Raw genomic sequence first — 52,381 nt, forward strand, 5'->3', positions numbered from 1 at the left:
CACACAATACAGGTGACAGGAAAGGGAACTCTGGTACCTAACTCCTGGTTTTTGTTTTTTTGTTTTATTTTGTTTTGTTTGAGACAGGGTTTCTCTGTGTAGCCTTGACTCCCAAGTTTTGGATTAAAAGTGTTTGCCACCACTGCTCTGTTAAACTTTTTTTAGTGCATAGTATTTTGCTTACATGTAAATCTGTGTGCTATGGGCATATGTGGTGCCTGTGGAAGCCAGAAAAGGGATTTACCTCTTTAGAAACGAAGCTACAGTTGTGAGCTCCATGAGGGTGCTGGGAATTGGACCCAAGTCCTCGGGAAGAGCAGCCAGAGCTCTGGATCACTGAGCCATCTCTCCAGTCCTCTGGATCACTGAGCCATCTCTCCAGCCCTCTGGCCTTTACATTTCTTTATTGTGTGTGTGTACATACATGCATGTGCACACTCCTGTGTGTCACAGTGCATGTGTAGAGGTCAGAGAACAACTTTCAGGAACTGATTCTCTTAGCATGTGAGTTCCAGGGATCAAATTCACGTTAGCAGGTGGCAGGTATCTATGCACACGGAACTATTTTGCTGGCCTGAATCTACATTTTCTCCAGTCTTATTTTTTAAAAAGATTTATTTTTTATTATGTATACAGTGTTCTGCCTGTATGTATGAGGGCACCAGATCTCATTATAGATGATGTGAGCCACCATGTGGTTGCTGGGAATTGAACTCAGGACCTCTGGAAGAGTAGTCTGTGCTCTTAACCTCTGAGCCATATCTCCAGCCCTTTTCCTAGTCTCTTTGTTTGTTTGTTGTTTTTGAGATAGGGCTTCTCTGTGTAGACCAGAGGCTGTCCTGGAACTCACTCTGTAGAGCAGGCTGGTCTCGAACTCAGAGATCTGTCTGCCTCTGCCTCCCGAGCGCTGGGATTAATGGAATGCACCACTTCTGCCCAGGTTACATTTTTATTAAATGGAAATATTCAAACTGAGTGTGGTGGCACATGCCTGTAATCGCAGCACTTGAAAGCTGACGGCAGAAGGACCAGGAGTTCAGGGTCATCCCTGCAGCATGGTGAGCCTGAGGCCTGGAGCCATCCTGAGCTACATGAAACCCTGCTACAGTAAAATACAAACTAAAATTTTAAAAGGTTCACACTCAAACAAGCACAAAGAAACACAAACACATAAGAGACACGTACTAGACAGTGAAACGTTCAAGTCCTGCATCTACCACGTATCAGCATGTATCTCAGTTTCTTATTGCGACATGGAATAGTAATTAGGTTGTCCTAATGCTCAGTTGGACTGGCCTATCCAGCACTGGCAAACAACCACTCTGTCATACATGTTAGCAAGTGTTACAGACCATGTTTGTCCATGCTCGCATGTGCTCTCTCTTCTCAGCCCTTCCTCTGGTCCAACTCATTTGGTGATGCTGGTTTAGCTGACAGTCCCGGCCAGAACCATCAGAAAAGAACGGTTGACTCCCTGCACTCCCTGGGCTAACCTGTGCTAGACTGTATGGTAAGAATGGGCTTTGAATACCATCCAAAGCTTCCTGGAGGAGACCGCCACCTAAGCCAGGTAAGAGAGCCAGGTACTAGCAAGAGGCTGCTGCCCTGTGCCCTGTGCGTTGGCTCCCTCCAGGGCTCTTTACAACACTTTTCCCCCAACCTTTACTGCAGTACCCCCTCCCTTCCCCACAGTAGAAACTTTCCTCCACTCCTGCCAGAGTGTAAATTGCCCCCAGGAATGTGCTGCACCCCACTGCTCCCCTAGCAGTGGCCAGCGGCTGTCCTGGGGTCAGGCCTGGCCCTACATCAAAGGCTTAGGAGCGGTAACAGCAGTAAGAGCGTGTCTCCGCCCGCCGCCACCCTCCCCTCCCACCAGCACTGGCTTCCAAGGAACAGCACATGGTAGCACTTAAGCTCCAGGAGGACGGAGGATGCTTTCCCTACACCCCCACCTCCCACCAGCCACAATGAACTACTTGTTAGGAGACTATTTTAATTTTACTTAATGCGATTTCAGCTCCTGAGGCCTCTGCTGCCGTCACTTCTTGGACTTGGATGCCCAGCACAAATGGAAGGGAAGCCAAGCTCCCAGGAGGTGTAGCCTAAATTTGGAGACTTCACTGAGGTGGGGTCTGGGGCAGGAAGAGGACTGTTACATCAGGGTCCCGGGTTGGGGCCCTGGACTCCACTCAGGAAGTAAGGGGGACTGGTTAAGGGAGGGCTCAGAGACAGCTTGTACAATTCAGGAGGCCAGCCTGACTTTGGAGTGTGAGCTGCCAGACAGCCTTGGCCAATAGAGTCTTCCAATGCCTTGAGTTTAGCAGGTCAACGATTAGCCTAGTGGCCATGTGAGCTTTGTTGTTGGGTCCTGGGGTTAACTAGAGAAGGAGGCTACTCCAAGCTCTGGCAAGCCTCTAAGATTTATTCCATCAGGTGCATCTTCTAGCAAATTAAAACAAAAACAAAAACAAGAGTCCAAACAATCACTTCCCGGGACAGTGAGGTGGTGATCTGGAGACCTCTGGTGGCTAAAGACTGCAAAGTGTGACTCCTGCAAAGCTCTGCCCAACCAGCCTGACCTACAGGCTGTCCTTTAGCCCCACAACTGCCCCGACTGGCCAGCATTTCCTGCAAGAGCCCTCCATTGTGTCTCTTCTTGCTGGAAGAGACTGTACGGTGCACTGTGGGTGGGAGGGAGGGAGGAATAGCTGAGGGTGCCCGAAAAACAGTCCATTAACTACAGGGGTGAACACCAGGTGAGGGGAGTTAGGCAGCTATTCTGTGGGAGCAGCCCCTCTTTCCTCTAGTACCCCTGGTGTGCACACCACTCAACCGCGGGCCTGTCGGTGGGAAGGACCACTGAGGACGCCTTGCTCCCCCCACAGCTTGTAAGCCCCATGATGTTTAAGTTATTCCTGGGAAAGGAAATATCCAAAACCTCAGACTGAAACGGTTGCTGGGAAGCAGAACGCAGCGCATGGAAAGGATCAGAGAGCCCTGGTCAAGGAAAAGGGCAGGGCAGTTGACGTGTACCACAGAGCTCTTCCTGCCGACCCGCTGTCATCCCCTCGCCCCGCCCCTTTCGTTCATTCATTCGAATCTGGAGTGACAGACCCCGGCGTTATGTATGCTGAGTGGGAGCATTCCAGTTGCCAAAACAAAGCGCCCAGCTGTATCTAGGGGAAGTGGGGAAGAGGCCTCAAGGATGGGATGGTAGAAGCTAAGCCTCCTCCCTCAACTTAGGGAAATAACCATGGTATCACTCCCTGAGCCCGGCCCAGCTGGGAGCCAAGTCTTGTGTAAACCACCTCCTTGCCGAGGGCCTAGAACCCTGATCCTGTCCTCATGAATCCTGCCATGTTTCCAGCCCTATGCACCTGTAACTGGTTCTCTTCAGGCCTATTGAGGAAAACCTTGAGTCCAGTTTCCCAATAACTCCAAGTTCAAGGCCTAAACTGTCCCAAAGAACCGGTCTAAGACAACCTTTGCCTCCTTCCTTTAAAAGCTACCTGTGGTCTGGAGAGGCTTAGAGGTCAAGACCATTGGGTGGTCTTCCAGAGGCTTGCAGTTTGATTCCAAGAACCCACTGTGTGGCTCACATGCAGATAAAACACCTATACACAAAAATCAGTTTTAAAGCACTTAAAAAAACCCACAAACATATCTGGGGCCAACAAAATGACTCGGGATAAAAAGCACCTGATGCCACACACACCTGACAGTCATTTGATCTCCAGAACCCAGGGGAGGGGGCGACAGAAACCAACTCTACAAAGCTGTGCTCTGATCTTCACAGCAGATCACAGCATGTCAGTGAACACGTGCACGCACACATGCACGCGCGCACACACAAGATAATTTTAAACACCCATTTAGCTCTGGTGAAATACATCTATATTCAGCTACTCAGCAGATTGAAGCAGGAGGATCACAGTTCAAGACCAGCCTGGGCAACTTAGATCTTCTTGCAAACAAGGTTTTTTGTTTGTTTGAGGTCTTTTGTTGTTTTTGGTTTTTATTTCTTTATTTCTTGAGATAGCATCCAAAGTAAAGCTATCCCAAGCTACAAGTGCTAACCCCAAGTGCTACCCTGGAGCTAACCCAAGTGCTACCCTGGAGCTAACCCAAGTGCTCACCCCGAGAGCTAACCCGACAGCTAACCCCGAGTGCTAAACCCAATCTGCTAACCCCGAGTGCTAACCCAACTGCTAACCCCAATCTGCTAACCCCGAGTGCTAACCCGAGAGCTAACCCCAAGTGCTACCCTGGAGCTAACCCAAATGCTAACCTGAGAGCTAACCCCTACTGCTAACTCAGAGCTAACCCCGAGTGCTACCCTAGAGCTAACCTGAGAGCTAACCCCAATCTGCTAACCCCGAGTGCTACCCTGGAGCTAACCCCGGCTTCAGAACAAGTCAAGAACAGGGCCTTTGTCTGTCCTCGCTTCAAAGCCTGGTGTCCCTCTACTTGACAACTTTGTGACCTCAAGCAGCCTAACCTTGACTCCCCCCATGAAAACAGAATTATCAACCAGAATGTACTTAGAACAGACCCAGCATCTGCCTGAGTGCTGTGAGCAGGACCCAGCACCAGGGCTCACATGTTCTTTTCTCCTCAAACTCCACATGCTGAGCAGAAGGAAAACATGACAGGACGGGGATTTCACTCAAGAATGTCTCTTTATTGATGAATTTGTAAGAAAAAAGGATGGACCCTCTGTAAAAAGAGGAGATGTTGCCTCCAAACAGCAGGGAGGAATGAGACCTGGGTGGCTTCCCAGAAGCCGGTGCTTCCGGCATGACTGGCTTCCGTGGCCTGGCAAGACTACAGCGTGTCACTACAGCCAACAATTCCTACCTACCCCTTCCCAGCGTTCTCCCTCCCCTACAACCCAAGGCTCCCTGCAGCCATTTGCCAATGGGGTCGTGACAGTTCAGCGTTAGATGTGTCAGGCTCGGCTCTTCATGGGGTCAAAGTGGGTTTTGCTTTGGAAAATTCACAGGAATGTAAAATGGTTCGAACTCTCGTAGTCCAGTCAAGGGCAGGTACCTCCTGCCCCTCTGAAGGGAAGTGAGCAGAGAACCCCCCTTCTGAGGTGCATACTTGTACGGCAAGCAAACTACCAGTCCGCTCTTTATTAGCATGGAGAATGGAAATAAGGTTAGAAGAATATATAACATCGGCTTCAAAGTCACTGAGTTCCGAGGCTGAGGGAGCGCCCACCTTGCTCATCCCTGCAGGCACTGCTCCCGGCTGCCCCAAAGTCCTAGAGCTGCTCATTCTTCTCCAGCCGGGAGATTGTCTTCAATCCGCCGGATGAACCTCATCCTGATTTCTGTCACACCATCTCCCTTCAGAGTGTCCTGGACAAACTTGGCCTCCACAGCCATCTGGACCTGAGGAATAGAGGTAGATGTCTAACCACAGCCTGAGGAAACCTCAGGGTGAGGCCAGATCAGAAATGCCCGTGGATGTGTGTGCGTGTGAGAGAGAGAGAGAGAGAGAGAGACAGACAGAGAGACAGAGAATGACAAAAACTCACTATATAAACTATGTAAATGTATGAAACTTCCAAACTTTTTGTTTGTTTGTTTTGTTTTCTGTTTTTTGAGACAAGGTTTCTCTGCGTAGTCCTGGTTGTCCTGGAACTCCCTCTGCAGACCAGGCTGGCCTTGAACTCACAGAGATCAGCCTGCCTACACCTCCCAAGTGCTGGGATTAAAGGTGTGGCCACCACTGCCCAGTTCCAAACAATTTATTTGAAATGACAAATTCCCACAGTGACAGGGTTTCCAGCCCCAATATTCTAACACGGAAGACAGTGGCCTCAAACTGGATGTGATGTCACTGACCTGTAATCCCAGCACTTGAGAGGAAGGGGCTGGAGGCAAATCGAAGACAGCCTGGTCCACATATATTGAGCACATTGAGTCTTAAGCTAATTAGGACTGGTGTGAGGCTGTCTCAGGGAGGAAGGGAGGGAGGAAGGGAGGGAGGGAGGGAGGGAGGGAGGGAGGGAGGGAAGGAGGGAGGGAGGGAGGGAGGGGAAAGAGGGAAAAGAAAAGAAAAAGGTCTCGGTCCACTTAGGACTGTGGCCCAGGAAACCCCTGGAATGGCTGTTCTCCACTGAGCGTGACAGGAAGGAAGGTGTCTGCCTTGGATCCCGTCTCAGCTGCACTACGGCCTTGGACAGCAAGGGGCTGGGGAAGCCAAAGCCTTTCAGACAAGCACTGACCAAACAGCACCAAGCTCGGAGAGAGCTGCACTCACCATCTCCAAGGCTCCCCGCAGCACCCCACACAGGAGGTTCGAGTAAATAAGGGATGAGTGGCTATCGGGAAGTTCCACGAAGTCCACCAACGGGTTATTTTCCAGGATGAGGGAGAATTCATCGCCAGCTGGGCTCCAATTTGTGATACTTGGCGTGATGCCCAAGTACATCTTGAATGCCACCTGTCAGGGAACACACGGCTCTGTGGGAAGGGGACAGAACTACACAACTGGGAAGGAGTCGGCAAAAGTCACTCAGGACAAACTGTGGCCTCCGGACCTCTATAGGGATCTGGGGAAGAGAAGTGCCCCTCCGTCTCTCCCCTCGGGCATCACACAATGACGGGCTAACTCACTGTCCGCCTGCGTCTCACAGGAAGGGCAGCTGCCTCTAACGAGTTATTTTTGCTTTATTTCTGTTTCCTAGAGACAGGGTTCCACAATGTAGCTCAGGCTGGCCTGGAGCTGACTATGCAGCCTACACTGGCCTTAAATTTGCAGTGATCATCCTACCCGTATCTTTTCAGTGCTAGGATTAAAGGCCTAAATCATATCTGGCCCAAATTCCACACTCTCAAACCTCCTGGATACTCTGCTACACTTTCAAAATGGAGGAATTCGGGCTGTAGTTTAAGTGAGACAGACAGACCTGCTGGCTCTGTCTGTCTGTAGGTAGGTCTTGCTACATAGCGATGGCTGATGGAAAATTCAGTATGTAGATGACCAGATGGGGTCACAGGTACATGCCACTACTCCACTACAGTGGGGCTGTAACGCACAAGAGAAACCCCAACCACTCTCGCCTCTTTCATAATGTTATTTCCAAACCACCAGAAAGGCTTCTTTGGTTCAGAGAGCTGCCTAATCAGCCTTTCGGGAGATTAGGGAGCAGGGAGAGTGTTAGGTAGTGTCTCCCAAAGGCAAGCTTCAGCAGGGACAGGTGGCCCAGGTAAATGACCTTAGCAATGACATCCGCAGTTTCCCGAAAGTCATGACATCTTCCAACATTTGAGCGTGCCAAAAAATCTTCAATTAGTCGGACTCCAATGTTATAACCCCTTGGAAGGAAATCAGAGAATAGACCATTAAGGGGGTCAAAATGTCTTACATAATGTCTTACGTATAAACAAATTATCTTATATCTAAACCTAAGACTGTTGTAGGCTAAAGAAGAAAATGGGGATAATGCCCAAACACCTTCATAAACGAGTTCAGAAGAACCTGTACCCAAATGTTGGCTTCACAGGCCAGCACACACTCGGTGTGCTGGGGGCCTGGGCTGCCTCTTGCGGTGAGGCTCACTCACATTCTGTCCAGCTGCTTATTCACGTCCTCATCATTTTCATAGTCCTTGCACAGCTGGGTGACAAGAGCGCCATAGGTCAGGGTGAACAGCTCAGAACTCTGAAAGAGATCCAGAAGGCCATCAGGACCCGGCAGCACGAGGAGGTCAGTGAGGGTCTGGATCAGCCTGGCCACAACTCCTGGATGCCAAGCAAAGGCCAGCCGGTGCCTATGTCTGAAGGATCTCACGCCTGTGGAGTGGCCAGCGTGACAGGACTGCAACCACACCCACTACAAACTGGTTAGGGATGGCACATCTTCTAACCCCAAAGGCGGCCTCTGCCAACGCAATCTGCCACAGGTGGGTCACCTGAACCCGGAAAGGGAAGAACAGCCACTCCCTGGATTCTGTAAAAGCCTCTGTGTGTTGGCAGGTGTGACCAATGGCTTCCCCATGCCTTTGAGCAATTGTTCTCAACCTGTGAATCATGGCCCCTTTGGGGTCAAATGACCCTTTCACAGGGGTGGCCTAAGACCATTGGAAAAAACAGAGATTGACATTACGATTCATAATAGTAGCAAAATTAGTTATGAAGTAGCAATGAAAATAATTTTATGGTTGGGGGTCACCACAACAAGGGTCACAGCGTTAGGAAGGTTGAGAACCAGCCCTTAGAGGGTTCTGGCATGAAGCTAAGCTGTAACCAAGGCTTGGGTTCTCTGATGCTCATGGAAAGAGCTGGCAACTGAGGGACAGTCTGGGTTTCAGGGAAGGAAGTCCTAGAGAGTCCGTTACCCTGGAGACAGTCTCTCCTCAAAGTCACCAACATGGGGAGAAATTAATGATCCTTTTGACAACTGCTAAAATATTTCTTAAAAGTGCATAAATTTAAAAGAATACAATATGGACTGGAGAGATGGCTCAAAGGTTAGGAGCACTGGCTGCTCTTCCAGAGGACCTGAGCTAAATTTCCAGTAACCACATGGTGGCTCACAACCATCTTTAATGAGATCTGGTGCCCTCTCCTGCCATGCAGGCAGAACACTGTAAACATAATAAATAAATAAATCTTTTTTTTTTTTTTTTTTTGGTTTTTTCGAGACAGGGTTTCTCTGTAGCTTTTTGGTGCCTGTCCTGGAACTAGCTCTTGTAGACCAGGCTGGCCTCGAACTCCCAGAGATCCGCCTGCCTCTGCCTCCCGAGTGCTGGGATTAAAGGCGTGCGCCACCACCGCCCGGCTAAATAAATAAATCTTAACAAATAAATAAATAAATAAATAAGAAGAATACAATATTGGAGGGGGGACTATCTCAGTTAAAGACTCCTACTGCTTCTCCAGAGCACCCAGATTTTGTTCCTTAGGTAGGGCCCACATCTGGTAGCTCACAACCACCTATAACTCCATTTCCAGGGGTCCAACACCCTCTTGTGTCAGCATGCACATGGTGCACATAGACTCATGCAGGCACACACACATACACAAGCGGGTGGTGGCGGCGCATGCCTTAATCCCAGCACTTGGGAGTCAGAGAAAGGCAGAACTGTTAGTTCAAGACCAGCCTGGTCTACAGAACAAGTTTCAGGACAGCCAGAGCTACACAGAAAAACCTATCTTGAAAATAATAACAATAATAATAATAAAAATTTTTAATTACATTATATGTGTGTGCGTGCACATACTCATGTGTGCAGAGGACATGTGTGCCAGGTCAGAAGACAAGCTTGGGGGTAAGTTCTTTCTTTCTACGACATGGTCTCATCTCCAGAGATCAAACTCAAGCTGTCAGACTTGGCAGCAAGCACCTATACCCCGAGCGAGCCATCTCAGCAGCCCACGCATTCTGTATTCCTGGGACACAAGACAGATCCAAACTGGGTTCTATCTATTACTGTGCTGGTTAGTCTCTCGTCATCTTCGTTATCTGGGAAGAGGGACCCTCAGTTGAAAGAAAGGCCTGCATCAGATTGTCTGTAGGGACATTTTCTTGATAAGTGATTTTGAACATTTTAAGAATATTTATGCCTGTAAGGATGTGATACCAGAATAAGAACACCAGGACTGCTGCTGGCAGCAGACAAGGCACTGTTGGAGCTAAAGTGAGAAGTGTGTTTGTTTGTGGTGCTGAGGATCAGACCCAGGGCGCTGGACAGGTCAGGCAAGCACTCTGCTGCTGAGGGACATGCCCATCCCCGAGAAACATATTAACAGCACATTTAGTCCAATGGATTCCCATGGAAATAAGGCTCAGCAACAACAAGAATCAATCGATCCATCAAGATTATCATCCCGCCACTCCCTTCTGAAGAGAGGCTTGTCAGGGGTGGAGGAAGTCACTCTGTGACTTCAAGACTTCTGAGGGAAGAATCCAAAGTATCAGCTATCACGCCTATCCAGAACAGGCTGCCTTTCATTATCTCATAAAAACTCAGTAAGGCAGAATAAGGTAAGAATCAATTCAGAAGAGACACTGAGACCAGAATGAGGAACGATCAGCTCAAGGTTAAACAGCTAAGTACTGAAAAAGGAATCTGGGGGGGCAACACCCAAAAGTATCCCAGGCACACTACCCACTCCATCCCACGACTGCAATATTAATAAGCCCCCTCAATTAAAACAAGTCTTAGACGCACTAGAGGCAAAGAAAATCAATTTGGGGAACAGGAGGCTCTCTGAATTCAGCTAAAACAGTCAGACCAGGGCATCTCCAGGAGATCATTTGCCAAACATGACAACTGAAAGGAAGCTATTAAGGAGGAATGATTTCTTAGTAAGTCAAGGGTTTGGCACTAGACCGGCCTGAGCATGAATGGATGGAGGCACTCCAGCAGTTACCAGTCCGGAGAGTCGGCGAGTGCATTAAATCAGGAGAGCTTTCCTTCCACTATTAATGGGTCCTTGGATGAACTCCAAGAGCCTCCACCCACCATGATTGCCAAATCATATGCAAATCACACTAACGTGCAGCTCCCCCCCTTCACCAGTAAGAAAAGGCAGGGAGGGTCCACAACACAGGTGTGCCTGGAATCTGGGAACGGAGTCCTGACTCAGGGTCTCCACATCTTCTGTTAATACGCAAGTCTGTCTTCAGCCTCAGTTATGAACCTAGCCTAGAACAACGAGTAACATGAATGTGTAACTTAAAGGTCTTTATACTTCTTTTTTTTTTTTTTGGTTTTTTGAGACAGGGTTTCTCTGTGGCTTTGGAGCCTGTCCTGGAACTAGCTCTGTAGACCAGGCTGGTCTCGAACTCACAGAGATCCGCCTGCCTCTGCCTCCCAAGTGCTGGGATTAAAGGCGTGCGCCACCATCGCCCGGCAGGTCTTTATACTTCTAAAACAGAAGTGGTGCAGAGCTGGAGAGATGGCTCAGTGGTTAAGAACAATAGCTGCTCTTCCAGAGGTCCTGCGTTCAACTCCCACATGGAGGCTTGGAGGCTCACAACTGTCTATAGCTCCAGTCCCAGGGGATCCAATGCCTCCTCAGGCACCAGACACACGACACAGGGTATGCAGACATACATGCTGGCAACACACACACATAAAATAGTAAATAAAATAAATTAGAAGTGGGACTGTGGTATGTCAGGGAAGGCTCACTAAGGTGGCATTTGTGTGAAGACCCGACTGTACGCAAAGACAGCCAGCCGACAACATCACTTGTGTACTGTCAGTGTTCTTTTTTCTTTTTCTTTTCCCTGGAGACAGGGTTTCTCTGTGTAACAGCTCTAGCTGTCGTGGAACTAGCTCTGTGACCAGGCTGGCCTCATACTCCCAGAGATTCACCTGCCTCTGCCTCCTGAGTGCTGGATTAAAGGCTGGAGCCACCACCGCCCGGCTACATACATTTTCAATTAATCCTCAGGATAGCCCTATGATGTCAGCGTGTCTACTACCTTATTAAAGTAAAAAACTTTCAAAAGATGTGAAGCTGGTGCTCAGAAAAAAGAAGAAACGGAAGATGGTGCTCAGTGGTGGGCCCTGGCCCAGCATGTGCTTAGGCTCTGAGCTCAGTCCTCAGCACTGGGTGTGTGTACATGCATGCATGTATGTGTGTGCATGTGCACGCATGTGTGCATGAGAGAGCAAAGAAGCAATAAAACAGGCCCCAGTCCCAGCCAGCACAATATCCCTGTTGTGGAGAACATTTCAGTGCACATTACACATGCGTACTAATGGTGGGGTCCAGGGCTTCTTCTCCGTATCTAACACAGCACCTAACAAGGAGCTTTGTACATAGCTGGGGCTCAGGGAAAGCTTGCTGGACAGATAGACTGTTTCGTTTGTTTGTTTGTAGACAGGGTTTTACTACGTAAGAGTCTTGGCTGTCCTGAACTAACTCTGTAGACCAGGCTGGCCTCCAACTCACAGAGATTCACCTGCCTTTCCTCCCGAGTGCTGGGATTAAAGGTGTGCGCCACCACCGCCCGGCCCAGATGGACTGTTTCTGTTAGCTTGGACTGAAAACAGCAGGCATCAGACATCTGAAGGTTTATGTGAAATACAGTAATTACGTGCTGGGCTCCCTGGAAGAGGGCAACTAGAGGGGTACTGCTCCCAACAGAGAAAAGAGGAGCATGTCAATTCTAGGTACGTTGGCTCAATAGGCAGAAGCACCTGCTGCCATTCCTGATTACATAAGTTAGAGTCCCCCAAACCCACACGGTGAAAAGAGAGAGACTGACTACTTCAGGCTGTCCTCTGACCTCCACACAAATACTGTGGCACAGCCCCTGTGCTGGCGAATTTTATATCAACCTGACATAATCTAGAGTCATCTGAAAGGAGGGAACCTCAACTGGGAAAATGTCTCTCTAAGATCTCACTATAGGGCATTTTCTTGATTAACGGTTGACGAGGGAGGGTCCAGCCCATGGTAGATGATGCCATCCCTGGGCTGGTGGTCCTGGGTTCTAAAAATGAACAGGCTGAGCAAGCCATGATGAGCAATCCAATAAACAGCACCCCTCCATGACCTCTGCATCAGCTCCTTCCTGCCTCTAAGTTCTTGCCCTCACTACTTCTGATGATGAACTGTACATGAAATAAACCCTTTTTTCCTCCCCAAGTTGCTTTTGGTCATGGTGTTTCATCATAGCAATAGTAACCCTAACTAAGACATCCCCCAGTAAATAAGTAAACCCAGGCAAGAAAAGAAAGGTAATATCTAGGTATGGGGGCACATGCCTGCAACCTTAGCACTTGGGAAATTGAGGCAGGAGAAACAGGAGTTGGAAGCAAGCCTGGGATAGGAAAACCTTGTTTCGAGTACACACACAGGAGGTGACGCACACCTTTAATCCCAGCACTTGGGAGGCAGAGGCAGCTGAATCTCTGTGGGTTCCAGGCCAGTTTGGTCTACAGAGGGAGTTTATGGTCTGCCAGGGCTATACAGAGAGAGCCCGGCTCAAAAAAATTAAACAGAAACAACAATATCAGTACTGATTCCAGGAGAAAACAAGATATGAAGACTAATGAATACATATCTCTGCTCCTATCTACCAAAGAAACACCGTCCCTTAAATTTAACACTATCTACCAAAGAAACACCGTCCCTTAAATTTAACACTATCTACCAAAGAAACACCGTCCCTTAAATTTAACACTATCGTGTCTGATCTTAGTGCCACTGTCCCCACGTCCAGCGAAGGAAACTAATGACCAACAAAGAATGCCAAGGAACACATACGTACTTCTTCCAACTTGACATTGTTTTCTAGCTCAACACTGTCTTCAACTATTGTTACTTCTTTCAGGAATCAATCTCTCTCTCTCTCTGTATTGCTTAGCTACATCCTCAGTTCCCTGAAAGCAATTTTCAACTTGTAATCCACAGAGTATATTAAGAGACCCACAAATCCCTGGAAGATGCAAACAAGTGTATTCATATGATGTAATATTTTTGCATTTATGTTTACAGTGCTAGGATGCTAGGATCAAACCCAGCTTCCATCACTAAGTTTGTGTATTTGTGTAGAAATGATTCATTGCTACCATTGGTTTCTCAAAAGTGGTCTGAGAGAGAAAAGGTTAAGAATTATCCTGGAGCCAGGTGATGGTGGCACACATCTTTAATCCCAGCACTCGGGAGGTAGAGACAGGTGGATCTTTGTGAGTTCGCGGCCAGCCTGGTCTACAGAGCAATTTCCAGGACAGGTTCCAAAGACATAGAAACCCTGTCTCAAAAACAAAACAAAACAAAAAAAAACAGGTCTGGAGGGCTGGAGAGATGGCTCAGTGGTTAAGAGCACTGACTGCTCTTCCACAAGACCCAGATTCAATTCCCAGGATCCACATGGCAGCTCACAACTGCCTGTAACTCCAGTTCCAGGGAACCTGACACTCTCACACAGACATACCAACACCAATGAATGCACATAAAAAAATAAATAATTTGATTTCAAAGAAAACAAACAAACAAAAAACTAGCCTGCAATAAGAGAGTTTCCATCCATGGTGGCTGTTCTTGGTATCAGATGCGAAGGTGTGCAGGGAATCTAATCATTCTGGCTAGAGTGGAGAACCAAGGTCCCCTCATCAGAGGCAGCACGCAGCCTGAGACTGTCCAGCTGGCTTTGGTGAAGACAGAACTCAAAGTGTCTAGCATATGCATGCTGCCGCTGAGTTACATGCCAACCTGACACTCTCTACCGCTATGACTCCCCCTCCACCTCACTGTTTGTCTGTGTGTGTTAAAAAAGATTTCAGGAGGCCCAGGCTGGCCTCCACCCTGGCTGAGGATGAGACCCTGAATTCTGACCCTTTTGCCTTTACCATCCCAGGGCTGGGATTACAGGCATTCGTGACCAAGCCTGTTTTTTGTTGTTGTTTTGTTTGTTTGTTTGTTTGCTTCGAGACTGGGTTTCTCTGTAGCTTTGGAGCCTAGCCCGCAACTCGCTCTATAGACCAGGCTGGCCTCGAACTCACAGAGCTCCACCTGCCTCTGCCTCCCGAGTGCCGGGATTAAAGGCGGGCACCACCACTGCCAGGCTCCAAGCCTGGTTTATGTGGTGCTGGGAATTAAACCTGGGGCCCTGGATATGTTAGGCAGACAGACACTCTATACCAACTTGTGCTACTGGAACTACATCCCGGCCCCCAGAAGCTCAGTTTTCAATTCCAAAACAAAGCCATGGCATGGAATGTTCTGTAAAATAAAGAAGCCACTGATGGTGGTGCAACTTTAATCCCAGCACTCAAGAGGCAGAGGCAGGCGGATCTCTGAGTTTAAGGCCAGCCTGATCTACAGAGCAAGTTCTAGGACAGCCAGGGCTACCCAGAGAAACCCGGAGGAGGAGGGGACGGGTACAATAAAGAAAAGGAACACATGCTAAGAAAGTCTCTTAGCTTGGCAAAAACTGCTATCTACCTTACTCTCTAGACCCAGCCCAGCCTTTGGGGATTATATTCTGTCCCACTACTCCCAGCATGGGAAAGGAAGCACAGCAATCCTCCCTTCTCCTCTCAACCATTAGAGGGGTCACCGCTTAATGTGTCAGACGGAAAGTTCCCTTCTGACAAGGCCACTACCTAAGCTAGTCCAGGGCACAGTGAGAGACTGTGTACTCGGTAGTCTGAAATATTCACTCTGGAGGTGGAGAGGCATGGGTTCAAATCCTAACCCTTCCTCGGTGTAAAATTGGGCATCACACAACCTTCCCGAGCCGTGAAAGGCCATAACATTATCCACCTGGTAGGGTTAAATCACACAGGAAGAGATCAGTCTGTTACTGATTGCTACCGTTGTTGTTGGTCTAGCACCGACTTGCATTCGATCTCGAGCAGGGGAGGAAACTCAGGGGTCCTCCAACCTGCCCCGGCTTGGGATCTCCCCACCCCACAGTTCACACCAGGACCCTCTGACAATCTCTCGGAGCGCCAGCACCAGGCCCTTTCCCAGGAAGCTTCGATTCCGCCCGGCCCACCGGGTCATGCGCTCAGAGTTACCATTTTCTTGCTCTCGGTGCCACGGTTCGCCTGCCTCGACATGGTGTCCACTGCGCAACGCCGCCTCGCCTCACGTCGTCACAGCCCAGATCCCAGACCCCAGCAGACACTGATTCAACCCAGCCGCGGCCCCTAAGCCTCTGGGACTGACCGGCCCCGCCTCACCGCGCCTGCGCAGTCTGGCGCGGAGCACTATGGGACTTGTGGTTCGGCCGACCAAAGTTCGACAACAGCACCCGACTGTCCTTCCGGAAGTCCCGCCCATTGTTCAGAGAGCGCTGCAGCTCCCCGAGAGCCTCGGGCTCCGGCCTGCCTGTGTCATTCTGGCCGCTAGGTGGCATCCGCACCTTATGATAGTCCTAATTGTCCACAGCGTGTCCTTATTTCCCTCCCCCACGACTGGCTCTGAGAAGCTGCGAATTCCTCTCTCCCGGATTGGTCTTGGAAAGTCCCTGTTTTGAACTGGCTTCGTCTGTCCCTGCAGTTCAGCTCCAGAAGCTCCCAGGACGTCCTGGAAAACTAGCAATGGCTCACACAGAGATCTAAGTTCATTATAATAAGTTTGAATGACCACATCCTCTGTGTCAGGCTAGGTTAATGACTTTCTCTTTAAACTGCCATCTGTTCCCAAGCCCCAAACGCAGCGCACCCCTGCATCCTACCACCTGTGGCCTAATGCGCCCGTCTTTGAAATAAAGCCCGCTTGTCACTTTCTCACGCTCCCTTCCCTAAAACAGCTACACTGCCTAGTTCCCAGAAACCAAAGACGCCAGTCAGTGCCGAGTTCTAATCCCAGGCCTGCCATCTGAGGCCAGGTGCCTGCAAAGATCGATGAGATACGAGCACAGATCCCGGGCACAGAAAAGGCAGAGTAAATGGGATTCCCTTCTAGCCACGCTATCAAAACACAGCCTAACATATCAAAACACAGCCCAACAAACATTGAGGAATGTGCTAGCTGACCAAATCCTCCTCCCCCATCACCCAGGCCAAGTCCTATAATCGCTGCCCACAGCCCTTTGGGTTGGGCTCCAGTCATCTCTCCTTAGTGGTCAACCCTGAAGGTACTGTGTTGGGGATTACGGCCTTCTCATTTCAGCCTGCTTGCCTGACCCCACAGCGGCTGTATACTACAGTGTGCCCCACCACCCGGCCTTCACCATGACAACTGGTCTATCCAGATACTGAGCGAGCCAAGCTCGGAGAAGACTGGAGGGGCTCCCTGAGGGTAGAGGGCCAATCATTATTATACCCTCCTCCCTGTGGCACAGGCATTCTGGGGCCCTCCCTAGAGGCAGAGATCTCTGACTCTCCATCCTGTGCCATGACCTCAGAAGGGAGTTAAAAAGTGATGGTCTGGGGACGTGAGGGTCTGGGAAGAGGGCAGAGGCAGGGGTCTGTAGCCTTGGGAGGCCAGCACAGCTAGAGAGAGCCTTTTCCATTCCCAGGAGAGAGGACAGCTGAGGTGAAGACTGCAGTTGGCCAGCCCGTCTGTGGGTCTGGGCTCCTCCCAGCAGGCTGCCTTGGCTGCCCACAGAAACCTGAGTCACTGTCAAGGCCAGGCGCCTGACCCCACCCAGTCAGGCAGGGCGGTTCTGGACTGACTGGAGGTGGCGCCTCTCCCTGTCTATCTCACAGCCTTCTGGTGATTCCAGCACTCGGCCCTGCTTTCGCTTTGGGGACTCTTGGGACTCATCTCCTCAGTCATCAGTTTTGAATTAAGGGTGGGGGTGGGGCTTGTGTATTGATCTATTAGGTCTCATCCCTGCTCAGGCTGAAATCTAAAAACTCCTTGGGGAGGGAATATGGCTCAGGAGTGGATGCATGCTTTGTATGGGCAAGGTCCTGGGTTTCATCTCCTGCACAAACCAAACCAAACAAAACTCCCTACACAGCAGGCCCCAAGTTCTCAGTACTGTTTCTATTATTCTTGAACTTCATCCCTCCCCATCACCTCTAGGGAGTAAGACATTTAGGAAACCAGACAGCCCTTCCCTATCCTCATCTCCTGGTCCCTAGAAAAGGAGGCACCAGGAATATAAGGAACTCAAAGCCATCCTCAGCTACACAGTGTTTTCAAGGCCAACCTGGGTTACAAGAGGCCAGGTCTCGAGAAAAAAAAAAAAAAGAAGAAGGCCGGGCGGTGGTGGCGCACGCCTTTAATCCCAGCACTTGGGAGGCAGAGGTAGGCGGATCTCTGTGAGTTCGAGACCAGCCTGGTCTACAAGAGCTAGTTCCAGGACAGGCTCCAAAACCACAGAGAAACCCTGTCTCAAAAAAACAAAAAAAAAGCCGGGCGGTGGTGGCGCACGTCTTTAATCCCAGCACTTGGGAGGCAGAGGCAGGAGGATCTCTGTGAGTTCGAGGCCAGCCTGGTCTACAAGAGCTAGTTCCAGGACTGGAACCAAAAAACTACGGAGAAACCCTGTCTCGAAAATCCAAAAAAAAAAAAAAGAAGAAGCTAGGGGTGGTGGCGCATGCCTTTAATCCCAGCACTTGGGAGGCAGAGGCAGGCGGATCTCTGTGAGTTCGAGACCAGCCTGGTCTACAAGAGCTAGTTCCAGAACAGGCTCCAAAACCACAGAGAAACCCTGTCTCGAAAAACAAAACAAAACAAAACAAAAAAAAAGAGCCAGGGCCAGGTAGTGGTGGCATACTCAGGAGACAGAGCGAGTTCCAGAACAGGCTCTAAAGCTTCAGAGAAACCCTGCCTCAAAAAACAAAAAACAAAAAAAAAGAAAGAAAAGAAAAGAGGGGAAGGACAGGACAAGGCTCCAGGCCAGGGCCAGATTTCTTATCCCTACTAGGAGCTTTGAAGAAAGACTTCCTCCAAGGCACACAAAAGCTTGACCTCTGTAGTACTGAAGTTTAGTTCCTCCTGTCTACAAACCTCTGCTCTTTCTCCTCCTCCAGAACTGAAGGGAGAGAGGCAGCTGGTCACCACTACCCTGAAGGACATTTCCCAGTCCCAGGCTCAAGCAGTGGGCCCTGGAGGCTCCCTTGGAGAGGCAGTCTAAACTAACTTCTACAGCCCCTCCTCTTCTTTGTGGTGTGAAGTGGGGGGTGGAGTGGGAGTGAGAATCTGGTGGCTGTACTTTCCGCTGGCCCCCAAAAGGCTCCTCCCACTTCCTATTTTGTGGGGGTGGAGGTAACGTCCCAGGCCTCTGTCCTGAGATTTGTGTCTCTGAGTTAAATCTCCCAGCCATTTTCTTCAGTGCTCACTAGATTCATCCTGGGCTCTGCAGTGGCAAACTTAGGAGATCGGAATGCTTTTGCTCCAGCTTCCCTCAACGATGGACACTCTGCAAGGGGACATCGTCCTGATCTCCAATCAGACTCACCCCAGCCCGGCCTTGTGGAGATAATAAAGACTCATTCACTCTTGCCTGTTTCCGTGGAGAGGGAGGAGACTGTCCTGGGCAGCAGGGAGGACTAAGTCCCCTGCCCCTCGTTGAATGGGCAGGATATCCTCTTGGGGCTTCAGCCCTAGATGTTACACATACCCACCCTTGCTCCTTCTCCCAAACATAAAGATATCAGTCTTTGTTTGTGAGACAAGGTTCCTCTATTTAACAATTCTGATTGTCCTGGAATTAGCTTTGGAGACCAGGCTGGCCTTAAACTCAGAGATTCGCCTGCCTCTGCCTCCCAAATGCTGAGATTAAAGGCATATGCCACCATGTCCAGCAAGTCTTTACTTAACAAACAAATAAATAAATCATTGCTAATCCTCAGTTGCTGGACTTGGGATCCTGATCAGTCACACGGGAAAAGAGAAATGTCTACACCACCTGCCTACCCCAACTGCAATGCAATAAGCAGCTCTGCTCTGGTTCCTGCAAGGCATCCTCCCAGGCTCCCGATGGCCCATCAGCAATATCAGAAACCCTAGCCAGGAAACCTGCCCCTCCCATTGCCTAACTCCCAGATACCCTGCTAGTCCGAAGTACCAAAGATTGTGTAGGGGTACAGGAATGGGGATCTGAAAGTCAAGGGCTCTTCAACTTTGGTACCCTGAACATTCTGTCTGCTAATTTTTTGTTGCAAGTGGCAGACTGTTTGTTATAAGATGGTTAAATCATATTCTTGTATTCCATTCACTGGATGCAGGTAGCACCCTCAGTTGTAACAACCAAAATGTCGTTAAACATTGACAAATGGCTCTAGAGCGTCTGTGTGCATGCAAAGCTGCCTTTGGTGGAGGACCATTGATGTAGTCTAACACCAGGCCATCCGGGCACCAGAGCGGCCCGATTCACAGAACTCCTCAAAGTCAATCCTAGATGGTTAGATACAGCTGCAGATTTCCAGTTCTCATATCTTCCCCCAGCTTAGAATCTCTTGACCTCCAACAGCTCCCCAGCATCTGTATCTGCAAGTCACTGGCATTTACGACGTCCCCCACCCCGTTTAAGTTCATTGTCTCCTCCTTTATTGTGGAACTCTTACCACTGTGAGAATTTTACCACTCCTATCTTTTTTGTTCTTGGTAGTGGTGGTTTTTTGAGACAGGATTTCTCTGTGTAAACTTGGCTGTCCTGGAACTCACTCTGTAGATCAGGCTGGCCTCGAACTCACAGAGATCCCCCGCCTCTGCTTCCCCTCTTGAGTGCTGGGATTGCAGGCATATGCCACTACTGCCTGGCACCACTCCCACCTTTATTCAAGTAATAACCTCAGGCCCTGGGTTGAGAGGTAGAAGAACCACCCCAGGGGGTTGGCCCTTTGCTGGGTTCTGCTCCTGAATTATTCAGTATAAACTCTGTAGGGCTCAGTGTGGGCCTAGGTCCAGCACTGGATGATGGCGACCTTTAGACCTCTGACCTCAGAAAGGATAGTCATGGATTCCATCATCCCTATGGTCATCTTCTCCCCCAGTTGGGATGACTAACGGCAAATGTGGAGGTTTTTCTAATTCTCTTTTACATTTGAATTCCCCTCATCATCAAAACCATCATCATTACCATCATATTTACTCAGCACTTCCTAGATACCAGGCTCTTCATTAAATATTTCATTTGTATAGTCTTATTTATTTTTTTTTAAATATTTATTTATTTATTAAGTATACAATATTCTGTCTACATGCCTGAAGGCCAGAAGAGGGCACCAGACCCCCCTACAGATGGTTGTGAGCCACCATGTGGTTGCTGGGAATTGAACTCAGGACCTTTGGAAGAGCAGGCAATGCTCTTAACCACTGAGCCATCTCTCCAGCCCGTCTTATTTAATTTTTAAAATGACCTCCAAAACACCTCATGTCACTGTTTTTTAAATTATTTATTTTTGGTGAAGCAAATCTCATGCATCCCAAACTGTCCTCAAAGTTGCCCCTAGCCAGGGATTTTTATTTATTATAATACTTTTTTTTTTTTTTTTTTTTTTTTTTTGAGACAGGATTTCTCTGTGTAGCCCCAGCTGTCCTGGAACTTGCTCTGTAGACCAGGCTGACCTCAAACTCACAGAGATCCTCCTGCCTCTGCCTCCGGAGTCCTGGAATTAAAGGTGTGTGCCACCACTGCCTGCTATTATAATACTGTTTGAAGGAATTTTCCTTTATTATACTCCATACTTTTAAAAAATTGGTGTCATATGCCTCTAATCCCAGCACTAAGAGGAAGGTGGAGATCTCTGTGCATTTCAAGGCCAGCCAAGTCTACATAGTGAGTTCCAAGCCAGTCAGGGCTACGTAGTAAGACGCTGTCTCCAAAATATTCCCACATATGAGTGTAGAGATCAGAAAACAACTCTCAGAAATTGGTTCTCTTCTTCTACCACGTGGGTTCTAGGGATCCAATTCAGATTTTTAGGATTGGCTGAAAGAGCGTTTACCTAAGGAGCATCTACCAGAAGCAGATCCAGGACTTCTGATCCTCCTGCTTCCACCTTTCAAGTGCTGACATTTCAGGCCCGTGCCATCCTACGTGGTTTATATGATGCTGTAGGTCAAACCCAGGGCTTTGTGCATGCTAGGCAGACACTGTCAACTCAGCTATACCCCAAGCTCCACGACTATTATTTTCTTGACTTTTGGCTTTCAGGAAAGTTGTCACTTATCTAAGATTAGCTCTAGCTGCCAGCCTTAAGCATCATCCTTTTCGAAGGTCACTCTCAGTCTGGGTACACACACACACACACACACACACACACACACATGGTTCAAGACTCCAGGGACGACACAGTTCTAGAGGCGACTGCTTCTAGGTTGTCTAAAATCTCTACCATCTCATCTTGTTCACACCCTCTCTCTTTGAATGACTGTTCCGTGGAGGAGCTGCTCTAAGGAAGGAGGGTCACGTGGGAAGGAGAAGGAGGGGAAGGGAAGACAGTGCCTCACGGGCCCTAAATCTATGGACAACTAGAGAACTAGAGAACTGACCTCCAGGTCAGGACAAAGAGCAGGGTCAGAGTAGGCAGCGCCCAGCTGACCCTCCTTCCTCCCTCCAGACTGGTCCTCCCTGCAGCTGCTGCACCTCCAGTATCGATCCACTTTCCCAGCAAGCTCTCTGCACCCTGTCCCAGGCCAGGCCTGGCTTGGCTTGAGGCCCTCACCTCAGCTGGCATGAGCCATGGGATAGGACAGTCCACTCCGGAGCGTTGAGCAGGGACATTTGTGGGGAGGAGGTGAAGAGAGCCTTACTACCCTTTAACGCGACATGCCCTGGGGGAGGGAGGTCCTTTTGGAGAGATGCAAAGGGGTAGGGGTCTTCTGATGAGGGGAGGGGAGGGGAGGTTCAAGGCTAGGACCACCCAGTTTGGACCTGGGAGGGCCCCAGTAGATTAGAGACCTGAGTAAAGCAGCCCTGCAGGGCTGTAATTACCCCAGAGAAGCAGAGAAGACATCAACCCTAGGGTGCAAATGGAAAGGCGCCTTCGCAGCCATCACCAGAATAGAGAAAGGATAGCCCTTTGAGGGGTCTCCTTGAAACCGTTCTTCAGACCCTGCAACGTTCCCTAGGAAGATTTTGTCTGAAGCAGGCTTGGGAGAGAATTTAGACTTAATGCCGGAGCCTCCAGCATCCAGGGTGGGAATGGGGGATCCCAACCCCGCTCCCCACTCCCCCAGTTCCAGCGGCGGGTGAGTCACCCGAGAGCTCCCTACATAGTCTTCAGGCGCGCGGCGCGTACCATCGCGCGGCCGCAGGGGGAGACAGCGTAACCGGCATCGGTCCCCCAGCTCGGCGTCCTCTCTGCCGCGGGTACAGGAGAAGCATAGTGTGGTTAGCCGTGTTGCATTGCAGGGCGGGGTCGGGGCCCTCGGGTTGTGCCCGAGGTGGCTCCGTACTCCATCACGGCGGGGGTAGCCGTCCCCCGCGCACTTGGTACGTGCGGAGAGGCCAGGCCCAGCCCGGGCTGTACAATAGGGTTGGGCCGAGACCAGGACTGGGCCGGCGCGGGGCAAAGGAGTAGGATCGCGATTGCGGAGGACCAACACCGGGTAGCCGGCAACTCATAGCTTCGCTGGCCACCAGCTTCGACCTCTCTCACACCGAGCGCGGCCGCCTCTAAGTCGTTGCCCGCCGGGCGGGCCGGGCGGGATGCGCCGTGGGACCCCCGTCCTGGCCTCGGGCCGTCGCCGCCGCCGCCGCTGAGACCCCCCAAAACCTCCATTGACGCCACAACCATGGAGAACGGCCCGCGTGCGGAGCCCGGGCCGGGAGCACCCGCAGGTAAGCCGGGAGCCACGCAGGAGAGAGCCCGGAGGGAGGCCGAGCAGCCGCGGGGCGGCCAAGGATGAGGTTGGCGGCTGGGCGGGGACCCCTCCCCCGCCGCGCCCTCTGACCACTTAGAAGTTTAAAAATAAAGGCTGCGGCGGCCGCGGCTCGGGGCCACGGACGCATCTTCTGACAGCTGCCTCCTCCCCCAACCTCGGCGCCGGGACGCGCAGGGCATCGGGATCCGCGGGGACCCGGCTAGGGAATCGATGGGGTGACCCTTCTGCCGCAGCCCGGTGCCATCCTCTCTTCCCCACCCCCACTCTCCTTGGAGATCCACCCCAGACTCTGAAGATCCTCTTTTACTGAGCTGGAGCTGCTGTCCCTCTCTCCATCCTCCCGTGAGCACGTGTGACCTTAGCCTGAATGTGTGTGTTGGGGGGCTCAGATTCTCAGGCCTGGAACCCTACACGCCGAAGCTAGGCCCTTGTACCCCCACGCCCAGGCCCTGGCCCAGACCTCGCCCCCACCCCATCCGTCCAGCTGCCGCGCAAAGGGCCTGTTGCTGTTGCCGGCCGACCAGGAGGGGAGGGAGACGAGGGGGAGGTCTTTAGCGGTGGCTGCCAAGTAACCCGCCGGATAAAGGCGAGGGGGAGGGGGAGGCGGTATTGTTTGGGGCGCGGGCGGGAGCTGGGGAGTGGGCCGCCTTCCCGAAGCCAGGCCTACTTCGGAGCCCACCCAGTCCGATTTGGGACAGGAGTGACAGAGGTAGATCTGCTGGCCCTGCCGGCACCACTTCACTTCTTTGGGGCGGGAGTCGCATTGTAGAATGAGGCGAAGGCTCAGGGATGGCACTCCCGACATGCCACATCATTCCCCAGACTGAGGTTTTTGGATGCTAACACACACACACACACACACACACACACACACACACACAACTTCCAGGCCCTGGACCACCAAAGCTCTCCTTTTCACCCCTCACCCCACCAACCACCAGTGCCCTGAACTTCTGCAAATCCCATTCGATCTGGGAGCAGCTGATGAGGGGGTGGGGACAGAATTCTGGTTGGGCCTGGTGTTGAAGGGAGGACTCTTTCTTCCTGGAAGGGGAGGGAAAAACATGAACACTGAGGACCCAATTCCTGACCCACTGACGCAGTTGGGGGGAGGTGGCCCCATCTCCCACCCACACCCCCAGCAAGTCCCCAGACTAATCCTGCCACCTCCCTGCCCCTCTGGGGTGTGGACCCAGGATGAAAGAGTGGCTATGGGTGTGGAGAGCACCCGGGATGAGGTGGGGTTGCTTGGCCGTGGGTGGGCTCCTCCCCGTGTCAGTGTGGGTACTTGGAGGGGACCGATGATGGCCTAAGAGGACAGAAGAGTGGTGGGTTTCTGGAGGTTTAAAGGCTGTGTTGGCAACAAGGGTGAATGGGTTTGTCCTGGCTCCATAGAGCCTGAGAGGGACCACCTAGGGAGGCCCAGCCTGGTCTATCCATCTGCTTACTGGTATTCTGCACCTGAGAGTCCTTGGCACTTGGTGCACAAAAGCCTGAACGAGGGCAGTAACAGCCTCAGCACTGGTTGGTTTATAATTAGGGCACTTGGATGGGTGGCCCAGTCTGAGTATGAGGGCAGGGGTGGGATGCGTGGCTTTAGTGAGGGCCTAGCTGAGGGTGGAGGGTCATATGCAGGGGCCTAGGTTGGGACGACTCTTCTACTCACAAGGGTCTAGATGGAGTTACATGAGACGCTGGGTCGGGATGGTGGCTTGTCCCTACATAGTGAGAATCTAAAAGTGACCGGACCAATGACTTCCTGGGAGTAAATGATGTGCCCGTAGTGTGTGCTGGGAGAGTTTGGGACAGTGGCCTGTCTCTGAACGTTGGTGACATGACCCTGCTGACTTCAGGTACCTTTTGTGTACTTGTATGATGAGCAGTTAACAGACGGCATGGGGCAGGGGACAAGGGTGGCACCCACGTCAGAGTCAGAGGACCTGGATGGAAATCGCAGGCAGCTGTTTCCTGACTCCTGCAGTGGAGCCAGTATTCCGCCCCTGGAAAACAGGGGACAGGGTTTGCCTGTGCTCCTCATGAGGTTGATGTGAGGGGCAGAGATGCTGAGCCGAAGGAACCTGGCACGCAGGCACCAGACACCCTCAATAAAGTGTGATCACCGTGATTGTGGTTAGGCTCATTAGAACTAGTGCCAGCAGGGAGGCGTGAACTATGGCGGAGGGCAGGGCGGGAACTGGGAAGCAGCTTAGAGCCTAGACTCGAGTCAGTTGGAGCTCTATGTCATGACCTCCACTGTGTGGTGGAGGCATTTCTAAACCCGACTCTCACGCTTTACCATCTATATACTAAACATAATGCTAGGAATGATCCCTCAGAGGTATCAGACTCTTCAAAAGAGATGAATACATACACTCTTAGCACCTGGTACCAGCCTAGGTTGGTTGGTTTTGGTTTTACAAAACAGGGTTTCTTTGTGTAGCCTTGGCTGCCCTGGAACTCACTCTGTAGACCAGGCTGGCTTCTAATTCACAGAGATCGTCCTGCCTCTGCCTCCTGAGTGCTGGGATTAAAGGCCACCAATGCCTGGATTAGGTTTGTTTATCTCTGATATCATTTCTAATTCTGTCAGGAGTCTGAGGCCCAGAGATGGAGTACCATTAGAGTGGTGTGAGTGTGGATAGGGCAGACTACCAGGGGAGGGACTTCGGGACTTCTAGAGAGCTGTGAGGAGAAGGGAAGGTGGATTGCTAGACCTGATATAAGGCAGCGACAGGAGGAGAGAAAACACATTGTCCGGTGCCCCACCATGACAGCATAGTGCTGGTGGTGCTGAGGCGGTAAACGGTGAACGCTACCTACTGATTTAGTGAAGAAGAAGGCAGATGTGTTCTCTGAAGGGGTGTGTGTCAGTCCGCAGAGTGCTGCAGAGTATGGGATTTATTTGTGGACCGCCTCACAGAGCAGGAGGAAGCCCTGGAGTGGACGGACCTGAAACACTGAGTAGAAATTGGGGAGCCTGGCCCAATGGGCCACAGGTGTATGTGCAGCAGCCTGCTTGACTGACACCTCCTACTGCCAGTTCCCCCTCACTGGACTGGTGGGCTCAGTTTGAGGCCTTTAATGAGCCTCTAGTGTGCAGTCACGCACGTGCAAATGAGGAGTAAGGGCGCTAGGCCAGCTTAGCCCTTTTCCCACTAAGGACAGCCGCTGGCTATTGTGGGACAGAGGTGAAGAAAGGAGCAGGAAGCCGAAAGCAGGGCTCCAGACTAGAGTGGTGGCCTTTGAGGGCTGTTGGAGCAGGTCTCAAATCTGACTGAGCTTGACCAGAGGTCATAAGCAGCTGGGAATCATGTCCTTGGGTCCCCTCTGGGCCAGGGAGGGAGTCAGAGAGGCAGGCTTAAATAATGCAGCTTTGTTGACTGGTGGTGGCTCTGCCTGGCACCCCCTGGGCACGGCGTCCAACATCACCTCTCAGCTGCAGCTCTTCCCCGAGGGGAGTGGGAGCTTGGGGTAGGGAACTGATGTTGCTGTTCCTCCCCAGCTGTCAGAGGAGACCTGGGGAAGGAAGTGATTCCTTGGCTCTCCAAATTTATTGTTATTGTCCCCCGACCCTGCCATTTGTTCATGGCTTCACCGTGCCAGGCAGTATATCATGTGTACTCTCTCTCTCATTGCTCCTCATGACAATCCAATGAGTAGGGACTAATTCTCTGCCCATTTTATGAATGAGACCCAGAGAGGCAAGGTTGCTTGCCTAAAGCCACACAGCTAGGAGCTGGCAGAGGCAAGATTTGAAGCTTAGGCACCAAATCTTTCTACAGAATTATGACCAAGCAAGCCAGTGACAGGGTCTGGACCACCACGTTCCCAAAATTTACTTCAGTGGTCATTGTGGTTCAGGGGACCCCTGGTGATGTTTTCTTGCAGACACTGGTAGAGGCAGCTAGCCCTTGGGTTCCCTGTGAAGACCATCAGCTGGGGACCAAGCACATTAGACTCTCATGGTGATGACAGCCTAGCTAAAAGCCCATTCCTCAGACATTGGGCTGGGGCTGAGGGAGGGACCTGGTGGAGCCTGAGCTGTGGGATGGGGTCATTTCCTGCCGCCTAAAATAACAGGAAGTGGGAACCTCCTGATTGGAGGCTAGGAAACAATGGCCGCCGGTCCTGCCAGGGAGCTCCTTCAGAGCCTGTCTCCCTAGGACTACAGAAGCTTCAGCCTCGCTTGGGGATGCTGGCCTTTCCCAGTTCACTGCTTATGACTGCTAAGTTCCTCCAGGTCAGGCCTAATGCTGCTTTTAGGAAACATCAAGAAACACCTGTCCTGGCTCGGTCAGGCATCCCTTGGGCTTTGTCCTAGGGATAAAGCCCTTCCTAACCATCCCCATTCTCCCAGCCCAGATCTCTCCAGGAGGAGAGACCCAGGCAGACCCATCTGATAGCAGAGTGAGGGTCATGGAGACATTAAGCTGAGTCTGTCCAAACCCTACCTTTACCCTTCCCCAGCTGTGTGGCTTTAGCAAGTGTCTCGATCTCAGAATCTGTTTTCCTGATTTGTAAAGTGGGGGAACAGTATCCCCCTCTTAGGATCATATCAAAGATTGAATGAACTAACGAGGTTATATACTTAGCTGGGCCAGCCAGAAGCCTTAGCTGCTGTTATGAATCAGACTTCCTCTGGCCCCAGGTAAAGGAATGCCCTGAGGGGGGAGAGCAGAAGCCACTAGGACAAGGCTAGAGAAGTAAGCAGAGGAAACTGGCTCTCTATTTGCTGTGGTTCAGAGGGAGGACCTGGCTGCTTGTGGGCGTGTCTATGTGGGTATGTCTGTCTGTTTCAGAGTATCTGTGTTTCTGTGCTTGTGTGGTTATCAATCCAAGTCTGTTCCGTGAGGGAGACACAAGAATGTCTTGTCTCATCATTGTGTGTGCTCTTGTCTATGTTGTCTGCTTCCGCTCTCGAGTGCTCGCTTTTGGTCTCTGATGTATATGCCTCTCTATCTCCATACGTCTGTCCTCCTGTCTTCATCTGTAGTCTAATGTTGACACCTCAGGTGCCATAGCGAGGACAGAGGTACTTATCTGTCCTGTGTCCTTTGTCTGTTTCACGCCTCCGCTTCCCTGCTGCTCCCCTCAGCTCCCACCTGGACAGACTCTGCCTTGGAGATGGACCTCCCTTCCGGCCGCCTGTTGGCCAGCCTGGGCAGGAGCCTGCCTATCCTGCATTCCTGAGCTCTTAGCTCAAGGCCTGTCTGCCCCACCTGCACCCTTCACTTTTGTGGGGAACCTCCCTGGGGGAGCCACCGAATCACTTCCTTCTTAGGACACTGGTGGGAGCCTGAGGGAATGATGACGTGATAGCTGACAGGAACAGCATGACATAAGATTTTGTCATCAAGCAACACTGGGGTTCAAACCCCACCCCTGGCATGAACAATCTATTAATGTGAGTAACAATTACCTTACCTATGAAGGAGGCGGGGGGGTGTATGATACTTTCCCTTTAGGATGGTAATGAGAATCAAGTGACATAAGAGGCTCCATGTGACTTAGGAGTTGGCAGAGGACAGCAGGGTCTTGATACAGTCGTGACATTTCGAATTTAAAGAAACATCCGTGACTGGGAGCACCTTGGAGGTCCTACTATACTGTGTACTCTCTTTCTTTGTTTTTTAAGGTAGGATTTCATGTAGTGAGGCTAACCTTGAACTTGATTCTCCTGCCTTCACCTATCAAGTACCGGAACATGGTATATACCATCATGCCTAACTTACGACACACTATATAGGTAGTTTTCCACGTCTGTCCATCTATCCATCCATCTGCTTAGGTATTCACTGATCAGACGTAGGTTTCTACTGTGAGCATGGTCTGTGTGTGCTACAGAAAGGACTAAGGCCCGATTTCTTCTCTTAGTGAGTTTTTCCATGGGGCGGCATGGTGGGCAGACACATGATGAGACCAAATTATCAGTGCTGTGAGGGGCCACTGGCCCAGTAGGAGCTGGGGTGGCAGAAGAGAGAAGCCTGCATGTAAGGACTGCCAGGAGACAGCAGCCATGTGGCAGGCTCATAGAGGGGCTTGGCCCCCTTCCCTTAGCAGACCCTTTTAAGAGCTCTTGAAAAAGCAGGACTTGCCAATACTACCTCGTAACCAGTTCCTGCACCTTTGCCCTGCAAGTGTTCTTCGTGCCAAGGAATAAATACAAATTATCTCTGCTTATCCAGTTCTTAGCAAACACTTCTGCTGGACAGCAACATAGCAGAAGAAAACTGGCAGTGGGTGAACCCTCCCAGTCTGGCACAGTCCAAAAGCAAGATAAAATTAAGTAAGCTAAGGATCATATTTGATTGAGTTGAATAATCAGAAAAGAATCAACCATATTTGTATAGAGAATTAAGCTGGGAATTCATTTGGATTAACACAAGCTGTTCCAGGTAATGCCATCCTGATGGCATTTTGTCAGGGTTGGCGTAATTCTGAGGGAATATTTGTATTCAGGGTCAGTAGCCTGCCAGGTCACAAAAGTAGTTCCAAGCGTCCTGTTTGCCTCTTGAGAAATTTTTCTTGTTCAGCTGCTGGAGCAAACACTCATTATTATTTTTGTTAACGTCTACCTGAGTACCTTTGTCCAGGGTCCCGCCCAAACTCTGCTGAGATGGAGGTCCTTTTCTTCCTTTCGAGTGTTTAGCACTTCAGAATACAGCCATGCAGTTTCTCTCTCTCTCAGTCTCTCTCTGTCTCTCTCTCGACAGGATCTCTCTATTATGTAGCTCTGACTGTCCTGAACTTGCTGTGTAGTCCTGACTTCTCTAAGTAGACCAGGTTGGCCTTGAACTCACAGAAATCCTCCCTAGTGCCGGATTAAAGGCTTGTGGCACCACACCCAACAGATCTGTTCTTTCTGAGAGGAAACTTTTTCCTTCCCATGCACCTGCTTCAGGCTAGGGTGGCTTCACCGGGTGGCATTCTCTTGTCATTTAAAGTACTTTCTGACTGTCTCCTTGGACGTGGATGTGGCGTGGCGTTGTGGTAGCTGCTGCTGAGGCAGAGCTGAGCCGAGCAGATGTGACCCAGCCCTTGGAGGGCTTCCTCACTGTTCCTCATTGTCCAGGAGGAAGGAATGACACAGAGAAGCTTGACAGTCTAGGACAGTGCTCCCAAGAGAAGCTCCTGGAGCAACAACTGTGTGTCATAAAGAGTTTTGTGGCAATTGGAGAAGCCAAGGAACGCCTGTCTGAGGAAAAGGCGACTAAACCAGAGGAGAAGGAGAGTTAACGAAGAGAAGAAGGGAAACAGCACGTGCAAAGGCCCTGTGGCAAGAGGAGCTTGGGTAGTTATCAGAACAGAAAGGAAGGTCCGGAGAGTTAGAGTTCAGGGGACAAGCAGGGATCAGGGAAGGTAGAGATTTAAGACAAGTGGTGAAGGGAGACCGGGCCTTTTGCCTATGCCAGAGCTGGGGCCTCAGCTCTGGCGTCTCAGTTCTGTCCTCAGAGCAGATGACACCATCGAAGTTTCAAGTTTCAGTGGAGAACAGAGTAGGAATTAGGTGTGGCCGGTGGGACTCTGAAGTCCTCCAGGTAAGGAATGGTGATGCTCTCTGCCAGGGTGGGGCTTCATTTCCCAGGTACTTATTTATGGGGCATTTATGTCCCCATCTCTGTTGGTGCTAAGGATAAAATGAGACGAACAGTTGTAGCCCTGGGGACCATAGGCTAACAGTGGGGAGACTGTAAGATGGGATCTGTGAACCAAACGTGGTGGCACACAGCTGTCACCCCAGTTTTTAGGGAGGATAGCTGGAGCTCTAGAGGTTGACACAGCCGAGGCAACATATCAGGACCCTGTTTCTAAAAAGAGGCTTTGGTGGTGACCAGTTCTAGAAGGTACTGCTTTGCCAGAGATGTCAGATTCCATTGGCCTCTGCCCCCTCCAATGTCAAGCCTCCAAATAAATGATTTTACCACTAAACATTAGACAAATATAAATAAAGAAAACAAAGGGCTGAAGAGATGGCACAGGGGAAAATTCCCCGTGCTGCTCTTCTGGAGGACCAGAGTTTGGTTCCCATTACCCACGTCAGCTGGCCTGCAGTTGCCAGGAACTTCAGCTCCAGGGAGCTCCAGGGGATCCAGTGCCCTCTACGGCCTATGGACATGTGGCGCAAGTGCACACACACACATAAACGAAAGAGAGATCTCAAAAAGGAAATGAAGAAAAGCTTGGTAAGCCCAGCTGCTCAGCCAGGTGGGACAGGAGGATTGAGGTTTCAAGGCCTGGCTGGACTCTAGAGTGAGTCCTGAGTCAGGGCGGGCATAAAAGTGGCAAAAGCTGAGGTTACAGCTCGGTGGTAGAGTATTGGCTTAGGATGTCAGAGGCTCTGAGGTCAAGCCCAGCCCTAGTACTGAAGAGCAAACAAAAATGAGGTTGGTGCTTATCTAGAGTAACTGGTAAAGGATAATAGAACAGAGGAGAGGGAGATTTAATTACGGTCTTTGGTTTTAAATTTACTATTATATGTGGTGTGTGTATTTGTGTGTGTACAGGTGTGCACCGACACAGCATGATGTGGGATCTAGGGATAAATTCAGGTTATCAAGCTTGCACAGCAAGTGTTTTTACGCACTGAGCCATCTCACTGGCACTCCAGTTTGTAGTTTTAAATCAAGGCAGGCCTCACTGAGAAATGAGACCTGCAGGAGTGAGGGAGTGAGCCTAGCTGAAGCTGGGGACAAAGATATTCCTACAGGACTTGCAAGTTGCAGCCCAATGTGGAGGGACATAGGGAGGGTGGCTGGAGGAGCTGAACTCGGAGAAGGGGAATTGGGGAGATGATGTCTGAGAAGTAACAGACTGGAGAGTCTGTGCTCCATTGTGGCCTCTTTGGGTTTCATCTTCATGAGATGGGGGTATATTCCGGGGATTTCAGGAAAGAGTGACGTGATGTGACTCATTGTTAATTGATCCCTCCAGCTGCTGCGTTGAGAAAAGAGCAAGGGACCAGGGTAAGAAATGGAAAGGGGTGGGCCAAGGTGATGGGAATTGAGGTAGTGCTGGGCGGTGGTGGCGCGTGCCTTTAATCCCAGCATTTGGGAGGCAAAGGCAGGTGGATCTCTCTGAGTTGAGGCCAACCTGGTCTACAGAGAAGTCCTGTCTCAAAAAAGAAAAAAAGGGGAGGGAGGGAGGGAGAAAGAGAGAGAAATGGAAGTAGTGAAAAGTGATTGGATTTGGGGTACGTCATGAAAAAAAAATTCCAAAAGATTGGCTCAGATTAGACGATCTGAAGTGACTCCGCAGTCTGGGAAGTTGCCACAGCTGTGCTGGGAAAAACTGAAGCGGGAGGAGTGGTTACCTTTGTGACATCTATGAGACATCTGGGGTGTCAGGTAGGGAGGTACAGGGGTGAAACTGGTCCTCCAGGGAGAAGTCTGGGCTGGAGAAACAAATTTGGTTGCTGTCAGCACAGGAATGGTTTTTAGGGCTGTGAGTCTGGGTGACGTCACCACGGAATGTGGGGCCAGAGAAGAAGTGAACTCCTGGCAGCCCTGGGGCACACAGCACTGTGGAGAGGTTAGGAAGTCAGGGAGGGGCTGGCAGAGCGACACAAGTCCCAGCCGGCAAAGCAGAAGGGAAGCCCCACCTGAAGTCTGTCTTCTCCAAAGTGGAGCAAAGCATCACAGGGCCGGCCGTGTCAGTGTGGCTGGTGGGTCAAGTAAGCATGAAACAAATAGCCAGCTCCGAGATTAACGTCCTGGGGGCCCTGCTGACCTGGAGGAGGTCTGCCAGAGGGGATGTGAATGGCTTCTTCAGGACGGGTGCTGCTTGAGGAGGCCAGAGATAGTGTCCCCAGTAACCATCTGTGTCTGTGATGGTGTCATCGCCACAGCCAGGCCTTGACAACATCTGACGCCATATGCCCTGCTTCTCTCCGTCTCGGTAGTCGAGCCCTACTTAGACACTCACCGTCTTACCTGGTGGGTGTGACTTGCCTGGGTGTAGACAAACACCCGCCTACCAGTTTCCTTGCAACACCTGTTAGCACACACAGGTGCTTGAGGAAGGGCCCCACACACACCTCACCCTCAGCTTTTAAAGTAAGACTTAAACACACCTAAATTTTGGACTCAGGCAGCCCTGGGTTCAAATCCCGTTCCACCAAATACTGTTTTTTATAACCCTGAACAAATCCTTTCACGGAACGAGCTTTGCTTGCCTCGTCTATGGAATGGGGGAAGATGGTATCCCCCAGTGAGTAACAGGCCTTCACTCAGTGGCTTCCACTAGTATTGCCTGGCAAAGTCAGTTCAGGAATTTGCACCTGGCTGGGAGGTGACTAGGCACAGCTCTGGCTGGTATGAAGAGCTGGGTCACCTGTTAAGGAGCTGTCAGGGTTGAGGGTTATGAAAGACAAGGCCTCGGCTTGGGCTCTTGCCTGCAGTCCAGGAAGCTGGACATAAGGGGTGAAAGGAAAGTAAAAACCTGGGGTGGTGTGATTGCCTAACGTCCAGACTGTTTACATTGATGCTAGAGTCTGTGGAGAAGGACCTAGAGCCTTGGTTCTCGGCCTTCCTGTGCTGTGAGCCTTTAATACAGTTCCTCATACAGACCCCAGCCAGAAGATTATACCATTGCTACTTCACAACTTTAATTTTGTTACTGTTGTGAATCGTAATGTAAATGTCTGATATGCGACCCCTGAGTGGGGTTGTGACTCACTTGCTGAGAACCACCAGCCTAGACTCTGCTGATGATACTGGGTTCAGATCCAGGTTGGGTCACTTCCTAGCCTCATGTTCCTGAGCTGGGCGTGGTGGCAGGTGCTCAGAATCCTAGCACTCAGAAGGAGGCGAGAGCACACCAGTTCTCCCAGGCCAGGCTAGCCCTCATAGTGAGACCTTGTCTCAGAGGAAACAAAAAGGACTCCCCCTAGTCTGTCTGTCTCTTTACTTTCTTTTTCTTTCTTTTTTGGGTTTTTTTGAGACGGGGTTTTGAGGCACAATTAATAAAAACTCAGGGAGAGAAACTGGGGTTCAACCTGAAGATCCGAAAGGCAAAGCAGCCAGTCACTGGCTCTTACCTCTACCTGTCTGAAATGGCAATCCTGCCTCCAGAAATCTCAGAATGAGACTGTGTCTGAGAGCTTCTGTTTTATATTCCTCTCTAGTTCTGGGATTAAAGGCATGTGCCACTACTGCCTGGTTTCTTCTTCTTTTTTTTTTGTTTTTGTTTTTGTTTTTCGAGATAGGGTTTCTCTGTAGCTTTGGTGCCTGTCCCAGAACTAGCTCTTGTAGACCAGGATGGCCTCGAACTCCCAGAGATTCGCCTGCTTCTGCCTCCCGAGTGCTGGGATTAAAGGCGTGCGCCACCACCGCCCGGCTACTGCCTGGTTTCTATGGCAAACTAGTGTGGCTACTGGGATTAAGGGTGTGTGTTATTGCTGCCTGGTCTATAAAGGTGACAAGTGTGGCTGTTTTACTTTTCTGATCCTCAGGCAAGTTTAACTTATTAAAATACAGGTGAAATGCCACTACAGGGTTTCTCTGTGTAGCTTTAGAGTGTGTCCTGGAACTAGCTCTGCAGACCAGGCTGGCCTCAAATTCACAGAGATCCACCTGCCTCTGCCTCCCAAGGCTGGGATTAAAGGTGAACGCCATCACCACCTGGCTGTGCTTTACTTTCTTGTCTTTATATGTCTTTTCTATGTGTAATATGTCTTTATAACGTCTCCTTCATAAGCAATGAGGATAGACCTAGAGCATTTGGCTTTACATATAGGGAGCACTCGGTAAAATACGAGTATCAGTGGTGGTGCCTGCCTTTAGTCTTAGCACTTGGGAGGCAGAGGCAGGTGGGTTTCTTGTCCGATTGGGGACAGCCTGGTCTACATAGCAGTTCTAGGACAGGTAGGGCTACATAGAGAGCCAGTCTTCATGCATGTGTGAACGTCAGTGGCTATATCTAATCTCACAGTGCTGTGTCGTAGGTAGTATGAGCAGCTGTAGCACAGAGCAGCTCTACAACTGTCCAAGGTCACTCAGTCTGCAGGGAGACTGGGATCCATGCTTGCATCATCTGACTTTGAGCCCAAACCATCAGAAGCCTTCCTCCCAGAAGAGTGTCTTTAGAGAACCAAAGACAGTTCCCTGGGTGTCTCCTCCCTGCACACAACCTGTCCCAGGAATGGGGAGTTTGCATGTCCTGAGAGAGCCAGAGTTCCCAGAACAGAGGACTCAACGTGGCAGAGGGCCCCAGGAAGAGTGAAAATGTTACCCATGATACTGCCTAGTCCCATCTGTCAGTGCTGTGTCCTCACTGACTCCCTAAGTGGCCAGAGGTCCCCTGCAGATAGCATAAGGGCTCACCATGAGAAGAATTCTCTCTAGGAGAGCAGAAAGTTGACCCAGGTCCTTCAGGGAAAGGGAGGTAGAAGTGCGGCGCTAGGTTCGTTGTACCCATTCCACACGTGAGAAAACAGAAGCTTGGATTTGAGTGGCTTGCCTCCCTGTCCTGAGATAGCACAATTAGAACAGGCCATTAGCCTGGCGTCTGGTTTTAATCTGTCTTTTGGTGTGACATGCACATGCGAATGCATACATGTGTGTTTAACAAGTTCTCTTTTTTGTGACAAGCTGGTCTAGAATTTGTTGTGTAGCTAGGTTGACCTCGAACTCACAGCACTCCTTCTCCCTCAGACTCCCAAGTGCTGAAATTAACAAGTGTGTGCCACCATGCATGGATGAATAGTTATGCTGGGCGGGGGGGCAGGGAAGGAAGTTTTGGGTCACATTGTCTTACTTCAGACTTGTTACAGCGTCCGACTGGCCTTAAACTCATAGCAGTCCTCCTGTCTTAGCTCTCCTAGGGCTAAAACTAGAGGTGTGTGCCACCACCATGTCTAGCAATATTCATACTTTTTAAAAAGATTCCTTTATATATATATATATGTGTGTGAGAGTATTTTGTCTATGTGCAACACATGTTTGTCTAATGGCAGAAGAAACCAGAAGAGGGTGTCAGATACCCTGAGACTGGCATTACAGATGGTTGTGGGCCACCATGGGAGTGCTGGGAACCGAACTAGGTCCTCTGCAATAATAACAAGTGCTCTTAGCCGTTGAGCTATCTCTCTAGCCTCTGATATTCATAGCTTTAAAGACTAAGTCTAAGGGTTGCACACCGACAAATCTATAGCTGGCTGCCTATCTCACTGATGCCTTTGGCCGTGCAGATATCCTAGAGGTACCATGCTTTTGCCTTTCCTCTTGGCTGGCCCCATGTGCCCAGCCCTGACATACTCTGTGAACCAACTGGCCTTTGGGTTGGACAGTGTGACCAGAGCCACAGTAGAAAGATGATGAAGGGGCAGCAGGGTGTCTCAACGGCTAAATCACCAGCTCAGAGCCTGATGACCTGAGTTCTATCCCCAGGATCTGCATGGTGAAAGGAGAGAGCCAGTTCTCACAAGTTCTCTGACATTCACATATACACCATGGCAGGGGTCCTTCCATACATACACACACCCACATACACATAGGTGAATAAATGTAATTTCTTTTTATTTTATTTATTTATTTATTGGATTTTCGAGACAGGGTTTCTCCGTAGCTTTTGGTTCCTGTCCTGGAACTAGCTCTTGTAGACCAGGCTGGCCTTGAACTCCCAGAGATCTGCCTGCCTCTGCCTCCCAAGTGCTGGGATTAAAGGCGTGCGCCACCACCGCCCGGCTTGTAATTTCTTTTTAAAAGGAAGAAAAGGAGGTAAGGAAGGCAGACATAGGAGCCAGTGATCACCATTTGGTGCTACACATTTCTTCTCAGTCTCCCAGCATACCGTGATCCATCTGCCCCTTTGCAGCCCGCTCTTCCCTGCCAGACCCTTTCTTTGCTTTGCCAACTCCTGCTTATCCTTCAGATCATTTCTCCATGTGTAGGTTAACCATAGCAGCTGTACGGTGCTGGATGCGGTACTTCCTCTCTGCTGTCATTTGTCCGTCTGCCCTACTGGAGGGTGAGCTCCCTAGAGGCAGGAATCCTGGCTATCCTCTCACATGGATAGAATACCCACGAATGAACGAATAAATCCATCGGAGAGATTGTTGAGCGATCATCAGTACATGTGTTTAGTCTGACCCTCCTTTCCTCTCTTACTGATCTTTCAGCTATGATAGCCAGGATTCCCGCAGAGCCAAGACCTTCTCCAGAAGGTGACCCTTCCCCTCCACCGCCACCGACACCGATGTCAGCCTTGGTTCCTGACACTCCCCCAGACACCCCTCCTGCCTTGAAGAATGCCACTAGTCCTAAGCAGCTCCCATTGGAACCAGAGACTCCCACCGGGCAGATCTCACCTCGGCCAGCTCCTCCACAGGAAGACTCCCCATCTTCAGAAGCAAAGAGCAGGGGACCCACCCCACCAGCCACAGGCCCACGGGATGCCAGACCTTCTCGAAGGAGTAGCCAGCCATCCCCAACAGTAGTACCAGCCTCTGACAGCCCTCCCACCAAGCAAGGTATTTGTGATGTCCCAAGTGCTGGGCCATGGGTTGGTCATCTGGAGTCTTCTTTGCCATGCAGGACAAGGCCAGGAAGATGAGGTGGGGCCAAAGGGAACGTTGAAGCCATTTGCCCCAGGAGACCTTCTGACTCTCTCTGTTGTTCCCTCTGCTCAGATGTAAAGAAGGCAGGAGAGAGACACAAGCTTGCCAAAGAGCGACGAGAAGAGCGGGCCAAGTACCTGGGTGAGTGTTTGGGTAGCGTTATCATCTTCATCAACATTCCCCAGCCTCCTGTGAATAAATATTACAGACCCTTCTAGAATACTGTGTGTGTGCTGGCCTCATGAAATCCTCAGCATAGTTTGAAGAGATGACATCACTTGCCTGAGAGCTAGTAGATAGTTGAGATCAGACCCAGACAGACCCTGTATCTTACAGTGGTTCTCAACCTGTGGGCCATGACCCCCATGGGGTTGCATATCTGATAACCTGCATATAAAATATTTACATTATGATTCATGACTGTAGCAAAATTGCAGTTATGAAGTAGTGACAAAATAATTGTGTGGTTGGGGGTCACCATAGCATGAGACACTGTATTCAAAGGTCGCAAGCCTTAGGAAGGTTGAGAACCGCTGCTCTGTATGTACTATCATGCGCTGAAACCTGTCCAGTAGCCCCCAAGTCATGTGCAGGAGAGTCTCACGCTGGTGGACTCCCTTGCCCTCCAGCCTGAGAGATGTGAGTTCAGTGGGGCCAGCAGGTTTCCCTAGACCTGCCTTCAGGAAGCCCTGAACTATGAAGGGGACTTCATAGAGGCAGGCAGAAAAGGGACGGTCCAGGACTGGGGTGGCAGACCGCTGCTGGGAGCTGCTTCAGGCTCAGACCTGCCGCAGAACCCCTAGGTCATGCCCCCTCATCTCTACCCCAGCGGCCAAGAAGGCAGTGTGGCTGGAGAAGGAGGAGAAGGCCAAGGCGCTTCGGGAGAAGCAGCTCCAGGAGCGCCGACGACGATTGGAGGAGCAGCGGCTTAAAGCCGAGCAGCGCCGGGCTGCCCTGGAGGAGCGGCAGAGGCAGAAGCTTGAGAAAAACAAGGTATGTTCTTGGCAGGCCCAACAGAGATCACACAGATCTGCAGGTCTGCATAAATGTATGTCCTCCGGTGGTCTATGTAGTAGAAAAGTACACCCACACATACACACATGTCCCCATGTGCTCTGTCCTAGGCAGTCCCTTCTGCATCCACCTCTGTGGCCCTGCCCCCATGTGTCCATGCGGTTGTGCTGGCTCCCACATGTGTTTGTGACAGGCCCGAGGCTCTGTTCTATGTATGGAGATATGTGTCTGGGAACAATCCTACTTCCGTCACATGAATAGAGTCTAGTTTGAGCATTGTTGAAGCTATGAAGGATACGAGAGCTTAGCCTGCCTGGTAGCCTCAGCCAACAAAAAAAGGGGGGGGGGCAGATCCAAGATCAGGATCCCCAATGCTAGGGAGATATAACCCCTGCTCAGGAACCCCAGGCGAGGAGAGTCCCACCCATCTCAGGAAGTGACTCAAGGCCAAGAAAAGCTCTCCAAGAACTGTGGAGAGGATCTGTCTATCGTACATGGGCTTGAATCACGGCAGAGTCGGTAACCTTGGTTACCTGCAGTGAGTCAGGGAGAACTTAGGATGGGGGAGGACTTTCTCCCAGGTATGGTGGCCGATCCTGAGTCCAGACCTCTCTCTTTTCCCCATTGGCTCCCAGGAACGCTATGAAGCAGCCATCCAGCGGTCAGTAAAGAAGACCTGGGCTGAAATCCGGCAGCAGCGCTGGTCCTGGGCAGGGGCCCTGCACCACAGCTCCCCCGGACGTAAGACTAGTGAGTGGGCTGGAAGTGCTGGTGGGTGGCTGGGCAAAGCTGGGGCCTGCTGAGGTGGGGGAGGAACATTTTACACACAAGGTGCTCGCTATTCCCTGCGGCAGGTGTGTCTTGCTTCTTGTGTCTTCCGGAATGGCCTGTAAACCATCCAATGTGTCACCTCGGTTTGTTCCTCAAACCTGTGTCATCTTAGGAGTTGCTTAACATGCCTTCCTCCTACTAATTACTGTTAGTTGATGATGTGTAGAAAGAGGACTTTAATACCCTGTAGATCCTGGATGCTTTAAAAAAAAAAACAAAAAACTGTCATCCTCTGTTTGGAAGGTAGTTTTTTTTGTCTAAGTTTTCTTTGCATAGGCGCGTTGTGGATTTTGGTCTGATTCCTTGCTGGCATGCACATACCACTGCGCTTGGACGTCTATGCAATGACAAGGTTTATAGCTCATGTTCCCACCTAGTGTATGTGCCCATAGAAGTGCGTGTAGCCCACTCTGTGAGGCTGTGTTTTAGGCTGTGTGCCTCTGGGAGGCTCCTTAGTCAGATTTAGGTTCAAACTCTGATACTTGTGTGACCTTTAACTTGTCAAATCTCACTTTCTTCATGTGTAAAATGGGGATAACAGCACTACGTGGCCTCCAAGGTCAATTGTGGGTAGATGTTTGGAGGATCAAGTGAGGTAACATGTATGTGGTGCCCAGCACAGTGCCTGGCCCATGGTAAGCTGTCATAACTGTCATGGCTAGGTCACTTCATTATGTTTCTGCCTGTGTGCATCTTACATGTGTTCCTCTGTCTGTGCATGTCTATATACATATGTGCATGAATAAGTATTCACCTCTCTATATGCCCATGTTTGCATGTCTTTGTGTGTCTGGAGAAATATGTGGAACTCTGAACTGTGTAGGTCTTCTGTTTAGGAACATCTTTGCATTGCCCCAGGATGTGGGTGTTGTATCCATAGCGCCTTGGCTGGGCAGTGTCAGCAAGTGCCAATGTTGGATGGTTGTGGGGAGGGATTGCAGCACCCAGCCCTAGGCAATGGCTTCCCTTGGTCTGGCCAGGAAGGCTGTAGTTCTAGTTTTCCACCATTTCTTCCCTCTGCTCCATCTTCATTGGCTCCCCCAATCAAGGTTGTTTCTGATCACCTTCCTTGTTCCCTCCCCCTCCCAGGGCCAAGTCAAGCCTCCTCTTCCCCATCCATCCTAGCCTGCCCGCTCCTTCCTCTCCCACCCCACCCTCAGAGCATCCTGCATGGAAGGCCTCAGTGCCCCCCCTGGCTCCCTTCTGGCCCGGCCCTAATGCCGTGTCTTTTCCCCTCCAGGTGGGAGCAGGTGCTCCGTGTCGGCAGTAAACCTGCCCAAACACGTGGACTCTATAATCAACAAGCGGCTCTCAAAGTCCTCTGCCACGCTCTGGAACTCCCCCAGTAGAAGTAAGAGGAGGCTCAGCCTTCCCCCTCCAGAGCCCCTTGTAGCCAGCTAGCCCCCTCCAGAGCTTATCCCTGGAGCGCTCATACTCCAGGTCCAGCCCTACTGTATCCCACCCGGGGCTCTGTGCCCTTTGGAGGAGCCGGCATTTGGGTCTGGACCCCAGGACATAGTAGTGTCCTGTAGGATAGGAGAACAGACACAAAGGATAATGGCCTAGAGGGCTGAAAGCCTGGCAGGGGCTAAGGGCTGGGGTGGCAGTGGCAGTCAGCTTCATCTCTAACCACAGCCAGCTGGCCGGGGCCAGCCTTAGACAGGTGGCTTTGCCCCCATGTGTCAGACTAGCCTGGATACTAGGGTGGGGCTGTTCTGGCTCCACCCTGGAGGGCCATGCAACCCTGCCATCTCTGCCTCTAGAACACCTGCTTTGTCCTTGGATGGGTCCAAAGTTGGGACCCACCAAGGTGGCACAGCTCCTGCGTTCCCACCATGCTCTGGTGCTTCCATCTGAAAGAACCATAGCTAAAGTTATTTATAAGTTTCTCTAGCTTTTATTTGGTTGTTCTGTCGCCTAGCAACCAAATCAGCTGCTGCACCAACCCCACCTGACTGAAGCTTAAAAATAACCCAGCAGCTGAAGGGACAGAGCAGGGTGGCCTAGGGCAACCGGGCCCTCCAGCAGCCTCTCTGGCACACTCCTAACGGCTGGTTGGAGGAGCACAAGGACCCTCACTCCCCCAAATCCAGGAAGCATGCCTCCCCCAGGCCAGCATGATGAGATCAGGAGAGGCAGGCCCTGCTGTGGGACCTGGGAGAGGGCAGTGGGGTCGTCCCTAGATCCTGTTATGGCTCCTTCCTTTGCTCACAGTTTTGAGCCCTCTCACCTGGGGAGAAGGGTAGGAGGCACTCCTAAAGTGATGCAGGGCAGGGCGTTGGCTAGGATCCCCTCCCCCACCGGTTTTGGGAATTGAACCTAGGGCCTCTTGCATGACAGCCAAGCGCTCTACCTCTGAGATATATTCCCAGTCCCTTGCTCAGTGTGTTGTTGCCTGTGTCTGCAAAAGGAGGACCACTTCTCAGGAAGAAATGTGTGGCCCTGCGTGACTTGGGGTGGGGGTGACAGTCCTCTTGAGAATCCTTGGGCTCTTCTTGGGTTCAGTTCCTAGTCCCCACCTGTGCCTCCGCCTGCCTTGACCTGCTCTGCCTGGTTCTCCCCCCAGATCGCAGCCTGCAGCTGAGCGCTTGGGAGAGCAGCATTGTGGATCGTCTGATGACGCCCACCCTCTCCTTCCTGGCTCGAAGTCGCAGCGCGGTTACACTGCCCAGAAACGGCCGGGACCAGGGTAGGGGCAGCGGCCCTGGGAGACGCCCCACAAGGGGCCGGGCAGGGGCCAGCCTCGCGCCTGGGCCACACTCCGACCGCACTCATCCCTCTGCAGCCGTGCCAGTGTGCCCTCGCTCAGCCTCCGCCAGCCCGCTAACGCCTTGTAGCGCCCCTCGGAGCGCGCACCGCTGCACCCCGTCTGGGGAGCGCGCGGAGCGACGGAAGTCTGGTGCCGGCGGCAGCCCCGCATTGGCCCGCCGCCGGCTGGAAGCCACGCCGGTGAGTGGCCCGCAGCTCACGGTGGGGACAGGCGCGATTGGGCTGGAGCGCGACCGCGGCTGACCTCTCCTCCTCGCTCCTATCCCGCGCCTCCAGGTGCAGAAAAAGGAGAAGAAGGACAAGGAGCGGGAAAACGAGAAGGAAAAGAGCGCCCTGGCCCGCGAGCGCCTCAAGAAGCGGCAATCGCTACCAGCCTCTGTGCGACCCAGGCTCTCCGCAGCCGCCGGTGCTGAGCTCAGGTGGGCGGGGCTCCGCGCCTCACCTGGCCATTCGCTCTGGCTCTGTCAATCATTCCCAAATACTTTAAGTTACTAAAGGGCAGGTTTTCTATTTTCTTGCCCCCGTTTTTCCTTTTCTCTCTGCTCTCCCCCGCCCCAACACACTTTTTTTTTTTTTATTGAAACAAAGCTCCAACTCTTGACCCTCCCCCCCAGACTCTTACTTCATGAACTGAGTACTGGGAATAAAACCCTCAGCCTCCTGCATGCTAGGCAAGCACCCCATCACTGAGCCATATACTAAGTCTTATTCGTAGTTTGTTTAAGACAGTGTTTCACTAAGTTGCCCAACCTTGAACCTGTGATTCTTCTAAAGTAGCCGGGGTTATATCAGACCTGTGCCATTATACCTTCCCAGGTGTGTGTGTGTGTGTGCGCGCGTGCGTGCGCGCGCGCGTCAGAAGCCCACTCTTGGAAATCAGTTCTCACTCAACCATGTAGTTCCAGGAGTTGAGCTCAGGTTGTCAGGCTTGGTGACAAGCCCCTTTGCCTGCTGAGCCATCTCAGTGGTCCCTTTTGTTGTTTGTTGGGCAAGAACATCATGTATCCAAGACTGACCTCTAATTAGCTCTGTAGCCAATGATGACCTTGAACTTATGAGCCTCTGCCCCCACCGCTCACATGCTGGCGTTACAAGGCCGTGTGCATGTTCAGCAAGCGTTCTACCCACTGACCCCTTGGTTTGTTTGTTTTGTTTTTATGAGGCAGGGTCTCCTTATGTAGCTCAGGTTGCCCTTGAACTAATGGTATAGCCTGGGCTGGCCACAACCCCCTGGCTGTCTTCCTGCCCTGGACTTTCACTTTTTCTCTTCTTTATTTCCTTATCCTCTATTCCCCTCCCCCCCCCTTTTTTTCTCTCTTTTCGTTTTTTTGATTATGGACATGCACCCCCACCCCCAATTCCTAAAACAGTAACACCTGATAAGCAACTCAGTACACACTTGATCAGTGACCGACTTACCCTGTGGTGTTCTGGGTGCTGAGGACACTGAGCCAAACCAGACCTACTAAGTGTGCATGCTGCTGGGGAGGCAGATGTTAGTCAAAGCTCTCACAAACGAATTTATAATTGCAAACTGGGATATATGCACTAAGAGGAAAATGATAGCACTGTGAGTGGATGCAGCCCAGCCCACAAAAAGTAATATTGGAGGCTGGTAAGATGGCGCAATGAGTAAAGACCTTTGCTGTGCAGGCGTTATGAGCTGAGTTAAATCCCTGGATTCCATGGAAAGATGCAAAGAAAGAACCAGCTCACGGCTGCCTTCTGACTTCCACAAGCATGCTCACACATGCATGCTCACGCATGCATGCCCCACACAATAACAACAAGTAATCTTTTTCTTTTTTTTAAGGGAATACGTCACCAAAGAAGTGACATGCTGGGGGAGGGGAGTGCCCGCCCAGGTGCTTTGCCTCCCGTTCTAACCCCTTTCTTCTCTCTTAGCCCTAAGTCCAAGGCCCGGCCATCCTCTCCCTCTACAACCTGGCACAGACCTGCCTCCCCCTGCCCCAGCCCAGGACCAGGCCATGCCCTTCCTCCAAAACCACCATCCCCTCGAAGCACCACCGCATCACCCAAGGGGCGGGTTCGGAGGAAGGAGGAGGCAAAAGAGAGCCCCAGCCCATCAGGGCCTGAGGACAAGAACCGCAGCAAGAACAGAACCACTGAGGAGAAGGAGCCAGCGGCCCCAGCTTCACCAGCGCCCTCCCCAGTGCCCTCCCCGACCCCAGCCCAGCCTCAGAAGGAGCAGCCCTCAACAGAGATCCCTGCAGGTGCACAAAGAGAGGGTAGGCGGGGCAGAGGTGCCATCTTTTCCTGTGTCAGACACTAGTGCAGAGGGACAGGAAGAGGGATCTCCTGCCCATAACAGGCCAATTTTCAGACAGTGATGGCAGCAATTGGGTTGAATGAGTGGGTCACTGAGGTCCTGAAAGCATACGGGTATACAGGGGTGATGGAGGTGCCTGCACCCGTGTGTGCTGACTCCTGGTCTTTTTTTTTTTTTTTTTTTTTTTTTGGTTTTTCGAGACAGGGTTTCTCTGTGGTTTTGGAGCCTATCCTGGAACTAGCTCTTGTAGACCAGGCTGGTCTCGAACTCACAGAGATCCGCCTGCCTCTGCCTCCCAAGTGCTGGGATTAAAGGCCTGCGCCACCACCGCCCGGCTTTTTTTTTTTTTTTTTGAATCCTGGTCTTGATCTTCCCCCAGATACCACTGTCCAGACTGCCCCTCCCACCACTGCTCCCCCGGTGACCCCTAGCAAACCTATGGCCGGCACCACAGACCGAGAAGAAGCCACTCGGCTCCTGGCTGAGAAGCGGCGCCAGGCTCGGGAACAGAGGGAACGCGAAGAACAGGAGCGGAAGCTGCAGGCTGAAAGGGACAAGTGAGTGTGACCTCAGGGACTGTGAGGGCCCTTGTAGCACCTAAAAAGGTGAAAACCAAGCTTGAATTTTCTAAATTTTCAGACGAATGCGGGAGGAGCAGCTGGCACGGGAGGCGGAGGCCCGGGCTGAACGCGAGGCTGAGGCCCGGAGACGGGAGGAGCAGGAGGCTCGAGAGAAGGCGCAGGCTGAACAGGAGGAGCAGGAGCGGCTGCAGAAGCAGGTGCCCAGGCCGGTTGGAGGGCTGATCTTAGCTGGCTCTGAGTGGGTTTGGGCAGGAGGGAACCCAAAGCTATGGTGATCTTTGGTAGAAAGAGGAAGCCGAAGCTCGGTCCCGGGAAGAAGCTGAGCGCCAGCGCCTGGAGCGGGAAAAGCACTTCCAGAAGGAGGAGCAGGAGAGACAAGAGCGAAGAAAGGTGTGCAGTGCCAGTGGGGTCTGGGGCGGGGGCGGGGCCTTGATGGGGCGGGGCCTGGGGCTGGCCTCAGTTCCTGCAAATAGTAGCCCAGACCTGGGCTTGAATTTGTAGAAGACAGAACGAGGAAGAACGGATCAGGGCTGAGAGCTACCAGCCCTAGAATAGGGCCAGCTGTGAGAAGTTGAGGGTGAGGTTTGTGGGCCTAACTACTGTGGGATTTCCTCACAGCGGCTGGAGGAGATAATGAAGAGGACCCGGAAGTCAGAAGCTGCTGAAACCAAGGTCAGGATTCTCAGGTTGGGGAGTGGGCATTGGGGAAAGGAGGTTGCAGAAAAGCCTTCAGAGTCGAGGAAGAGTGTGGTAGGGAGGCTTTTCTGTGTCTGGGCAGGGAGGGCAGAGCAGTAGAATGGGTCCACGTAGCCCTGACAGCGCTTCCCTTTCAAACAGAAGCGGGATGGAAAGGAGACCACAGTCAACAATTCCGGCCCAGGTAACGCCCCCGCTCTTCTCACTTCCTTTGCTCTGGTCACCCCTGAGCTCCAGTCCCTCCCTTCATCCGTCCCTAACTGATGGCCATTTCTTCGCTGTGATAGACCCTGTGAAACCTGCAGAGACTCGGCCCTCCGGGCTACAGAAGGATTCTGTCCAGAAAGAGGAGCTGGCCCCTCAGGAGCCACAGTGGAGGTACCAGCTCCCAACCCCAGGGACTCTGAGCCAGGCAGGCAGCTGCCGGCTGGAGCTATGGACTATGGGCTTCTCAGGGAGGTGGATTACTAACCCTGGACCCCTACATCCACAGTCTGCCAAGCAAGGAGATGCCAGGGTCCCTGGTAAATGGCCTGCAGCCTCTCCCAGCGCACCAGGAGAACGGCTTCTCCCCAAAGGGAACCGCTGGAGAGAAAGGTCTGGGTCGAACACCAGAGGGACTCCTCCCATTTGCAGAGGCAGAAGCCTTCCTCAAGAAAGCAGTGGTGCAGCCCCCACAGGTCACAGGTAGGGACTATAGGAACTCTGGCTCTTGGACTGGCTGTACCCACCCATCCCTACTGGGACTTCTCAGCCCTGACTTTTTCCCCTCTCCTTTCCCTCAGAAGTCCTTTAAGCAATTGCCTTGGACCCGGGTGCAACTGCGAACGTTTCTTTGCATCAGCTCTTGGGTGTCTGGAAGAGAAAGAGACAGAACAAAGATGGACGTGGCCTGGGCCCCGGGGGTGGGTCCTCACTGTTGTTTTTAATCTGCACCTTATAGACTGATATGTCTCTGGCGGGAAGCAGGCCCTGCCGCTCAGTGCACCCGTGTGCCACACACTCAGACACCCATCTTAACCCATACACACATACACTCATAGCTCTCTGGCCTCCCCTGGGGAGGGACCACTTATAGTATTTGCCTTGGTTTGGTGGGGTACGGTGGATGTGAATATGTAAATAGCCGTGTTCAGACACCTCTATGTGGAGGAGGCGGGGACAGGAGGCAGTCCCTCCTCCCAAGGCTCCCTGGGAAGGTCTTCCTCTATTTAACTGTAACCAAGGGGGAACCCAGGTCTGGGAAGAGGGGGAACACCTTAGGCCACAGAATACTGGTTGCTTGAGGGGTAATGGCCCCTGTCCTCGCTTGGAATCAGTGTTATTCCATCTGATCAAACTTCTCCGGAAATAAAGTGAGAATAATTCTGCCAAATCTGTGTGTCCTTGGAGCTGGGGGTGAAGGTAGGAAGAGGTGACCTGAGTTCTGAGATCTTAAGGAGCCTCGGGCTTGGGGCTGTATACCCCTAACTGGTGGTTGCAGTCCTGGACTTCCTGTCCTATGTTCTTCTAGTTTATTATGAATTCATTCATTTATTCTTTCAATGGACATTAATTTCTGCGTGTAACCTATACAGGCGCCAGGCTTCACCCTGGAAGTAGACATAGACTTTGTGCTTGTGGAATTCTACTCAGGCAGTGAACATCATAGACACTGGACTGTGTGCTCAGCTTCCCTCCCAGTCACGGCTTCCACATTCCTGACAGAATCACTAGGTTACCTAGAATCTGTCCAGGTAACCAGGCTCTTGCAAGCACTAACTCACACCTCAGCAGCGGTGGCTCCTAGCCGCAGGGGCGGTGAATCATGATTGTGATGATGGTCCTGGGTCCCCTGTGAGTGACTGATTGCCGTGTGTGTGTGTGTGTGTGTGTGTGTGTGTGCGTGTGCGTGCGCGCACGCGTGCACACATGTAACACAGTTCTAGCCAGCAGATGTGAAGGGAAGCCTCCTGAAAACTTCTGGAAAAGGCTGTCTCACTTTTAAAAAAGAAACCCTGCATGGCAGATAGTATTTGAGATGACCTCCCAGCATGCCCTGAGTTTTGTAAATGGGTTAGACTGAGTAGCCAGTAGAATACAACAGAAAGAACGATGTTTCTCTCAGTTGAGGCTGTTGTCTTGGTTTCTGTCTTGCTTTTGGGTCACGCAGGTTGGAGGAAGGCTGGGTAAAAATAAGAGTCCTTGTGAAAGACCTGTGTACCCAGAAACTGAAGCTTCCTGCCAGCAGTTACGAGACTAAACTTGGGCACAGGCGCTTCAGCCCCAGGCCAGCCTTCAGACCACTTTAGGCCTGGCTGACAGTGTGACTCATCACCTTATGGGACACCTAGAACTAGAACCAGCCAGTTTAGCCACCTCCAAAAACTGAGATAATGCTTTAAATTGCTGAGTTTTGTGGTTCTTTGCCACACTGCAATAGTGATGTGAAGAGAGAAACCTGTTTATGTGATGAAGTTGCGCGGTCGTGCCTGGAGTCAGCACACACCCCACTAACCAACCTGGAAACAAAGCCCACAGCTAGGATGGCAATGTTGAGAACCCAGAATGCTAGGTCTGTTTTGGGGGTTTCTTTTTTGTTTTATTTTGTTTTGTGTTTTGGTTTTTTGAGACAGGGTTTCTCTGTAGCTTTGAAACCTGTCCTGGAACTTGTTCTGTAGACCAGGCTGGCCTCGAACTCTCAGAGATCTGCCTCCTGAGTGCTGGGATTAAAGGCATGTGCCACCACCATCCGGCTGGTGTTTCTTTTTTATGTTTTGCAGTACTGGGGATTGGATCTGGGCCTCCTTCATGCACATTAAGTTCAAGTGCTCCACTGCTGAGCTTCAGCCCCCCAAATCTCAGTCCTTGAGCACACCACTGGATTGAGCGACCATAACACAGGCCCAGCTCAGGCTGGTGAAGTGGCTCGTTGGTCGAATGTGCTTGCAGTACAAGCTTGACAGGAGAGAACTGGCTCTACAAAGCTGCCCTCTGACCTCTGCATGCCCGCCCACACATACATCATGCGCACTCACACACAATAATACATTCAAAGCCAAAACATTTTTAAGCAAGCCTGTCTCCGAACTTCCCTTATTGTTTAGGCCAAGGCAAACTGAGTTTTCTGTGTGGCCCAAAGCTTCTGACTCTTCTGGGGACATATACAATAAATGCATGAATTTGTTTCCCTTTTGAGAGACAGGAGAGGAAATGAGTTCTGGACATGTTGGCATGGCCTTAATCCTAGCACTTAGGGGAGCTGAGGAGGTAGGCTTAGAAGGTCAAGGCAGGCATGGTCTACCTAGGGGAGAGTGTCAAAGGAGTCAGCGCGCGTGGAAAGCTCCGTGGGTACCTGCAGGAGCTGGTTTGTTTGAACTGTGAACAGTACTTCAGAGGGTAGCTGCAAGGGACTGGGGAGGTGTGACAGGATGCAAGATGCAAGTCACGGGCATGTCATGACTGGGGAGACCAGGGAGAGGTGAGCCATTCTGGACCACAATTGAAGCTCCTTCACACACGCTTCCTACCTCCACCCCTCTCAGCTGAGGCAGAGGCCTCAACAACTCAGTGTCCTCTGAGGGCTCTTGGCAAAGCATTTACTCATTCGTTCAGTCAATAAATTGTCTGTGGAGTACCCGCTAAGTGCCTGGGGGGTACACTGGTGAGCAGAAACCGAGCTCCGACACTGCTGAGCCCCTGAAAGCAAAGGTGGACACCAGCCACACAGACAGATGTGAAAGTACGGCGTGTGGTCAGGGCGTGTCCCAGGAGTGGGAGCAGGTAGCTTTCGCCTGGGTAGTGTTGACTCGACAAGGTCAGGAAGGTGGACAGGAGAAGGATGCACTTTGTAGGCAAGGCCAGAAGGGCTGTGTGGGAAACAGCTGTGTCCCGTATCCAGAAGGAGGAAGATAAATATGGAGGAGTCGGGTTGAAAGCAGTGCCCACTGCCCAGCAGAACAGACACTGGCTCTTTGTTGAGTTAGACAAGGTCCTGGAAACAGTTTGTATGAGGGGAACCACACAGGCAAGACCTTGGAAGGCCATGCTTGGAAGCTTGGGTTTTATTCTCAGGGCCCTGGGGAACTGAAGACTGTTAAATAGGATGGTGACGTGATGAGATTGGAGATCCATTAGGACACTTTATTTTTGGTTTTTCAAGACAGGGCTTCTCTGTAGCTTTAGAGCCTGTCCTGGAACTAGCTCTTGTCAACCAGGCTGGCCTCAAACTCACATAGATCCACCTACCTCTGCCTCCCAAGCGCTGGAATTAAAGACATGCGCCATCACCGCCTGGGTGAGAGCTAGGGCGATGGTAAAGCACTATCCTTGCAAACGTGGGGCTCCAAGTTTAGACCCCAGCACATGACCCACCAAGTAAGTCACTCACCTCACCTGCCCCAGAGGTGGTTTTTAAGTGGGCAAAGCTTGATGTGGTCCTTACCTTAACAGAGGTTTATTAATAAATAGTTACAAACACATAATTACAGCTCACAGCCCGTAAGCAGCTAAGTATGGGGCATTAGAAAATGAGTAAGGGATCTGACCTAGTCATGAAGACGAATTAGGGCATCCCCGAGAAGGGAGTGCTGGAGCTGAGATCCTGGAGAGTCCTAGCGCAAAGGCATGGGGTTCCAAGTAGAGGAAACCAGGCAAAGGCCCTGAAGTGAGCGTGGTCAGTGTAGATGGTGCCTAGAAAGTGAGGGACATGGCCTCACAGAGCTAGGAAGGGCAGCCCATTCAGGAAACCTGCCATGCACGACTCTGACGTTTATTGCGAGCACAATGGAAGCAGTGTGGCGGTTCATACCCATGATCCCACAGTCCCAGCACGGGGCAGGCAAGCAGAAGAATCAGAAATCTGAGGCCAGCCTTGGCTACTCAGTGAGACTCTGTCTCAAAGAACCCAAAAAGTAGCTGGCGGTGGTGGCACACACCTTTAATCCTAGCATTCTAGAGGCAGAGGCAGCTGGATCTCTGTGAGTTCGAGGCTAGCCTGGTCTACAGAGCAAGTTCCAGGACAGCCAAGGCTACTCAAAGAAGCCCTGTCTCAAAGGGAAAAAAAAATCAAAAATAAAACCCCACAGGGCTGTGGTGGTACATGCCCTTAATCCCAGCACTCAGGAGGCAGAGACAGGCAGATATCTGTGAGTTCAAGGCCAGCCTGGTCTACAGAGTAAGTTTCAGAATAGGCCCCAAAGCTACAGAGAAACTCTGTCTCCAAAAAATACATGGGGGGGGGCAGGGAGAAGTCAAGCCCCTGGGGATGGGACTACATGATGACTCCTGGGTAAAGCACTTGCTGTGTGAATTTGATGGACTAAATCCCCAGAACCCATGTAAAGGTGCAAGGAAAGAACAGACCCCAGAAGCTGCCTCTGCCCTCACCATGTGTGTGCCCTCCCCAGAAATAATAACAACTTATTTTTTATTAAAAAGAAACCCCGGAAAGCTACTGGACAGGTTCAGCAGGTAAGGAACATACCCCGGTTATCAAGACAGTCACCTGGAAAAGGTATTGGAGGCTGACAGTGGGGCTTCAGCCGGTAGCAACGATCCTGGCAAAGAGATGCTGGGCCCTTGGCCCAGTGCGTGGTGGAAGCCAAGAGGTGGAAAAGCTAGCTCATTGGGCATGGGGAATGAAGAAGGAACAGGGGGATTAACGATGATCACAAACTTTTCAGGTCCAACCATTCATGACGACGGATATGGAAGAGGGCTTAGGGAGACACACAAATGTGCCCCACAGAGAACCGTTCACTGTATAGGACCCATGCTCAGAAGATGGATCTGACCCCATAGCCAGGGAGAGGAACAACACCGCGGTACATTTAGAGGCAGCAGACTCCTCGGGAGCCTGAGGGTGGCTCCCCTGGCACAGCTGAGCTTTTCCGGGAAGTCCCGGGGCAAGGGTCTAGTCGACAGAACTGGCTGGGCCTGAAAGGAGGCTGACTTCGAGGTCTGATTTCCTGGTTTCCTTGCCAGAAAACTTAGGAACGTCCGGTCTCTTCCAGGCTCTGAGCTCCACCGAGGAGATCGGAGGTGGAAGCAGGGGCCCACCCCTTTAGAGAACCCTCCTTTTCCTTGGTGCAGCCCTTTTCCTCCAACAGGGCCGAACAAGGCAGAGCCAGGAGACCACAAAACGCCTTTGGCTCCGCTACTAGCCGCCAACGTTCCTGAACCCTGGCTCTCTTACAACACCTCCCCCAACCCTTACACTCTTCCTGTGCCGTGGCTCCCGGGTTCCCCCAGGCTCGCTAGATGTGCCCTCCCACCCCTAGCAGCTCTCAAAAGAACATTCACAGTAACCCCTTGGCTGGTACCCGAGTCTCCCTATCAATGGGCACCTGGCGCCTCCTGGTGGTTAAATATGCTTGTACAGCCGGAAGCATTGACAGTGGCAGACACTACCATCCAGGTTTTTTTTTGTTGTTGTTTTTTTTAATAATTTATT

The 52,381-nt window shown here is 51.3% G+C and overlaps 2 protein-coding genes across 15 annotated transcripts; one reads left to right on the forward strand and one right to left on the reverse strand.

The window, feature by feature from the left end:
- Positions 1 to 4,671: 4,671 nt before the first annotated feature.
- On the reverse strand, positions 4,672 to 15,662 carry Trappc3 (trafficking protein particle complex subunit 3). The gene is made up of 5 exons (XM_057785573.1): positions 15,500 to 15,662; positions 7,577 to 7,674; positions 7,229 to 7,328; positions 6,271 to 6,453; positions 4,672 to 5,396 (listed from the first exon to the last, which is right to left on the reverse strand). The coding sequence occupies exons 1-5, from the start codon at positions 15,539 to 15,541 to the stop codon at positions 5,277 to 5,279; spliced, it is 543 nt and encodes a 180-aa protein (XP_057641556.1). The 5' UTR covers positions 15,542 to 15,662; the 3' UTR covers positions 4,672 to 5,276.
- Positions 15,663 to 22,797: 7,135 nt separating this feature from the next.
- Positions 22,798 to 47,336, forward strand: Map7d1 (MAP7 domain containing 1). Of its 14 annotated transcripts, none has more exons than XM_057784454.1 (18): positions 22,803 to 23,169; positions 37,330 to 37,680; positions 37,840 to 37,908; positions 38,597 to 38,760; positions 39,417 to 39,522; positions 40,853 to 40,963; positions 42,179 to 42,301; positions 42,398 to 42,561; positions 42,658 to 42,800; positions 44,287 to 44,615; positions 45,051 to 45,228; positions 45,311 to 45,449; positions 45,538 to 45,642; positions 45,871 to 45,924; positions 46,090 to 46,132; positions 46,236 to 46,326; positions 46,442 to 46,635; positions 46,734 to 47,336. In XM_057784454.1, the coding sequence occupies exons 1-18, from the start codon at positions 23,124 to 23,126 to the stop codon at positions 46,742 to 46,744; spliced, it is 2,421 nt and encodes an 806-aa protein (XP_057640437.1). In that variant the 5' UTR covers positions 22,803 to 23,123; the 3' UTR covers positions 46,745 to 47,336. The 14 variants fall into 14 exon arrangements, with proteins under 14 accessions (XP_057640431.1, XP_057640430.1, XP_057640433.1 ...); XM_057784451.1 differs by having other exon boundaries at positions 22,804 to 23,169; positions 39,417 to 39,531; positions 44,287 to 44,630; XM_057784452.1 differs by having other exon boundaries at positions 22,805 to 23,169; positions 39,417 to 39,531.
- The last annotated feature ends 5,045 nt before the right edge of the window (positions 47,337 to 52,381 follow it).

This window comes from Chionomys nivalis, chromosome 11, assembly GCF_950005125.1.
Source record: "Chionomys nivalis chromosome 11, mChiNiv1.1, whole genome shotgun sequence".
Lineage (NCBI taxonomy): Eukaryota > Metazoa > Chordata > Mammalia > Rodentia > Cricetidae > Chionomys > Chionomys nivalis.

Bases quoted from the DNA above. Each gene is read 5' to 3' on its own strand.
- Trappc3 (XM_057785573.1), bottom strand. From the start codon at position 15,541: ATGTCGAGGCAGGCGAACCGTGGCACCGAGAGCAAGAAAATG. The intron at 7,675-15,499 runs GTAACTCTGAGC...GATCTCTTTCAG, and splicing joins GCACCGAGAGCAAGAAAATG to AGTTCTGAGCTGTTCACCCT. The intron at 6,454-7,228 runs GTCATTTACCTG...GTTCCCTGACAG, and splicing joins CTGCGGATGTCATTGCTAAG to GTGGCATTCAAGATGTACTT.
- Map7d1 (XM_057784447.1), top strand. From the start codon at position 23,124: ATGGAGAACGGCCCGCGTGCGGAGCCCGGGCCGGGAGCACCCGCAG. The intron at 45,450-45,537 runs GTGCCCAGGCCG...GATCTTTGGTAG, and splicing joins AGGAGCGGCTGCAGAAGCAG to AAAGAGGAAGCCGAAGCTCG. The intron at 45,643-45,870 runs GTGTGCAGTGCC...ATTTCCTCACAG, and splicing joins AGAGACAAGAGCGAAGAAAG to CGGCTGGAGGAGATAATGAA.